Consider the following 69,803-nt stretch of genomic DNA (forward strand, 5'->3'; position numbering starts at 1 on the left):
TGAGGCTTCTATTTGGGTGACAAAAAGGTCTGACATAAGATAGTGTCCCAGCAATTCCACTCCTAAGTATATACCCCAAAGAACTGAAAACAGGTATGCAAACAAAAACGTGTACACACAAAATATATGGAAACAACCCAACTGTCAGTCAACAATGGATGCACAAATGTGGTAGATCCAGACAATGGAATATGATTCAGTCTCTAAAAGAAATTCTGCCCTGGCCAGTGTTGCTCAGTGGTTAGAGTGTTGGTCTGTGCATCGACGGGCCTTGGGTTCGATGCCTGGTTTAGGACACATACCTGGGATGCAGGTTTGGAAGGCAACCAACCCACGTGTCTCTCTCACAGTGATGTTTTTCTCTCTTTCCCTCTCCCCCTCCCTCCCTCCCTTCCTCTCTTCCACTCTCTCTAAAAATCAATGGCGGGGTTGGGGGTGGGGGAGAAGAAATGAAGCTCTGACACCTGTTACAACATGGATGGACCTTGAAAACATCATGCTACATGCTTATCTTTCCTCCCTTTTTATTGAATTTACCAGGGTGACCCTGGTGAACAAAATGATACAGGTTTCAGGTGTGCAATTTTGTAACTCATCAGCTGCAAAGAATTGCGTGTTCACCACCCCAAGTCAAGTCAAAATGTTTATCTTAACCTGACTTTTTTTTAACTGAACTTGAACTTGCACCATTCATGGCAGCTCCATGCATAATGGCCTCAAACTGGCAAGTGGATAAACAAACTGAGGTGCGTCCAGGCAATGGAATATTCCTCACCAGTAAAAAAGCAATGCACTGGCCAACAGAACAGCATGATGAATAGAACAACAGTGAGGGAAAGACTCCAGGCTCAAAGCAGTCCATACCGTGAAACTCTAGAAAAGGGGGAGCTGCAGTGGCAGGAAGCAAACAGTGGTTGCTGGGAGCTGAGGGTCAGCAGGCATAAGTCACCAGCTGGGAATCTTTGGGGGCTAGAAATGTCCTATAACTTGATTATGGTGGTGGTTCCATGACTATCTGCCGCTGCCCAAACTCGACAAGCAGTATGCTTCAAATGGGTGAATTTTATTTTTATTTTAATTATAGATAGATAGATATAGATATAGATATAGATAGATTTCAGAGAGGAAGGGAGAGGGAGAGAGATAGAAACATCAATGATGAGAGAGAACCATTGATTGGCTGCCTCCTGCACATCCCCCACTGGGGATTGAGCCTGCAACCCAGGCAAGGGAATCAAACTGTTTGAAATCCTACTGGTTTCATAGGTCAATGCTCAACCACTGAGCCACACCGGCTGGAAAAATGGGCGGATTGTATAATAGTATATATTATTCATCTGAATAAATCAATGGAAAAGAAAAGAAAGCCCTAGCTAGTTTGGCTCAGTAGATAGGGTGTAAGCTGTAGACTAAAGGGTTCCAGGTTTGATTCCAGTCACGGGCACAAGCCCAAGTTTGGGGCTCGATTGCCAGAGTGGGGCAGGCAAGAGGTAATTGATCAGTGATTCTCTCTCATCACTGATGTTCCTATCTCTTTTTCTCTCCCTCTCCTTTCCTCTCTGAAACCAATAAAAATATATTTAAAAACAAAAAGGGAAATGTACTGAGCTATTTTCCGGACTCGGGTGAAAGCCAATCCTAAATCCTAATTCTCAGAACAACCCACTAGACATGTGCTGCTATATTCAGATGTATGTTCTCATTCTCCCCATTTCCCAGATGAGAACCTGAGGCAGAGGCAGGTTAGATAGGTAACCTGCCCCAAGTCCACGACTAGGAAGAGGTAGAACTGGGATTTCTGTGTGTCTTTTTTTTTTTTTTTAATATATTTTTATTGATTTTTTACAGAGAGGAAGAGAGAGGGATAGAGAGTTAGAAACATCGATGAGAGAGAATCATCGATCAGCTGCCTCTTGCACGCCCCTACTGGGGATGTGCCCACAACCAAGGTACATGCCCTTGACCGGAATCGAACCTGGGACCTTTCAGTCTGCAGTCCAACGCTCTATCCACTGAGCCAAACCGGCTTCGGCTTCTGTGTGTCTTGTTGGGATGTAGTCCTTTCTGGCAATTCTCTTCTCTCCCCCATCCCCCAAACCCCCCATTTTTCATCCTTCCTTTCAATCCTGCTTCTCTCCTCTCTGTTTCTTCCTTTCTAAGCTTACTACAGGCCTGGGTTTTTCTCTGCTCTCTTTTCTTCTCTCCATCTCTCCCCTCACCCCTTATCTTCATCCTCCCTCTCACCCCTCCCAGATCTCCTGAGATCCTCCCTGACTGTTTCCTCTCTCTGAACAGCACTAATTTAGCAAAAGCTCTAATCCGCTTAGGAGGGGGCCCAGCCTCAGCACACCACAGGGAATTAGCAGGTATTAGGTTCAGACTCCAGACCTCGGGGGCGGGGCTTTGCAGAGACATCTGAGTTTCCACCATCAGATACCCTCCCTACCCAGTCCCACCTTCTCCTGGTGAAATCATGCCTGGGACACACGGTAAGAAGGAAATGAAGCCCTTGCCATGATGCACCGGGCACTGTTAGCAAGGCCTTGTCATTTCTCTCTCTACCGCTTCAGACACCTCGTGAGGGAGGCGCCATCTCCCTGGTCTCTATTTCATGGGTCACGAGGAGTTAAGTGAGTTTCCCAAGACAAACAGGATCCAGTCCCAGCTTTCCAGGCATCTCAGGCCTGGGGGTGAGATTGGAATGACCTTGGGGACACCATCCTTGATGGCCACTCCTGTTTGGTGACTTCAAAGATGAAGCTTCCAGGACACTCAGAATATGGAGTTGATGAGCAAGGGAGGGAAACCCAGATGGGGAGCAGAAGGGGAAAACACATTCCAAGGTATTAGGCAGGGAAAGAAAGGCAGACAGATGCCAGGAGCTGTTTGTATCGAGGTTAATGATGTATGAACCCCACTCAAGAAGGTCACTTCTCCAAAGAAAGAGAGAAAGAAAAAGAAAGGAAGAAAGGAAAAAAGAAAGAAAGAGAGAAAGGAAGAAAGGGGGGGAAAAAGAAAGAGAGAAAGGAAGAAAGGAAGAAAGGAAGGAAGGAAAGAAGGAAGGAAGGGAGATAGATAGATAGATAGATAGATAGATAGATAGATAGATAGAGCCCTAACTGATTTGGCTTAGTGGATAGAGTGTCAGACTGCAGACTGAAAGGTCCCAGGTTCTATTCCAGTCAAGGGCATGTACCTTGATTGCAGGCACATCTCCAGTAGGAGGTGTGCAGGAGGCAGCTGATTGATATTTCTCTCTCATTGATGTTTCTAAACCCCTATCCCTCTCCCTTCCTCCCTGTAAAAAAGCAATAAAATATATTTTAAAAAATGAAGAAAGGAAAGAAAAAAAAAGTAATGAGGAAGAGAGTGAATTTCTTAATTTGATGAAGGGTATCTGCAGAATAATTCTATAGGAAACATGTTTGATGTTGAAATATTGAAAGATTTTCTTCTGTTACTGGGAATGAGACAACCATCTAGTTCTCACCACTTCTTTCAACACTATAGTAAAGGTCCATTCAATCCCATATAATAAAAGGGTAATCTGCAAATTGTCCCCTCCACCCTGGAGTTCCACCCCTGGGCTGGCTCTATCCTGATAGACCCCACACACACTCCAATTGGAGTGGATCAGCTGCCAACCTCCCGCATCCTCTCTTCCTGGCCAGCCCAGCCCGATCGGCCCCAATGTGGGTGGGCAGGCTGAACCCCACTCATGCACAAATGTATACACTGGGCCTCTAGTAAGGAAATAAAGATGCAATCAAGAAATAAAAAGAAATAAAGGGTATATGGATTAGAAAGAAAGAAAAAGAACTATCACTATCATTTTTCCCCCACAAATGACATGACTGTTTAGGTAGAAAACTCAAAAGAATTTATAGATGCATAATTATTTAACAGTAATGAAAAAATTTGACTAGGTTACTGGGTATAAGTCAACAGAACAAGAACAGATTATTATTATTATTTTTTTTTACTATACTCCAGCCACTAACAGGAAACAAATTTGAAAAAATTGATATCTACAATCTACTTATATAAAAGCTTAAGCAACCATCGAAACCGAACAGACGACAGAACAGGCTGCATGGGGTGACCAGGCCTGAGGGGGTGGGGGTTAGTGAGGGTGACCAAGCAACTGAGCAGCAGGCTGCATGGGGCAACCATGCCCACAGGGGGGAAGTTGGGGGCAATCAGGCTGTCAGGGAGTCAGTGAGGGGTGACCAGGCTGGCAGAGGGTGGCAGTGAGGGGTGACCAGGCCAGCAGGAGGGGAAGGCAGTTAGGGTGACTAGGCTGGCATGGGGGGCAGTTAGGGGTAACCAGGCTGGTGGTGGTGGGGGGAGTTGGGGGTGACCAGCCAGTAGGGGGGGGAGTTAGGGGTGATCAGGCAGGCAGACAGGTGAGCAGTAAGGAGCACCCAAGAATTTTGGGAGTACGGTGGTAGTTCTGGTGGCAGACAGGGGACCTGAATCAGAAGCCCAGAGGAGGGGAGGGGGAGCACCAGGAATGCTGAGAATCATAGTTCTGGTGGCAGACAGATCTCCTAGACACTAGAGCAAAGAGAGCCTGTAGCAAGTTTCTGTTGTGGTGGGGGATGGAGGGAGAGCAAAGATGAGAGACATAAGTAAAATCAGAGTGTCAGGGAAAAATTAAAGGGAGGATATCCTAAAACTTCCAGGAAATCTCCACCAATGAAGCAAAGAAAAAGAAAGCCTCTATTATTCTGTGAGCAACAAACCCCTGGGTTGGGGTCTCGGATAATTCGCTCATATGATTGCAAAGACAGAAATTCCCAGATTGGAGAGGGTTCCTCTGAGGGCTCCCAGATTGGAGAAGGTGCAGGTTGGGCTGAGGAACCCACATGCCATGCATGAATCTTCATGCACTGGGCTCCTAGTTGATAATAATATCAAATAATTTAGGAGGGGAATTTAACAAAATCTGTGTGTAATCTTTACATAGAGAGCTTTACAATATAATGGAGGGTGGGGGGTACTTAAAGTAGATTATAATGTCCTGGCCAGGAGGCTCAGTTACTGGGAGCTTCGTCCAGTACACAAAAAAAAATTTCAGATTTGAATCTCAGTCAGGGCACATATTCAGTTTTTTAGTTTGATCCCTAATTGAGTGGGTATGGGAAATAAATAGAATAAAGTAGACCATAATGAATGGAAAAGTTGTTCAATTCCACCAGTTATGAGGAAAATACAGGCCCACAATGATCTTCATCTACATACCCACCCACATGGCTAAAATTAAAGGGCAGACACTGCTAAGTTTTAGTGAGGATATGAAGTAAAATAACTTCAGAAATCTATGAAGCATTATCTACAAAATTTGAGCAATTGTCTCCTAGAAATTCCAAGAATATACAAACAGAAATCCTATCTAATAAAAGAGTGGTGTGCAAATTGACCATCACTCCTACACACAAGATGGCTGACCCCATGTGGTCAAAGATGGCTGCCTCCATGTGAATACAAGATGGCCGCCACAAGATGGCCAGCAGGGGAGGGCAGTTAGAAGGAACCAGGCCTATAAGGGAGGGCAGTTTAGGTGATCAAGTCTGCAGGGGAGGGCAGTTAGGGGTGACCAGGCTGGCAGAGGAGGGAAGTTGGGGGGAACCCAGGCCTGCAGGGGAGGGCAGTTGGGGGAGACCAGGCCTGCAGTGGAGGATGGTTAAGGGCAATCAGGCTGGGAGGGGAGCAGTTAGGCATCAATCAGGCTGGCAGGGCGTGATTAGGCTGGCAGGCAGAAGTGTTTAGGGGCAATCAGGAAGGCAGGCAAGCGAGTAGCTGTGAGCCAGCAGTCCTGGATTGTGAGAGGGATGTCCAACTACCCTCAAGGGGTTCCAGATTGGAGAGGGTGCAGGCTGGGCTGAGTGACACCCCACTCCCCCATGCACGAATTTTGTACACCAGGTCTCTAGTATACATATTTTTTGTGTGTGTCAGAATGTTCATAGCATCATTGTTTATAATAATCCAAACCAGAACCAATGAGACTGGATAGATTAATGGTGCTATATCATGTAATGGCAAACTACACTGACATCAGAACACATAAGGCAAGAGGGATGACTCTTACAAACCATGATGAATGAAAGAAAGCAAACACAAAGGAAGACACTGTCTGTGGTTCTATACATGTAAAGTTCACAAACAGGCAAAACAAATCTGTAGTATTAGAAAGCAGGATAATGATTACCTTTGGTCAAGAATGGAAGCTACCATGAGGGAGCTTTGGTGTTGCTGGAAATATTCTGTGCTCACTTTCTGATAACCTATCAATCTGTGCATTTTCCTCAAGCAATGTTATCCTTCACTGAAATATTTATTTGTTTACTTTTTTACTGTTTTGTTTTGTTTTGTTTTTTAAAGAAAGAGGAAGGGGAGAGAGAATAGCATTGATTTGTTGTTCCATTTATTTATACATCATTGGTTGATCTTGTATATGTCCTGATTAGGATCAAACCTGAAACCTAGGTGTATAGGGATAATGACCTAACCATCTGAGCTACCCAGCAACAGCCCTTTTTATTTATTTATTTATTTATTTATTATGTTTCTCTGAAGATGAGGCTGAAGCCAATTTTTCCATGGAGGACAAAAAGAGGCCCGTATGGGTGGGCCATTTTTCAGAGAAAACCTGAAGCGCAGAACAGTACATGGAAAAAGGGTTAATTTCCATGGTGTCAACCGGAGGCTCAGATGAACTTGGGGGGAAGAGTGCCTGATTCCCAGAGAGATCAGAAAGTGGAGCCCATTTTCCAAAAAAGAGTATAGGCCTTGTTTTATTTAATATAGATTTGATCATTAATAAGCTCACTGTGTGGAACTGGTCATGAGAGCTGTGAAAGTTCTCCCTGCCTATAGTTGTCCTCCCACAGGGCTACCCCTCTTAGCTTCTTGGATGCTCTCCTAGATGCAGACTGTGCATTTAGGAGCAAAATTGTACCTATGTCCTCTTTGTGAGGCAGCATAGTAAGAAACTAGGAAAGCCGAAACCGGTTTGGCTCAGGGGTAGAGTGTCGGTTTGCGGACTGAAAGGTCCCAGGTTCGATTCTGGTAAAGGGCATGTACATTGGTTTCGGGCATATCCCTGGTAGGGGGTGTACAAGAGGCAGCTGGTCGATGTTTCTCTCTCATGGATGTTTCTAGCTCTCTATCTCTCTTCCTTCCTCTATGTAAGAAAAATCAATAAAATATATTAAAAGAAAGAAAGAAAGAAAGAAGAAAGAAGAAAGAAAGAAAGAAAGAAAGAAAGAAAGAAAGAAAGAAAGAAAGAAAGAAAGAAAGAAAATAGGAAAATTCCTTGGCAAGTGGGGAAAGACAGATAACTGAACAAACTGGTGGAGTAATTTATAGCAGATCCAGAAGGTCACCTCCCTAGAAATAACATCTAGGCCTCAGTTGTATTTCAGTTCTAGGCCCAGAAAAGCAGCCATCACAGGTTGCAATGACTAATGACCTCCTGCTCTGGCGCTGACCAATCAGTGGAGACTAGGATCCTGCAAGAGTGCACCTGGAAAAGCTAATGAATATTCTATTCACACTTCCCCTTAGACCTCCCCTAAACACTCTCCTTCCCTTTCCATTCTCCTCTTCCCACACTGATGTGCACTTCCTGAACTCTAAGGGACCCTACAAGACTTGCAACCAGGGGAGAAGTGGGCAGTGCCAGCTTGTCCCAGACTAATCCACTGAACCTAACTCCAAGAACCCCTTTTCTCTGACTTCCCAGGAAGCAAAGCATCCCAGCCTAGGATCTTCTGCTGCTTCTATGCTAAGTTTTTCCTTGTTTCACTGTCCACCATATTTAATAAACAAACACTCATAACCACCTGGGCTCGTATTGTGAACCTTTCCTGCACGAAGTCCATACTACTGCTGGCCCTGAGCAGACTCCCTCAGGGCCAGGTCCCCTATGTGGTAACATCTTTGTTTCTACTCATACTTTCATTTCTTTTTGCTCAAGTTTGGTTCAAGAAACCTCTGTTCTCAGAACTAATGGGGAGATAGACAGATGGGTAGATAGTGCAAAGATATGTGGATGGATGGATGGATGGATGGATGGATGGACAGAAGAATGATCTTAAAACCAATATTGGAGCCGAAACCGGTTTGGCTCAGTGGATAGAGCGTCGGCTTGGGGACTGAAAGGTCCCGGGTTCGATTCCGGTCAAGGGCATGTACGTTGGTTGCGGGCATATCCCCGGTAGGGGGGTGTGCAAGAGGCAGCTGGTTGGTGATTCTCTCTCATCGATGTTTCTAGCTCTCTATCTCTCTTCCTTCCTCTCTGTAAAAACTCAATAATATATATATATATATATATATATATATATATATATATATATATATATATATATTTTTTTTTTTTTAATGCAAATTTTGGAGCCCCACCCTAAACCTACTAAATCTGGGAAAGAAGCCCTCTGGGGGTTTCTGATACCCACAGGCCTGTGAAAATTGCTGTGGTGGGAGAGAGATTGAGAGATTGGATTAATGTTTGACCAGCTTCTCCTGCAGGGTGGAAAAGCTCTGCCTTTGCCCCAGGCACAAACCTTGGAGGCAAGGGAAGTCCTCTCAGGTGCTGGGACCCTTTCTCTCCTGAGCTGATATCAGCTTCCGGGTAGGTGTGAAGCCGGATGTAGACTTAATCCATAGTAAGGGTGGGGAAAGCCAAGCCTGGCTGGGAGGATCTTTGCTAAGGTGACCAGATTTTAACATTGGTAAAGCCGGACACCATTGACCTGGGGGGAGGGGAGGGCGTTCTTGATTAAAAATTTGGTCTATATGTTAATAGCGTGAAAAGACATAAGTCCTTCTGCTAATGCTAATTTTTTTAAATGCCGAGGGACGCAGGACAAATGGTTAAAAATTGGGACTGTCCCGCCAAAATCGGGACATCTGGTTACCTTAATCTTTGCCCAAGGACAAGCAGCTGACAATGGGAAGGACCTCCAGGGCTTCCCAACACTCAGACTTTGAACATAACCAAAACAGTAGGTGTCTACTTCTTGCCTGTTGTGAACCATACTGCCATGAGTGTGGGTGGGAAAGTCTCTGTGTGTGCTCCCGACTATAATTTTGGTGGGCCTAAAAGTCACTCTGAACCTTCCCCCAAATCGTCCCATATAAACCTAAATCCTATAACGGTATTTTCAAACATTCTCTTTCTGAGATGCCTCTAGGGTCTTCATGGTTGTGTCCTCCTCATTGCAATGAGACAGTATACCCACATTGGCTGACGAGGTAGCTCAGGTGGTTAGAGTTGTCCATCTATGCCAAGGTTGTGGGTTGGATACGCAGTCAGAGCACATACAAGAATCAAGCAATGAATGCATAAATAAGTGGAACAACAAATCAATGTCTCTCTCTCCTCTCTCTCTTAAGTCAATCAATAAAATTTTTAGTTAAAAATTTTATTAAAAATAAGTAACTCCCCTACCCCAAATAAATAAGAATAAATAAACCCACATTTGCTCAACTACTGGTGTCCTACTCATGGTCTGTGGCTGAGGGGCCTAGACAGATACCACCAAGTCTGTCTCAGAAAGCATCCCACATACAAGGCAGGAAAAGCCTGATTCCCCATCCCCTCCCCCAAGCCCAAGCCTGGCCCCTCTTCTCAGCTTTGCCCATCCAATCAGCAGCATGTGACACCTACTATTTTGCTTGTAACACCCTGTTTTTCCTTTAGAGGTCATGGAGAAGGGAACCTCTGGACACAATTTATAAAACAAGGAATTGGTTGGGTTGTCCCTTGGGGACATCAGGGCCATCCACTGTCGCGGTGACCAACGTGCTCCCAGGAAAGCAGAAATCAGGGCCAGTTAGGGGAGACGCCACCCTGGGACAGGAAGAGGCAGTTCAGATGGTGAGCTGAATCTAGCAATGACATCTCATAGTTTCCTTTCCTTTTGCATTTCATCACCCAGGTCACTGTCTCTCCCATGAATTCTAAAAAAAAAGGCCCCTGGGGATGAGCATTGCCAGTTGTCCTATCTCCAGATCTGAGTTCCCAGCAGACCCTGGGCAAGCAGGGAGTGCAGCCCAACGATTAGACACGGGCCTGTGCAGCTCAGAGGACCTGGACTGGGTGACCAATGACACACAGATCACACTCAGGTCATTCATTCACAAGGGAAATCAGCTAACCATCTACCTGCACCCCCATCTCTCTTTCAACGCACAGGGAAACCAGCCCGACCTCATGGTTGGGGCCAGTGTGTCTGAAGTTTCCCACCTCCAAAGGAGACTCGGAGGGCGGGGGCCGTAGAGGAAAGATTGGGGCCGGTGTGTCTGAAGGAATGACTGGAAAAATAACTAGATGTTGGGGACCTGGGAGGAGGCAGCTGGATGGCGGGAGAGGTGGGGCTCCCAGGACCGGGAAGGGATGGGATGATCCCGGGTCACTAGCTGGCAATTAGAGCGACCTTTTCACCCGGACACAATACTGGGTCCCCCTGGGGCCAGAACCAAAGCTTTTTGGCCCCTGAGGTCTCCCAGCCCCCAGGCCAGGGACCCGGTGCTCAAAGGACTAATGAAGGATTGTGCCCTCCCTCTCCCAGGGGCGGGGCCTGGGGGCGGGGCCTGATGATGGGGAAGAGTCCCTAGCGGAACCATTGGGTGGGCTCGTGGGTTGTGGGTGCCTATCAGGTATTTAAGGGGACACTCGCAGGTCTGGTGGCGAGAGCCTTCAAGCCCAGAGAACCTAGCGGCATCCAGGATGCAGGAACCGGAGTCTCCCAAGGGTGAGTCTGCCAACAGGAAGGGCTGGGAGGGGGGAAATGCAAGCAGACAGGGCTCTGCAGGTGGGGTCCTGGGGCTGGGGCTGGAGGCTCTTGGGCGTCCAGGCCAGGGCCAGCTTCTCTGGGAGGCTGAGTGGATTTGGGGACGGAGTGACACCATCGGGGTGGCTTCAGACATGAAAGGGGCCTATACTGGCAGCTGGCTGGTCCACTCGAGGGACTGTTTTCTGAGATGGGGTCCCCCCACAGAAACAATGCAGCGTCCCCTTGAGAGCAGGACCGAGGCCGTCTTCAAACTGAGGTCTCCCGGCCGCCAGGAGAGGGACCACGCGCAGCAACTGCTCCATAAAAGGACCGACCGGCCCAATAAAAGGACCAAAGCGTTGAGGCTTCTGTGTAGGGCGGGGCTGGATGCCAGGTTAAGAAGGGTGGGACTGAATGCCAGGCTAAGAAGGGAGGGGCTGAATCCACGCAAAGAAGGGTGGGTCCCAGGACCCCTAGGAAGTGCTGTTTAAGCTCCAGGCTGTGTGGTCTTACGTGCAGAGCGTGCAGTAGCGTCGAAGATGCAGGAACCGCCGTCTCCCCAGGGTGAGTCCGCCCGCAGAGAGGGCTGGGTGTGAGGAGAGGCAGCCGCGGGACTTGCAGGTGGGAACCTGGCTCTGGGGCTGGAGGTTCCTGGGCATCCAGACCAGGGCCAGCATCTCTGGGAGGCTGAGTGGATTGGAGGATGAGATGGCACGGTCGAGGAAAGAGCCGGGGGAGGGGAAGCAGGGTGAAGTCTGAGGTCCCCGCCAGGTCTGGCTGTGGGCCCCGCAAGAAGAACTCAGGCGCTGGTCCCAGACCCATTTGGGGGATGGGGACCCGAGGCCTAGAGAGGTCCGGAGCTCGGGGTGTGGGTCAGATGACACGCTCAAATCCACTGCTTGGTAGCTGCCCGAGGGCCTGGTGAGCTGCGGGCTGTCTGTGGGTCTCCTCTAATCCCATCTCCCCTCTTCCGCCAGGCGCTCCATCTTCCCCAGCCCGTCCCAAGAAGAAGCGGCAGAAGCGCACGGTGTACACCGAGGCGCAGCTGACGGAGTTGGAGGCATTCTTTAAGGGGAAACACTATGGGACCTATGACGAACGCGTGAGCCTGGCGACCAGGCTGAATCTGCAGGAGCATCAAGTGCAGGTAAAACCCCAACACCCCAACCCCCAGCCAGGAATCACCCCACCCGCTGCAAACAAGCGCAATCCATGCCCCACCGCGATGCAGAAGGAGGATGACGTGGGAAGCGGGAGACCAGGCCAGAAGGACCTAGCGCTGCCCAGGGTCACCCGTGTGGTCCGGGGCCTGGCCCCCGAGTCCACCTCAGCCCCGTGTGGGACAAACTGGCCAACACGATACAGCCCCTCGCTTCTCCCCACGCTCGCCCCCAGACCGCCGGGCCTCTGCGAACACGTGGACCCTCTCAGGCAGACCCCTTCCCTGTTTCTGGGTGTCCTGCTCTTTGCGCCTATCCGAGCCCACGCCAACCCGGGGCCAATTGTGGGATCTGGGGGCGGAGGGAGAGGTTTTAGGCCGGCCCTTCTTCCCTGAGCCTCCTCACCCCTGGGTGTAGGCGGGAGCGCAGAGCTTCGCCCCTCTTCCCCCCGCCCCATACATTCTCTTTATTTATTTATTTTTAAAAATAAATTCTTTTTGTTCAGATTGTTACAAACGTTTCTCCCCGCCCCGCATTGCTCCCCTCCACCAGGTTCCCACCCCACCCTCTGCCTTTTCCCCACCCCCTATTGTCCTCACCCATAGGTGCACAGTTTATGTTCAGTCTCTTCTCGCACCCCCCACTCCCCTTTCCCCAGAGAATGGTCAGTCCACTCCCTTTCCGTACCTCTGATTCTATTATATTCACCAGTTAATATTGTTCAACAGATTTTTTAATTCCCTTGGCTTTTAGATTCACTTGTTGATAGTTACATATTTGTTGTTCATAATTTTTTATCTCTTATTCTTCCTCTTCCTAAAGAACCCCCTTCAGCAATTCATATAAATCTGGTTTGGTGGTGATGAACTTCTTTAGCTTTTTTTTATTTGTGAAGCTCTTTATCTGGCCTTCGATTCTGAGTGATAGCTTTGCTGGGTAGAGTAATTTTGCCTGTAGGTTCTTGCTATTCATCACCTTGAATATTTCTTGCCATTCCCGTCTGGCCTGCATGGCTTCTGTTGAGCAATCAGCTGACAATCTTATGGGTGCTCCTTTATAGGTAACTACCGGCTTTTCTCTTGTTGCTTTTAATATTCTCTCTTTATCTTTTGCTCTTGGGATTTTAATTATGATGTGTCTTGGTGTGGTTCTCTTTGGATTCCTTTTCTCTGGGGTTCTGTGGGCTTCCTGGACTTGTAAGTCTATTTCTTTCACCAGGTGGGGAAAGTTTTCTGTCACTATTTCTTCCAATAGGCTTTTGGTATCTTGCTCTCTCTCTTCTTCTGGGACCTCCATAATTCTGATGTTGGTTCACTTGAAATTGTCCCAGAGGTTTCTTACACTATCTTCAACTTTCTGGATTCTCTTGTCTTCTTGCTTCTGCGGAGGAGTGTCTTCTGGCTCTTTATGTTCCAAATCTTTGACTCGATTCTTGCGGTCTTCCAGTCTGTTTTTAGGACTCTGTATAATATTTTTTTTTATTTCAGACAATGTATTCTTTATTTCTAGTTGATCCCTTTTCGTATCCTCAAAGGTCTCATTTATTTTATGGGCCTTTTCTAGGAAATTCTTGAAAAACCTTATAACCGTGGATTTGAACACTATATCCAGTCTTTTGTTCTCCAACACTTTCGTTTGAGATCTATTTCCTTGTCTCAGCATTCTCGCTGCTTCCCTGATTTGACGGAATAGTTTTGTCTGCTAGGTGTCCTGGTAGAGCTCAGTAGCAAGCCTTCCCAGTTACCTGAGGTGGACAGTCTTGGTGCAGCCCTTTGTGGGCTGTGTGTGCAGTCTTGTTGTCAAGCCTTGCTTGTTGTTGGTATCACTGGGATGTGTTGATCTCCAAACCAATTGGCTGTGAGGATCAGCAGTGTCTCAGCTAGGAGGGCTTCTGTGCTTGAGCTACAGTTTATTTCATTAAGCTGCCACAATACAGGCCATTTATATGCAAAAGCAGCTGTGTGGTGCCTTGGGTGGGTCTGTAGAATGTGCAGGATGGGGCCTCGAGTTGGGTCCTCAGGGTGGGGCGGGGTCTCAGGAGATCACTAGCCTGGGGCATGGCTAACAGCAATGACTGCCGTCAGCCTTCTCTGCCCTTCTGTGGTTCCAAGTCCCCGTGCTCCAGCGCAGTGAACAATGATTGCTTTGCACACCTCTGCAAGAGAGTCACCCTCACTTTCAGATCTGATGGGCGACAGACTAGCTTCTCCCCGTAGGCATCTGGGTCCCCCACGTGATCCCAGAGACTGGCTTTCAAAGTGATCGGGAGCTTGTTTCCCTTCAGGTTGAAAAAAAGCCTCCGGCCCAGTTGCCCACCACCAGCCCAATTCACATGCCTCCATACCTAGGCTCCTCAGCTTTTCATCGCTTGCGCTCCTTTCTCTTTCAGCCAGCCTTTCTGTGGTTTTGGGTGATAGATATTCCGTATATTCGGTTTAATTTTGAAATTGTTGTGCAAGGCGGCAGACCAGCTGTTTACCTACACCACCATCTTGGTTTCTCCGCTTCTCTCCTCTCACTGGCTACCTGTGCCCTCTCTCCTCAGGTGTGGTTCAAGAACCGCAGGGCCAAAGAACGCAAGCTACAGAAACTGCGCAAGGAGCAAGACCCAGGAGCCCCAGCTGAGCCCCAGGGCAGGGGTATGTACCCAGCTGCCCCTGTGCCCATGCCTGCGGGCCCTGCATTCCAGGGGGACCCTGAGCTCCCCCCCATGCCTGTGTTCCCTGAGGAGCCAGTGTTCCCCAACCAACCTCAGCACTACGGGGGCCCAGGTTTCTACAGCCCCCCTCCACCTACCGATTTGCAAGTCTCCCCAGAAGCAGAATCCTGTGTCTACAACTACAGCCAGGCCTGCTGTGGCCCTGCACAGAGCTACCCAGCCATGGTCCCCACTGCACCTGTTCCAGCTCCAGCTCCAGCTCAGGCCGGAGTCTTGCCTCGGCTCCCCTACAACGGTTTCAATGCCACCCCTGTTATGATTCCTGCAGAGCTGCGCCCACGTCCCTTAGAGGGGTACATTTCCTCCTGCCAGCCTTGGCCTGAGGAGGAGGAGGACACTTGCGACTATCTGAATCTCTAAGGGAGCCCGTCCCCGCCCCGTCCTGCAGCTGCTGCGGGACCAGAGGGGACCAGGGTGTGTGCCCATGCGGGTGCGAGAAGAGCTGGTCAGTGCGTCTTGGATAACAGTTACTCCTATGCAGCATCAGTGCACCTCTGAGCATCCACCTTGGGGAGGTAGCATTTGCTCTGCCCCTTTCTTGGCCACCGCTCATGGACGTCCTGTGGGGCTGCTTGGTGGTCCAGGCTGAGCCAATCAGGGCGCACATGACCTCACTGCCAGTTTGCAGGGCCAGGAGCACAATAGCTGCTGGTGGTGCAGGAATCCCTGGAGAACTGCTGCCCAGAACTTTCCAAAGGACCCAGCCTGGACTCCTTGCTCCTCCGGGCGGCGTGCTCTGGTGCCTGGAAGACTGGCAGAGCTTCTCCCATCTACACATCTGTGACTCGTGGCTGCCTTGTGCTTTCCCTGTGGCATTCCCTGCACTCGCAGAATGGACCCCCTTCTCACGGCATAATTGGACACCAGGAAGACTCAGCTCATAACGTATCTGTATTTTTATTATTAATTTTTTGTAACACATTTGAATTGCTGTATTTTTATTATTAATTTTTAATAACGTATTTGAATTGTCCTTATTTCTAGGCAATGAACATCTTACAAACCTTTGTCCCATTTGTATTTTCCATTGGTAGAATTTATTGATTGTAATGTATTTTATTTCCATATGAATCATTGCCTGGTGTTATATTATGCCTTGGTCATTTTTTATCAGTGGAAAACTGATGCTGCAACATAATAAATATATTAAAAATTACAAATGACTTTCATGAGCTTCACTTTCAAATAGACATACAAGTTTGTAGAAGTCGTGTTCATGGTGTCTACTCTTCTGGTGGCAAACTGGACACTAATACATCCGTGAGAGAGTTCAATTTTGGGTTATTTTTTCATCAAGGATTTCTAACTGTCAATTCATAGGGAGGTGTCATAAGTGAAGGTTCCATTTAGCCACAAGTCAAAACTCTAGAAAAGATACAGAAAATAGAGCAGTAGAATAAAAAAGGAAGAGAAGATAAAAAATAAAAAAAACAACCAGAAAAAATTACAAGAATTACATGAATACCAATGACTTTTATATTTTTTAAAGAAATCCTGCCTAGTAAAAGAGCAATACAAATTACCATCACTCTGCCATACCCACAAGCTACACCCACCAGCCAATCAGGAGCAAATATGCAAATAAACCCAACCAAGATGGCCACAGCCACAGAGACCAGGAGGAAGGCTTGCGTTTCCCAAGCAATGGAGGAAGCCAAGCTTTCTCCCTGCCCTTGCCGACCTAAGCCTCTACTCAAGGCTACAAAGTTTCAATTATAGAAGGAAAAGAAATCCAAACAGAAATGGTGGCAGCCATGGAGCTGGAAAGAGCGGGAGGCTAGGGTTGCCCCTGAATGGAGGAAGCAAAGCTTTCCACACACCCTGGCTGGCCCAGGCCTCCATTCCAGGCGACAAAGTTTCAATTATAGAAGATACATAAATTCCAACAGAAATGTCTGCAGGCCACGGAGTAAGCAGGAGACTTGGCTCCACTCCAGTTTTAATTGTAGAAGGTAAATAAATTCCAGATACCAGGGCCTCTGCTTGGGTCACCAGGAGGTGTGGCTGGCCTGCATACCACCTCAGGCCCCTCGCTCAGACTGCCCCATGCCCCAAGGGAACCCCCCACCCCAATTTGAGATGCTCTTCAGGGCAAACCAGCTGGCCCCCACCCATGCACCAGGCCTCTATCTTATCTAATAAAAGAGTATTATGCAGATTGACCATCACTCCAATACACAAGATGGCTGTCCCCCATGTGGTCAAAGATCCTGCCTCTATGTGGACACAAGAAGGCCACCACAAGATGGCCAGCAGGGGAGGGCAGTTGGGAGGAATCAGGCCTGCAAGAGAGGGCAGTTGGAGGCAATCAACTCTGTAGGGGAGGGCAGCGAGGGGCAAACAGGCTGGCAGGGGAGCAGTTAGACATCAATCAGGCTGTCAGGGAATGGTTAGGGAGTGATCAGGCTGGCAGGCAGAAGCGGTTAGAGGCAATCAGGCGAGCAGTTGAGAGCTAGCATTCCTGGATTGTGAAAGGGATGTTCGACTGCCCGTTTAGTCTCGATCCCATGGGCAGTCGAACATCCCTCAAAGGGTCCCAGATTGAAGAGGGTGCAGGGGTGCAGGCTGGGCTGAGGGGCACATCCCAGCCCAGGGATAAATTTTGTGCATTGGAGATATATATATATAGTTAATCCTCATCCCAGGATATTTCTCCATTAATTTTTAGGGACAGAGAGTAACAACAATGTGAGAAAGACACCGCAATTAGTTGCATCCCACATGCACCCCAACTAGGCCCAGGAATAAAGCCTACAATCCAGGCAGGTGACCAGAATCTAACCGGGGACTCTTCTGTCCTTGGGCCAACGGTCTATCCTCTGACCCAAACCAGCTAGGGCTAACAATGATGACTTTATTTATTATTAAGTTTTAAATATTTTTTAAATTGATTTAAGAGAGAATCGCAGATTGGCTGCCTAGTGCACAGCCCCTACTAGGGCCCCTGCCTTCAATCCTAGGCATGTGCCCTAAGCAAGAATCGAACTTTGGACCCTTCCTTACACAGACTGGCACTCTGTCCATTGACCCAAACCAACTAGGGCAACAATGATGACTTTGAATTAATCACTCCACTAGAAAGGCGAATAAAGAAGGTGTGGCACACATAGACAGTGGAATATTACTGGGCCATAAAAAGAAAGGAAATTGCCAAAACCGGTTTGACTCAGTGGATAGAGCATCAGCCTTTTTATGGACTGAAAGGTCCCAGGTTCGATTCTGGTCAAGGGCATGTACCTTGGTTGCGGGCACATCCCCAGTAAGGGGGTGCACAAGAGGCAGCTGATCAATAATTCTCTCTCATTGATGTTTCTAACTCTCTATCCCTCTCTTTCTCTCTGTAAAAATTCAATTATATATAAAGGAAATCGTGCTCTTGTCAGTGAGCCGGAAGGATGTGGGGTTTGAATCCAGATCAAAGGCACTACGTGGGTTTCAGGTTTGATTCTCCATCCCATTGGTGTGGGAGTGAGAGGCAACCAGTTTCCCTCCCTTCCATTATCTCTAAAAATCAATGGAAAAAAAATATCTTAGGTTTAGATGAACAAAAACAACTAAGAAAATGAAATCTTACCTTTTGCAACAACATGGATGGAACTAGAGAATATTATGCTAATAAGTGACATAAGTCGAACAGAAAAGGACACCATATAATTTCACTTATATGTAAAATCTGGGGTGGGGGGAGAGTGGGAGAGCAGAAAGTGACTCACAGACACAGAGGGCAAATGGATGGTCGTCAGATGGCAGGGATTGGCGTGGCGGGGTGTGAGAAGTGAAGAGATGGAGATGTACTAGTTGACAGGTGTGGAATAGTCATGGGCTGGAAAGCACAGCATGGGGAATACACTCAGGAACATAATAATAGCTCTGCATGGTGCCAGGTGGCCTCTACACGTATCCAGGGGAATCACTTCCCAAGTTATATAAATGTCTAATCGTTATGTTGTACACCTGAAAGTTATATAGTATTGAATGTCAACTCTAATTGAAAGTCTTTTTTTTTTTTTTCAATGAAAGAAATAATAAGTTACCCGGAAGGTGTAGTTCAGTTGATTGGAGCCTTGGTCCTGACACCAAAATGGGGCAGGTTGGGTTCCAATGAGGATACAGACCCAGGTTTTGGGTTCCATCCCCAGTCACTGCGCATCCCGGAGGCAAGGGCTCTATGTTTCAATGTTTCTCTCTCTCTCTCTCTCTCTCTCTCTCTCTCTCTCTCTCTCTCTCTCTCTCTCTCTCTCTCTCTCTCTCTCCCTTTCTCTCTGTAAAATTAATTGTTAAAAAGAATCATGTAGCCCAAACCGGTTTGGCTCAGTGGATAGTGCATCGGCTTGAGGATTGAAGGGTCCCAGGTTGCAGGCACATCCCCAGTAGGGGGCGTGCAGGAGGCAGCGCATCAATGATTGTCTCTCATCGAGGTCTCTAACTATCTCTCTCCCTTTCTCACTGTAAAAAATAAATAAGATTTTTTTAAAATCCTGTATAAATAAACAGTAAGTCAAGGGTCAGTTGACATATTACTTTGTGTCGCAAGCAAATTCTGTGTAATAGAACCTCCTTTCTCAATTGCAATTAGTTCTAGTAGAAGGCTATTTGGGAAGCAATTTGTTTGAATACCCAATCATTCCCCGCCCACCCCCATTAGAAATTATGTAAATTGAATTCATCTGTTGCAGACTGCCAACTGACAAAAAGGTATTAACCTTTGTGTACATAAACACTTCTTTTCTTAAATGTGTCGACCCACACCCTACTAGCCCTAAGGGCTTTCCTTTATCCAATCAACAGGGTTTCTATCTGTTCAAATGCCTGGATTAGGGTGTTGGGAGCACTTTCACACCCTTAACAAGGTCAGCACGCTTAATGGCCTCTTTATCTTTTGAAAATGTGGTAATGGCAGATTTCCCAGCAGCAAAAGTATTCTCTCTCCTTTGTTTGTTGTCTGAGAGATGGTTTTTGTCATGCTGAGGTATCAGCTGGAACGGGTTGTCAGGTCGAAAACTGACAACAGGACATTTTTCTGGGTTGAGACGCAAATTGCTCTAGATATTCCAGATCTGAGGTTGACTGCCTTTTGAATCCACATATCTGTAAACTAAACCACCTACAGCAAGAGGGTCAAACTCAGAGGCCAATGGGGCCAAATAAACAAGGTTTAAGTGTATGTGGGCCGCAAAACACAGGAGCTTTAATTTTCATAGGAATGTAAGTTTATTTCGATAGAGACGTGCTGAATGCAAAGGGGGGGGTGGGGGAAGCAGTAATCATTAACAGAAAATAATAGAACATTTAAATGAAAATTGACTTTTTTTTTCTTGGACAATAACTTGCCAGACACGGAATAACGGCACAAATTAATAAGCGCCATGCAAACAAACCTATTACTCTTGTTCTCCGAGAGTGAAATATTTCCTGCTGTGCACACCAAACAAATAAGTACAGGACTAATGACGCGGCCATCGGCTGCTACAATATTCCATGCTGGTATGAGTGGAGAGAAACGGTGAGCCTGCAAATAAGGTGCTTCAGGGAAATGTCTGCAACAAGATTAAAGTAATCAGTCATTAGCCAACATTGTAGTTCATTATTCATAATTATGCATAACAAAATACTGTGAAAATTAGGCTATAGAATTTTTTAATAAGACTTTTTTACGTAGCGTTATATTGGCTGGGCCACAGAAATATTTTTTAAATACTTTTTCATATATTTTATTGATTTTTTACAGAGAGGTAGAGGGATAGAGAGTTAGAAACATCAATGAGAGAGAAACATCAATCAGCTGCCTCTTGCACATCCCCTACTGGGATGTGCCCGCAACCAAGTTACATGCCCTTGACCGGAATCAAACCTGAGATCTTTCAGTCTGCAGGCCGATACTCTATCCACTGAGCCAAACCAGTTTTCAGCACCACAGAAATATTGGTTGTGGGACCCCTGCCACCCGCCAGCCCCAAGTTTGACATGATTGAACTACAGGCTCTTTCTGTCTCCTGTCTCCAGCTTCCTCTGCCGCCCCTTTGTGGCAGTCCTGGCCCCTGAGTCTCCCAAAGCCTTTCTCTGACCCTGTCCTGGTCCCATTTAGTAAAGGCACCAATCCTCTTAGCCAGGCCAGCTCAGCAAAACACCGGGAGACTTAGCAGGGATTTGGAGGGTCATGTGACAGGCTGTAGTTGAGGGGGAAACACAACCTTCTCCACGCCTTTGGGGCGAGTTGCATGCAGTGTGTTGTGCCATTAACACGCTCAGCATGGAGCCTGAATCAAAGGTCCTGAATCAATAGGAGTCTTACTCTTCTGCCACTTGGATGCCTCCCTCATGTCCTCCCTTCCTTCTGTCTGTATTTGGTACCCCCCTACTTCCCCTTCCCTCTCCTCCTCTGACTTCTCTCCTTCCCCCTCAGTCTGCAGGCTTCTCCCCAGTGGGTTGCCTTTGCCTTGACCTGGTCTAACTCACCACTTGCTCTCACCCTCCTGGCCTAGGCCCGGGCAGGCCAATGTCTCAGCCAGATCAGAGGAGGAATGAATGGGACACGGGACACATGGGCAGATGAAGTAAAACCCTTCTCAAGCCCAGCTCCCACCATCTCCTGCCTCCTGGGTGCCTGTGAGACCTGGGCTGCAGGTGCATGGAAATCTCTGGGATCCTCTCCCCCATGCAAGACCCTGGAGCTGCTCTCAGGAAGAGACAGGAAGGCAGCAGTGTCTCGTGGCTGCGATTCGTCTGCAGTGGTGGGCAGAGGATGGTCTTCGTAGGAGATGTTCACAAACATCCTTGGCTGCATTTGCATTTTATTGTGTGTGTGTGTGTGTGTGTCCTCTCTTTTCTGCACCTATAATTGAAAAGGAAACAGTTCAGTTGCTGAGTGGAGGAGCTGAGGATTAAGAAATTAATGAAAGAGTCCAGAGGCAGAAATAGATTTATAAAGCTGGGAGCTAGGTGGGCGCCATTCTCTCTGATGGAGAGGCAGCAAGCACCTGAGTCCACGCAGCAGGTTTATTTTATAGGGTCAAAGGAGCTTATCTGCACTCTTTTTTTTTTTTTTTTTTTTTAATATATTTTATTGATTTTTGTACAGAGAGGAAGGGAGAGAGACAGAGAGCTAGAAACATCGATGAGAGAGAGTCATCGATCAGTTGCCTCTTGCACACCCCCTACCGGGGATATGCCCGCAACCAAGGTACATGCCCTTGACCGGAATCGAGCCCGGGTCCCTTCAGTCCCCAAGCCGACGCTCTATCCATTGAGCTAAACCGGTCCCTTATCTGCACTCTTTAATAGGCCCTAGCATTACTGGATTTACATATCTAGACCCGCCCCTGCCAACACCTGGGCTTGATAGGAAGGCCAAGCTGATTACACTTTCTGCCATCTTGGGGACATGCGTATCTGAGCCTCGGCTCTGCCCTTTGTCTCAGACTCAGCTGGCAATTTAAGGAAAATGCCCATCTTCCCAGGCAGCCCTCTACACATTTTCAATCAAAACTTGAAAAATAGGGCCAATGTACAAAACTGCATCTCGTGCTGTGGCAGAGAGAGTGTAGAGAGGACTGGAGCTGTGTAAACAGAACCCAGGACTAGGACTTGGGTTTTAGAGCTCAGAAGGCGGACACCCCCAGGTTCCTCTACCGAGTCATTCCCTCACACAGCTAAGGACCTCTTTCCCACACAGGCATTGGCCTTGCCTGGTGGGGAGGAAGGAAGACAGCTGACCCACTCTGATGGGAAACACATTGCCCTGAGGCTACTTAAGAGACCAAAAGAACAATTAGCCCCAGGAAAAGGCAATGGCACCAACCTGTTGAATAAACTGCCCACACCTGAGGATGATGGCCAGGGGCAAATTCAAGTGGAAATCCTAGTAGTCTGTAGGCTACCTCTGGAGAGCTGGAGAGGATCTACCTAAACATAGTGACCAACCCAAACAGAGAACCAAAACAAGGAGATAACCCCCAACTGAAAACAAAGAGAATTCTCTAGAGTCCAGAAGAAGACATCAAGGAAGCTGAGATAAAACATGTATTTGAAATAGAGTTCATAGCAATGATACCAAAGATGCTCAACAGCATGAAAAAAGATATAAAGACTGGGGGGGAAAAATCTTAAAAAGTAAACAAACCCAAATTTCGTCAACTACTGGTGTCCTACTCAAGGTCTTTTTGGCTGAAGGACCTAGACAGATATCACCAAGTCTGTCTCAGAAAGCAGCCCACACTCTCAAGGAATGAGAGGCCTTGTAGACATCAGAGTCATCAACTGTCCCAGTGACCACCGTGCTTCCAGGAAGCAGAAAACATGTCTATTTAAAAGGAGACATCCCCCTGAGACAGGTAGAAGCAGTTTAGACAGTGAGATGAATCTAGGATTGAGTTCTCATAGTTTTGTTTCCTTTTGTATTCCATCACCCAGGTCACTGTCTCTCCCATGGATTCTTATAAAAGTCCCCTGGGGGATGATGAGCATTGTTAGTTGTTCGAGTCCCCAGCAGACCCTGGACAGGCAAGGAGTCCAGCCGGATGTTTAGACATGGGCCTGTGCATCTCAGAGGGGCTGGACTGGGTGATCAGTGACACATAGACCAGACCCAGCTCATTCATTCACAAGGGAAGTTGGCTCACTGTCCACCTGCACCCCCATCTCCCCTTCACGGCACAGGGAAACCAGCCCGACCCCACACCATGGTCAGGGCCAGCGTGGGTGAAGTCTCCCACCTCCAGGAAACATGGAGGATGGACTGCAGAAGTGCGAGTGGGCATTGGGGACCTGGGAGGAGGCAGCTGGGTGGTGGGAGAGGTGGGGCTCCCGGAACCAGGAAGGGAGAGGTTGACCCCTGGACACTGGCTGGCGACCAGAAGGACCCTTTCGCCAGGACATCATGCTGGGTTCCTCTGGGGGCAGAACCAAGGCTGCCTGGCCCCTGAGGTCTCCCAGCTCAGAGGACAAGGAGCAGGTGCAGTAACTTCTCAATCAAAGACTTAATCAATGATGGCACCTCCCACATCGCCCAAGAGGAGGGGCCTGAGGGGAGGGCAGGAAGAGTCCTGGGCAGAACCTTTAGGGCAGGCCCGGTGGGTGGTGGTGGGTCCTAGGAGGTAGTGAAGGCGGAACATACAAGCACAGAGGGCCCAGCAGCATCCAGGATGCAAGAACCCGGGTCTCCCAGCGGTGAGTCTGGGCCCACCGTGAGGGCCTGGGAACCATAGGTGGGATCCTGTGGTGGGGGATGGAGGCTCTTGGGTATCCAGACTGGGGCCAGCTTCTCTGGGAGGCTGAGTGCATTTTTTTTTGGGGGGGGGGGGGATGACACAGTTGGGGTGTGGGCAGTGAGAGGGGAAGCTTGGCTGTGTTTGAGGCCCCCGCTGTGCCTGGCTGTGGGCCCGGCAAGAAGAACTCAGGAGCTGATCCCAGGCCCATTTCGGAGATGGGATGTGAGGTCTAGAGAGGCGGCTGGCTAGGGTAGGCAGGTGCTGCACTCTGACCCACAAGCACTGCTGCCCACCCTCAGGCCTGGGGCCGCCACCTGCTCACAAGGATATGGCCAGGCCTGGTGGGCTGGGGACAGTCCTTGGAGCTCCTCTGACCCCGTGCTCCCCTTCTGCCAGGCTCTGGGCTGGCCCCAAACGCCCCGATGAAGAGGAGGAAGCGGCCCCGCACGGAGTACAGCGCACAGCAGGTGAAGGTCCTGGAGGAATTCTTTAAGAGGAAACAATACGGGGCCTATGAGGAGTGCGAGGCCCTGGCGGCCAGGCTGAAAGTGGGGGAGCAGCAAGTGCAGGTACAGCCCCACCCCAACGCCACCCCTACCCCAACCCCAACGCCATTCCCCACCCCCACCCCCACCCCGCCCCAGGAATCACCCCACAGGCTCCCACTGCCCGCTGGCCCAACGTATGCCCTCCTGCCATGCAGGAGTTTGGGGGGAGGAAGAGACCAGACCAGAGAACCAAGTGCTACCCAGGTCCCCCGTGTGGTCCGGGGCCTGGTCCCCGAGTCCGACTCAGCCCTGCGTGGGATAAACTGGCCAACACCATGCCGCCCCTCGCGTCTCCCCATGCTCGCCCCCAGACCGCCGGGCCTCTGGGAACACGGGGACCCTCTCACGCAGATCCCTTCCTGGTTCCTGGGTGCCCAAGGTCTGCCCCTCCTGCCCTCTGCGCCTTCCCCGGAGTCCACACCAACCCCGGGGCCCATTGATGGATCTGGGGGCGGAGGGAGAGGGTGAGGCCAGTCCTGCCCTGAGCCTCCTCACCCCTGGGCGCACAGGTGGGTGTGCAGAGCTTCTCTCCTCTCACACTGGCTCCCTGGGCCCTCTCTCCCCAGGTGTGGCTCAAGAACCGCAGAACCAAAGAACGCAGGCTGCAGAGACTGAGCAGGCAGCAAGGCCCTGGAGCCCCCGCTAAGCCCCAGGAACTGGGAGCCTATGCCCCTCAGCCTGAGCCCGCTCCTGAGTATGTGAAGCCTTTGTTTCTGGAGGGCCCTATGCTCCCTCTCAGTCCTGTGCTTCCTGCCACGCCCCCTACACCACAGGGGCCCAGGTTTCTCCTGCCCATCTTCACCCATCCCCTGCTACATCTTCCCGAAAAACTCCTGTGTCTTCAGCAAGAGCCAGGCCTGGTGGTTGGTCTGAAGGCCATCCAGGACAGGGTCCTCGCTGCCCGAGCTCCAACTCCAATTCTAGCTCTAATTCCAGTTCTAGCTCCAGCTCCAGCTCCAGTTTCATCTCTAATTTCAGCTCCAGCTCCAGCTTTAGCTCTAGCTCTAGCTCCAACTCCAGCTACAGCTCCAGTTCCAGCTCCAGCTCCAGATCCAGCTACAGCTACAGCACCAGCTCCAGCTTTAGTTCCAGCTTCAGCTCCAGCTATAGCTCCAGCTATAGCTCCAGATCCAGATCCAGATGATCCAGCTCCAGCTCCAGCTCCAGCTCCAGCACCAGTTCCAGCTCCAGCCAAGGACAGAGTTTGGCCTCAGGGTCCTTAAGCCCTGTTGTGACCCCTGAATCCATAGAGCCACCTTCACTCCGAAGCCCATTTCAGGGGCCCTTTTCCTCCTGCAAGTTACTGGATCTCTAAGGGATTCTGTCTCCCCCAAGTCCTGCAGATGCCGCGGGGCCAGAGGTGTGCGCCCACACAGGTGTGAGAAGCACTGGTCAATTCATCTTGGACGCCAGTTGCTCTTGTGCAGAGTCAGCACATCTCTGAGCATCCACCTTGGGGAGGTGGCATTTGCTCTGCTGCCTTCGTGGCCACCGTGCATGCGTGTCACCTCAGGCTGCTCTGTGCCCAGTAGGGCTCATGTGACCTCGCAGTGAGTTCTCAAGGCTGGGAATACCATAGCTGCTCTGCTGGTGCTGCAGGATCCACTGGGGAGCTGCTGTCCAGAACTTCCCAAGGGACCCAGCCCAGCCTCCTCGCTCCTCCTGGCAGGGTGCTCTGGCGCCCTGAGGACTGGGAGGGCTTTTCCCGTCTGCACATCTGTGACTCCTGGCTGCCTTGTGCTTTCCCCGTGGCATTCCCTGCACTCGCAGAGTTGGGCTCCAGGAAGACTGAACTCATAATGTATCTATATTTTTATCAATTTTTCTGAATATATTTGAATTGCTCTTATTTCTAGGCAATGAACGTGTTACAAACCTTTGTCCCATTGGTATTTTCCATTGGTAGAATTTATTGATCTTAATTATTCTATGTCAATATGACTCGTGCTTGTTTTTATATTATGCCTTTGTCATTTTTATCAGTGGAAAATTGATCTGCAAAATAATAAATGTATTAAAAAGTAAGATTGACTTTCATCAGCTTCACTTTCAAATAGACTTATAAGTTTACTTCCTTTCCTGGTGATGCGTGCTTTTCTTTCATATGCGGGCTGTTTCTTTGACTACCCAGGGTCTCTCTTCTTCGTATGTGTGGTTATGTAGTTCTCTCTCTCCGGCATTTACTGAAAGGCACAAAATGCAACACAATCAGGTATAGCACACAAGGCACTGAACAGAAATGTATTCACAATATTAATAACCCCAAATAAAGGTGACCACCAGAGAAATGCAAGTTAGGGGATAGCAGAGAAAGAAGGAAAAAAAAAAAAAAAGGAAGCAGTGCCAAAATGAAATTGGTAAATGGAAAAAAAAAAAAAAAGTAAGAGAAAAGAAAGAAAATAAAGAAAAGGGGAACAAACTATATATATGGGAAGAAAACTCCAATAGAACAGCCACTAATCCCAGTGAATGCCAGCAACAAGTACCTGGAGATTAATACAAACTACAAACAACTAATATCAAGCAAGGTGAGGGAAAACAGAAGCGAAAAACAAACAAAAAGAAAGCAAACAAAAGAATAAGCAAAACAATCTCACAAAAAATGCATAAAATTTGATATAATCAACATTCAAGCTAGCAACAACAAAAGGACAGAGAGAAAAACAATTTTTTGAAGAGTTAAGACAGAGAAGAGAAACGAGTGTATGGACTTGGAGCAGGGGGTTGGAAATTAGATATACAAGTAGGGTGGCATTTTAACAGGGGGTAAAAAGAAAGAATAGGGAAAATCTAAAGCAGGAAAAGGGTAAGAGAAACAGAACACCAAAAGCGGACAAGTTAGGAAGAGAGTGATGGCATAAAGGTAGAGTTGAGATAGAGTAAATCAGTGCTAAAGGGAATATGAAAATAGCATGTAGAACACTAATCCCAAAGTAAAATAAAGAGAAAATAAAATGACACCTTTTTAAAACAAAGGTAAAATAGTAATAGGAATAATACTGGTTGAAAATAAAAATGTAATCATTACAAAGGTAAAATGAAATGACAAAAAAAATAGTTCCTTAAGTAAAAGATGAAAGAAAGAAATAAAATGTGCAGTAGTGAAGGTCATTCACTTTGTCTATTATTCTATTTGGCATGCCTATTTCCCAGTCAGGACAGTATTGCAGTTGCCTGCATTCCACTTCTCCTCAGTGTTGTAAGCCAGTCCTGATTTTCAAGCAGGCAGTGTCTTAATTTCTTATATTCTTGCCATGTTAACAATCAGCAGCTGTGCATCCCTGTAGGTTGCTCAGGACCAAGCCAAAAAACGTCAAACCTGCATTGCCACTCTTTATCCACCACCCAGAGCTAGAATATCATTGCTGTTGTGTCACAAGGGACAGTGAAAAGAGACTCAAAGAACTGTTGGCCCATAAAGGAAAATACCATAGACTGATTCCTTTGATGCCTGGCAGTAAAGGGACATGATAAAACATAATCCTCTTTTATATTGAATTTAAAAAGCTTAAAAGGACAGAAGCTCTGCAAATAGCATACATTCTTGTTAAATTTATTTTTTTAAAAAAAGAAGGGGGATATGTTGGCAGCCAGGAACAGTAGTTAGAATAATAAATGCAGGAGGTCCATCAAAAGGTTGATGGACATCTTCACCAGGGCTGAAAATCTGCATGTTGTTACCTGTTCCTTGCGGTGGGCATTTTCTCTGTTTTCCGGGTCCCACACGGAAAATGACAGGTTCCTGAGTGGAGGAGCTGGGGATTAAGAAATTAGAGAAAGAAAGAGACAAGAGGCAGAAATAGATTCATAAAGCTGGGCACTAGGTGGGCGCCATCTCTCTGATGGAGAGACAGTCACACTCACCACTGACAACACAGCACATTTATTGGTTTCCAAAGGGGAGTTTAAGGACAAAAAGAGTTTCGGGTGTGCCCAGATCCTATTCATCAAGATCTGGGAAAGCTCCTCACTTTTTGGTACAAGATTTAGCATATCAAGATCCGGGAAAGTCAAGGTCCTATTTGTTCCTCATTCCAAGCAGTGGATAAAGATAAGAAATAGGTACTGATAACAGGATTCTGCCAGTGCCCTCGGGCTCAGCTGATAAGAATTAAAAGAATATCCATGTGCCTTCTCAGGCGGCCCTCTACAGTTGCTAGAAGAGCCAAAGGCAGTTTCCCCAACCTGATAATCTTTTTTATTGTTTATTAGGCCTTACCTTTGATATGTATATTTGCTTTGCTAGAGGGAAAAAGGTGTGAATAAAAAGCCCAGTGTGTGGATAGTTCAGGAGCTTAGCCACTGCAAAATGCCTTCCAAATTAATATTTCTTCTCTAGCCTCTTCATCCCTTTATGCACAGCCCCTTTTCCACATCCTGAACCTTTCCAGGTATGAGGACACCCTAGCATTTGCTGCTAGTATTAGAGGAGAGAGATGATGTGCCTGTGCATAAGGAGCATAAGGGAAATGAATGCAACCAGATTATAGTAATCAGTCATTAACTAATGTTATAGTTCATCCTACCTACTAAAAGGGTAATATGCAAATTGACCGCACCTTTCCTACACCCAAGCCACGCCCACCAGCCAATCAGGGAGGGTATGCAAATTAAGACAACCAAGATGGCAGTTAATTTGCATATCAAGACAGTGTAGAAAGAGGCCAAGCGCTGCAGAAGGGAGCAAAGATTCAGAGAAGCAAGCAAGCAGGGTCAGCTGAAACCTTTTTGGCTCAGGGGATAGAGCTTCTGCCTGCAGACTCAAAGGTCCCGGGTACATTCCCAGTAGCGGGTGTGCAAGAGGCAGCTGATCGGTTTCTAACTCTCTATCCCTTTCTCTTCCACTCTGTAAAAAATCAATAAAATGTGTTTGTTTTTTAAGTTTTGGTTTTTTAAAAAAAAGCAAGCAGGGCTGGGGAGAAGGGAGGAAAGAAGGTGGGCCAGAGGAGAGAGCAGCAGAAAGCCCAATTGCAGGAATCTTCCTACAAAGGGCTACTAGTTATTAATAATTCTGCATAACAGGATATTGTAAAAATTAGGTTATGAAATTTTTAGTAAAATGTTTTTTACGTAGCGTTATATTGGCTGGGCTGCAAAAATACTTGTTGTGGGCCACCTGCTGCCTGCCAGCCCCAAGTTTGACATGCGTGGACTACATGTTCCCTCTGGCTCCTGTCTCCAGCTTCCTCTGCCACCCCTTTGTGGCTGTCCTGGCCCCTGAGTCTCCCAAAGCCTTTCTCTGACCCTGTCCTGGTCCCATTTAGCAAAGGCACCAATCCTCTTAGCCAGGCCAGCCTCAGCAAAACACAGGGAGACTTAGCAGGGATTTGGAGGGACATGTGACAGGCTGCGGTTGAGGGGTGAGCACAACCACAGGAGGGGAAGGGGCATCAAGGGAGAGAGACCGAGGAGCAGGAGAGGGAACACAGTAGGAGAAACATAGGTGCAGAGAGGGGACAGATGACAGTTAGGGAGAAAGGAGAAACCCTGTCAAGAACATTTTTGGTCTCAAAACCAGAAAAGGCAGGGTGTCCCCAGCTTGGGTCACTTCTCATGTCACAGCAGCTATCCCATGTAGTCTAATGTTCCTATAAAATGTCCATTAAGGCCAGCAGCCTAATCCCGTGCCTACAGGAGGCCCCACCACACACCAGAGCATTCAGCACCTTTCTGAGAAGACAGCCATTATCAGAGCTGCGGGAGCTGGCTGCCCAGCTGGAGAACACGGCCCTCACCTTCTGCTCTGGGAGCTGGGCCCAGCCAACCTGCTTCTTGGACTATTGGCAGAAGGACATGTGGACAGCTGGACGTCCATGGGACTTTGGGTAATGACATCACCTTCTCCACGCCTGTGGGGTGAATTGCATGCAGTGTGTTGTGCCATTGACACGCTGAGCACAGAGCCTGAGTCACAGGTCCTGAATCAATGGGAGTCTTACTCTTCTGCCACTTGGATGCCCCCCTCATGCCCTCCCTTCCTCCTGTCTGTATTTGGTACCCCCTCCTTCCCCTTCCCTCTCCTCCTCTGGCTTCTCTCCTTCCCCCTCAGTCTGCAGGCTTCTCCCCAGTGGGTTGCCTTTGCCTTGACCTGGTCTAACTCACCACTTGCTCTCACCCTCCTGGCCTAGGCCCGGGCAGGCCAATGTCTCAGCCAGATCAGAGGAGACATGAAGGGGACATGGGACACATGGGCAGATGAAGTAAAACCCTTCTCAAACCCGGCTCCCACCATCTCCTGCCTCCTGGGTGCCAGTGAGACCTGGACTGCAGGTGCATGGAAATCTCTGGGATCCTCTTCCCCATGCAAGACCCTGGAGCTGCTCTCAGGAAGAGACAGGAAGGCAGCAGTGTCTCAGGGCTGTGATTCACAGCAGTGTCTCGTGGCAGTGACGTGAGCAGAGGATGGACTATGAAGAATGTGTTCACAAACATCCTTGTTTGCATTTTCAATAAAAATTTAAAGTCTGTTTGTCTCCAAGCTCACCAAGTTGCTTTCTTTGGGTGCTTCAGCTTCCTCTTGCACACCCCCTACTGGGGATGTACCTGCACTTTTGAATGTCCATTGTCCCTCAACAAAACGGGTCATAAAAGCCTACAATCCAACAGGGACACCTGCAATATTCAGCTTGAGTTGGATTGATTTCCGGTGAAGCAGTTTCTGGTCATGTTTTCATTGCTATCACAGACCCTGGCATCAATGTGCTAAAGGCAGCTGCTATTGGTTATTTATTAGGCTGTTTGTCCATCCCACAGCCCCTTTTTCTTAAAGTGTTTTATTTCCCAAAAAAATTATTTTTATTAATTTAATAAAGGAAGAGAATGAGAGAGAGAGAGAGAGAGAGAGAGAGAGAGAGAGAGAGAGAGAGAGAGAGATCTGTACTACCACTTATTTAGTATATATTCATTAGTTGATTGTTTTTTTTTTTTGTTGTTGGTGGTTTGTTTTTTTTTTTCAGAACTTTAAATTTTTCAGATAGTAAATCAGTTACTTAGCATTTTCTCAAATCAATAATACCTCCACATACCCAAAGATACACTTCACACAAAAGACATTTCCAAATAGATCAACCAACCTCATCCAGACCCCACACAAGGCACTCACTGATCAACACCCCAGTGTTATACTATTATAACTCAACACATCCAGATCTAAGCCTTCATCACTTGATTGAAAATCATTAGTTGATTGTTTTATGTGTCCTGAACAGTGTTGTAATGCCCGACCTATGTGAATCAGACAGAACAAGTTATAACCCACTTAGGTAACGGTAACAGTCAGGACCAAAATAATTTTTAAACCCTCCATTTTTGGTTTTCTTTGACTCCACTCAGCTCTCCACTTCCCTCCTTGCTCTGTGAAGCAGGGTGGAAAGGAAATATAAGTTTTGTACTGTATTTTTCCCCCCCAATGTTTGCATTTCTTCCAGGGCAGTGAGGGTTTTGTGTGTGTGTGTGTGTGTGTGTGTGTGTGTGTGTGTGTGTTTTGCTTTTGTTTGTTTGTTCGTTTGTTTGTTTTTTACCATTAAAAAACAGTTGGCAGCATAAGGTATACACCTGTATGTGCTGCCTCTCACAACCACACCAAAACTACAACTAAAAGACAAAACGTCTATCACCCAGAACCACTGGAAAGCTGGCTGAGTAGAAGTTCTACAACTAGAACGAAAGAGAAAAGAGCATTGAGACCTGCACAAGTGCAGAAAAGCTGAGGTATGGGAGGTGGGCGTATCACACCATTCAGGCTGGCGGCTGGGTGCTCTGTTTTTTTCAACCAGAAGTGAGACACAAGCTCCCAATTACTCTGAACTCCAGTTTCTGGAGAGATTCTAGGGACCCAGACTTCTACGAGGAGAAGCTGGACTGTCTGCCATTGGGTCAGAAAGTGAGGGTGGCTTTCTTGCAGAGGTGTGCGCAGGAATCATTGTTTACTGTGCTGGGGTGTGGAATGCAGTGATGCAGAAACTCAGAGACGGAGAGACAACTGACTGGCAGCCATCATTGTTTGACATGCTGTAGCCTAGTGATTTCCTGAGATTCCACCCCCAAACAATTTACAAACCCACTCAAGCCCCTCACATCAGCTTTTGCATATAAATGGCCTGCCATATCACAGCTTAACATAACAAACTGCAGCTCTGGTCAGACAGCTCCAAAACCTCCAAGCAAAGAGGAGAAATTTGCAGATTATGTTGTAGCTCCTGCTGGGTGGCCTCAGTCAGTAGTTGACCTGCACCCCATTGGAGATCCAGAAGACAGTGTACTGTACCTAGTTGTCAGTGCAAGACGACACCAGATTTCAATTCCTCACATCCATAAGTGACACATTCAAGAGGCAGACTCAGTGAGCACCAAAGCCCAACTGAAGCAAGTCCTGCCTCATAAAGGTGTCTACAGCACAGCAGTTCTTCCATTATAGACATAGCGGGTCCTTACAAGCAGTTGGCCTGGAGGTCATTCCTCCCACTGTACCAACAGTAATCAAGGTTTAACTATAACAAGACTTTGCACTCAGCCCACAAAGGGGTGTATCAAGAGTGTCCTCCTCAGGAGATTGGGGAGGCTGAACCACTGGGCCCTATAGATTACCTGCCACAGAAAACCACTCCATCAACACAGGGAAGCAGCAAAATGCAAAGACAAAGGAACATGTCATGAATGAAAGAAATGGAGGAAAGAAAACTACTGGACATAGAATTCAAAACCACATGTATAAGGTTACTCATAAATCTTCTAAAAAACCTCTGAGGAACTTAGTGAGATCTTTAAGGATCTTAATGAGAATGCAGAAAGAAAAAAATAAATAAATAAAAGGTAAAGGACCAGTCAGAAATTAAGCATACACTGTCTGAAATTAAGAATATACATAAATACAACAGTAGATCAAAGGACCCCAAGAATCAAACCGAAGATCTAAAATATGAGGAAACAGCTGAAACCAATTTGGCTCAATGAATAGAGTAGGGGTGTCGAACTCAATCAGAGAAGGGGCCAAAATCTAAAATCCAGCCTAAATCGCGGGCCGAATGGTTTACTGAACAGTCATAAACTGTCATTGTGATGGAAACGCAGCAGAGTGCAGTGATGACAGCGCGGTGCAGGCCACATTGCAAGGCCTGGCGGGATGGATTTGGCCCACGGGCCTTGTGTTTGACACATGTGGAATAGAGTGTCAGCCTGTGGACTGAAGGGTCCCAGGTTCGATTCCAGTCAAGGGCATGTACCTTGGTTGTTGGCACATCCCCAGTAGGGGGTGTGCAAGAGGCAGCTGATCGATGACTCTCTCTCATCAATGTTTCTAACTCTCCCTCTCTCTTCCTCTCTATAAAAAGTCAATAAAATATTAAAAATAAAATAAAATATGAGGAAACAAAAAATACCCAACCAAAAAAACAAAAAGAAAAGGGTTCGAAAAAATATGGAGATAGTGTAAGGAGCTTCTGGGACAACTTTAAGTGTACCAACATCCAAATTTTGGGGGTTCCAGAAGAAGAAAGAGAGCAAAATATTGAAAACCTATTAGAAGAAATATGACAGAAAACTTTCCCTACCTGATGAAAGAAATAGACTTACAAGTTCAGGAAGCGCACAGAACCCCAAACAAGAGTAATCCAAAGAGGATCACACCAAGACACATCATAATTAAAATTCCAAGGGCAAAAGAAAAAGAGAGAATTTTGAAAGCAGCAAGAGAAAAACAGTTAGTTATCTACAAGGAAGTGCCCATATGACTGTCAGCTGATTTCTCAACAGAAACTGTGCAGGCCAGAAGGGAGTGGCAAGAAATATTCAAAGTGATGAAAAGCAAGAACCTACAACCAAGATTAATGTATCCATCAAAATAATCATTCAGAATTGAAGGGAGGACAAGGAGCTTCACAGATAAGAAAAAGTTAAAGAAGTTCATCACCCCCAAACCAGTATTATATGAAATGCTGAAAGGTATTTTTTAAGAAGAGGAAGAAGATCAAGTGAATTAAAAATCTGAGGGACAGAATAAACCGGTGAATATAACAGAATCAGGGGCAAAGAAAGGGGGTGTATTGATAATTATCTGGGGGAAAGAGGTGTGGGGGTGCAGAAAGAGACTGGATTAAAAATGTACACCTATGGATGAGGACAATGGCAGGAGGCGGGGTGTGGGGGGAAGGTAAGGGAAAAGGGTGGGGCAGGAACTGGGTGGAAGGGAGCTATGAGGGGAAAAGGAGAAACAATTGTAATAATCCGAGAAATAAAGATTTATTTTTTTAAAAAAAGTAAATATCCCATATCTAAATAAATAAATTTTAAAAGCTCTTGTCTCCCTCTCACTCTCTAATGAGTAAATATGTCATATCTGCGTAAGTAAATATCCCGACAAAGTAAATATCCCATAGCTACAACTCTAGTCTACGTATTTAAGTCCAAGACTCACTGCCCATTAATCTTGTTCAGGGTGTGACTAGCACGTGATCATGCCGCCATGGTTTGGTAATTAGTTCTACTGTCCCAGGTGTGACACTGCAGCAGCTTTAGGGCGGGCCAGAGGCAGTTGCCCCACCCTAAGCCTCTTACAGTCTTGTGCAGGCATTTTCTCTTGCTCCCAGGAACCGGTGAATGCAGCGACACCTAGGTCAGACCCAGGCCATCTGTGCACAAGACAAATGGGCGAACTGTCAACCTGCAACCCATCTCCCCTTCATTACATAGGGAAACCGGCCCCCAACCAAAGCCACAGTCAGGACCGGCCCCTCAGAAGTCTTCAAGCGCCAGGAGCTTAGTGGAAACTGGGGAGATTGACTGGAGAAGTGGGAGTGGGCGCTCAAGGCCTGGGGAAAGGCAGCTGGATAACGGGAGAGGGGTGGCTCCCAGGACCACGAAGGGACAATACAACCTCTGTGCAATGGCTGGTGACGAGAGCGCGTCTTTTTCCGGAACACAATACGGGGTCTCTGGGAGCACAGCACCAAAGCTGTGGGACCACGGAGGTCTCCCGAAACCCAGGAAAAGTAGCGGGTGCAAAAGCTTCTCTTTAAAAGAACTAAGCAATGGCCCAAACCGGTTTTGCTCAGTGGATAGAGCGTTGGCCTGCAGGTTGAAAGGCCCCAGGTTCGATTCCTGGCAAGGGCATGTACCTTGGTTGCGGGCACATCCCCAGTAGGGGGTGTGCAAGAGGCAGCTGATCGATGATTCTCTCGCATCGATGTCTCTTCCCCCCCCCCTTTTTTTTATTTTATTAAGGTATTCTATGTGAACATATCTTTCCATTGCTCCCATTGATGTTTCTAACTATCCCTCTCTCTTCCTCTCTGTGGAAAATCAATGAAATATTTTTTAATAAATAAATAAATAAATAAATAAATAAAGACTAAGCAATGATTTCCGCTCCCCTCCCCCGCCCACACTAAAGCTCCTTACCTGAGCACAGAGTGAGGGCGGATAGGGTGGGTGCTGAATGCCTATCAGGTATTTAAGGCAGCACATCAAAGCAAGAGGGCCAGAGCCTCAAACGCAGAGGAACCGGCAGCATCGAGGATGGAAGAACCAGGGTTTCCCAGCGGTGAGTCAGGACCCCCATAAGGGCGTGGGGATCGCAGGTGGGATCCTTGGGGGGAGGGGGGGGATGAAGGCTCCAGAGCATCCAGACCGGGGCCAGCTTCTCTGGGAGGCTGAGTGGGTTTGGGGACGGAGTGACATCGTCGGGGTGGCGGCTTCAGACATGGAAGGAACATACTGGAAACTGGCTGGTGGACTCGACTTGAGGACTGTTTTCTGAGATGGGGGTCCCCCCACAGAAACAATGCAGCGTCCCCTTGAGGGCAGGACCAAGGCTGGCTTCAAACTGAGGTCTCCCGGCCGCCGGGAGAGGGACCACGTGCAGCAACTCCTTCTATAGGGTGGGGCTCAACAGGTGAGAAGGGAGGGGCTGAATGCCAGGCTAAGAAGGGTGGGTCCCAGGACCCCTAGGAAGCGCTATTTAAGCTCCAGGCTGTGTGTGGAGAGGGTCTTATGTGCAGAGCGCGCAGTAGGGTCAAGGATGCAGGAACCGCAGTCTCCTTGGGGTGAGTCCGCCCGCAGAGAGGGCTGGGCGTGAGGAGAGGCAGCCACGGGGCTTGCAGGTGGGAACCTGGCGCTGGGGCTGGGGGTTCCTGGGCATCCGGACCAGGGCCAGCTTCTCTGGGAAGGCTAGTGCGTTTTGGGGAGTGAGATGACACCGTCTGGGTGAGAAGCCTGGGTGGATTTTAGGCCCCCGCCATGCCTGGTTGTGGGTCCCGGTAAGAACTCAGGCGCTGGTCCGAGGCCTGTTTCGGGGATGGGGACGCCGAGGCCTAGAGAGGTCGGGCCTCGCGCAGGCAGTTGGGGTGTAGGTCAGATGTCATCCTCTTATCCACTGCTTGGTAGCTGCCCTGAAGGCCTGGTGAGCTGCGGGCTGTCTGTGGGTCTCCTCTAATCCTGTCTCCCCCCTTCCGCCAGGCGCTCCACCTTCCCCAGCCCGTCCAAGGAGGAAGCGGCGGAAGCGCACGGTGTACAGCGTGGAGCAGCGGAAGCAGCTGGAGGAATTCTTTGAGAGGAAACACTACCGGACCTATGACGAACGCGAGAGCCTGGCGGCCAGGCTGAATCTGCAGGAATATCAAGTGCAGGTAAAGCCCCAAGTCCCAACCCCGACCCCCAGCCAGGAATCACCTTGCCCGCTGCAAACAAGCACAACGCATGCCCCACCGCGATGCAGAAGGACAGAGGGGGTGGGAAGGGGAACACCGGGACAGAAGGACCAAGTGCTGCCCAGGGTCCCCTGTGTGGTCCGGGGCCTGGCCCCCGAGTCCGACTCAGCCCTGAGTGGGACACACTGGCCAACACCACGCAGCCCCTCGCGTCTCCCCATGCCCACACCCAGACCGCCGGGCCTCTGGGAACACGGGGACCCTCTCACGCAGACCCCTTCCTGGTTCCTGGGTGCCCAAGCCCTGCTCCTCCTGCTCTCTGCGCCTTCCCCGGAGGAGCCCACGCCAACACGGGGCCCGTTGTCGCATCTGGGGGCGGAGGGAGACGGTAAGGCCGGCCCTTCTGCCCTGAGCCTCCTCACCCCTGGGCGCAGGTGTGTGCACACAGAGCTTCTCCCCTCTCACACTTGCTCCCTTCCCGTTCCCTCTCTCCCTAGGTGTGGCTCAAGAACCGCAGGGCCAAAGAGCGCAGGCTGCAGAGACTGCGCGGGCAGCAAGGCCCCGGAGCCCCCGCTGAGCTCCAGGGCAGGGGTGTCTGCGCAGCTGCCCCTGCGCCCCTGCCTGCAAGCCCTGCGTTCCAGGGGGGCCCTGTGCTCCTCCCTGCCAGCCCTGAGAAGCCAGCGTTCCCATCGGGCCCTGTGCTCTCCACCGTCCCTGAGCCTCCAGCTGGCCCTGCGCACCCTCCGGCCGCCCTGCACCAGGAGGGCCCAGGGTTCTGCAGCCTCCGTCCGCACAGCCCGTGTTCAGTCTTCCCAGCAGATCCCAGCGCTTCCAGCCACAGCCAGGCGGGCAAGGTCCGTGCTCCCCGCGTCCAGGACACCTTCTCTGCTGCACTCGCTCCAGCTCCAGCTCCAGCTACAGATCCAGGTGCAGGTCCAGTTTCAGACCCAGATCCAGAATCATGTCCAGACCCATCTGAGGCCACGGTCTCGCCTCAGGGTCCTGACGCCGGGAATCGCTCTCCAGACCCTGATGACGCAGAGCTGCTCTCCGTCTTTCTCCCCTTGCAGGAGCCTTCCTCCTCCCCCAGGCCCTGGTATGACTTTGTGGGCGAGAGCGAGGTGGATCTCTTCCAGTTAATGGATCTGCGAGGGAGTCCGTCGCCGCCAAGCCCTGCCGAGACCACCGCAGCACCGGAGGAGGCCGGGTTGCGCGCCCACGCGGGCGGGAGAAGCGCCTGTCCATGCGTGTTGCCCGTGAGTTGCTCTTGGGCAGAGTCAGCGCCCCTCTGAGCATCCGCCTGGGGGAGGTGGCCTTGGCTCTGTTCCCTGGGGTGGCCTCTGCGCATGCGCATGGTCTCAGGCTGCCCCTGGGTGCAGGCTGAACCAATTAGGGTGCCTGTGACCTCCATGCCAGCTCTCAGGGCTAGGAGTGAACTAGCTGCTGGCGGTGCAGGTATTTTAATAATAATTGTATATGTATAGCTCCTCTTTCTTTATTCATTGGAATTGATTCTATTTCTCGGCAATAAAGTGTTACAAACATTTGTCCCAGTTTGTTAAAAATCCCAGAATCACCAAACGAAGGGCACGTGTGTGCTCTCACACAGACATCATGGAGGAGCAGAAGCCTCGGTGACAGGAGCTGGGACTGGCTTCCTGGTTGGCTCCTCTGTGGGACCTGGGCTGAGAGGATTAGCATGTCCAATGGGAAGGTCTGACCCGGCATGTTGCGCCCGTCACACCGCTTCTGAGACTGGACCAAGGGACATAGTCTCTCTAGAGAGTTCTCTCTCCCTTTGCTGCCTCGTGTACACACAGCCACTCTCACCCTCACACTACAGGGAGCACAAAGAGAGGAGAGCCCCAGCCTCCGTGGGAGACAGAGACAAGGGCATCGCCTGCAGGATTTCAGGAAGGAACACACCTGACTGCAGAGGGGGCGCGGGTGTGGGTGGGTTGGGGGCCCTCAGCTCAGGGTCCTGCTCGGCCCCTCCCCCTTGTCTCCTGCAGCCTCGCTCCCTGGGGGCTGTGTCCGTGTTTAAGGCCCGAGATGGCCTTTCTGTGCGTTGCCGCCCAAAGCTGTTTCTCCAGCGACACCCCTCCGTCCTCCAGCTCAGATCCACCTGCCGATTCCGTGCCCCCTTGTTGCCAGCAGACAGCTCCCCCCAACATCTCTTACACCTAACGTCTGTGATGCGCCCCACACACCCTCCCCACACCCCATATATGCTGCTCCCTGAGCTCCCCATCTCCGCTGAGGGCAACGCTCTCCTCCTTCCACCCAATGACATTCCTGATGACGGTGCCCGCTCTCTCCCAGACCCCGGATGGACCCATGAGGAGTGCTGTCAAGTCCTCCTCTGAAGGTTCCAGAATCCCACCTGGCCCACCATTCCCACAGCCCACCCCGCGGAGGGATCTCCCCTGCACCCGGCAGGCCCTCCCGCTCCCCCGCTGCCTCCCTCGCCCCAGGTCTGCCCTCAGCACAGCAGCCACAGCCACCCCTTCAAGGAGGCGTCACCCCAAGTCCTTCTCCTGCTCCAAACTGTCCTGGGACTCCGCCTCCCTCAGCATAGCCCGCCCCTCCACCCCCTCCGCCCACGTGGCCCCCACGCTCCTCTCAGCTCCATCTCTCTGCTCCGCCCACACCAGCCTCCTGGCTCCTCCCAGAGACCAGCCCCCTCCTGCCCCAGGGCATGCGCACTGCAGGTTCCCGCCTGGCAGACCTCCCTGCACAGGGCCTCCTCTCCTCAAGGTCACCTCCCAGCGATCCCCAGACCACCCATCAAGCACCCAACTGCCCTGTCCCACAGCCACACCTGGGTCCCTTCCAATAGTGTCCCCAGAACCCTTCCTTCTTCCCCCTCCCCCTCCCTGTTCCCTGGCTCTTACACACCCTGTGCCCACACACCCGCCCACGGGCCAGCGGGTCTCCCATTTCCCCTCAGTGAGGCCCCAGAGGCAACCCCGCGCTCACATCTGTCACTCAATCAGCAGCGGCTCCTGCAGGGGGAGCCCCTCCCTGTGCTGGACACAGTGACCTCCTGGCTGTGGTCCCAGCTCAGCTGTCCTGGGGCGGCTGCAGCTCAGGGTGCCCCCAGGGCCGTCACTGCACCTGCACTACCCACAGCGCTGCGCCCCTAAACCTGCAGCTACCCCCCCCCCCGTCCCATATCCTGGGGGCCACTGGAGGCTGGAGAGAGGACAGTGGGCAGAGCACAGTCCCAGCGGGACCTGATCTCAGAGGAGGAATGGGGGCCCTCCTCTGTGATGATTCCAGAACCGGGTTCCCCCTGAAGTTCAGGGAAAGAACATGAGGCCGGAGAAGGAGGCGGAGCAGCAGGAGCCTGAAACCCATCTCCCCGCCGGCTCCTGTGTGCAGGACCCTGGGCCTGCGGGACACTGACGGGAACAGGCGCCCTGTGTCAGACGGGGACACCCGGAGAATGAGACAGCATTCACACCTTCTGACAAGCTTGAATTATTTCTGTGATGGTGCTATTTTTCCTCAGGGGCGTCAGGCATTTCTCACAATCAGCATCGGCATTTTCATAAGTCAATGGCTGAATGAAAATGTCTCTTGCTGGCGAGCTTTTTCCAAGTTTTGACCCACTCTTTCCCAACACTCAAGGTCTAATGTACCGGCCACAGCAACCAGCTCATCCTGGCGCCTACTCTGCGGCAGGCAGTCGCACCTCGCGCATTGCCGCAGCGCGCCCGGGCGGCGGTCCGCTGCTTGCCGCGGTTGGCGCTGCCCTCGCGGGCTTCGGCGCCCGTGCTCTGGCTCGATGTGCCCCATGGCATGGGATAAGACACTGGCTCGGTGTGGTGGGTGCAGGTGGGGCTGCTGACCTACCTATACATCCCGCCCCCCAAGTTTTCCCCTGCTCCTCACTCATGGAAGTTGTCGGGCAAATTTTTCACCTACAAGGGACAGCCTATCTTCTATCAAGACTCTCTGGGCGTGGTTGGAAGTCCGGAGTTAGTCGTGCTTTTACACGGCTTCCCGACCTCCCGCTATGATTGGTACAAGATTTGGGAAGGCCTCACACTCAGGTTTCGTCAAGTGATTGCCCTCCATTTCCTAGGCTTTGGCTTTAGCGACAAACCGAGACCACGTCCCTGCTCCATCTCTGAGCAGGCCAGCATCGTGGAGGCGCTTTTGCATCATCCGGGGCTTCAGAACCGCAGGGTCTACCTCCTGTCTCACGATTATGGAGACATGGTGGCTCAGGAGCTGCTCTATAGCTTCAAGCAGAATCGCTCTGGTCGGCTTTCCAGAAAGAGTCTCTGTTGCCAAAACCGGTGTGGCTCAGTGGAGAGAGCGTCGGCCTGCGGACTGAAAGGTCCTGGGTTCGATTCCGGTCAAGAACATGTACCTTGGTTGTGGGTTCATCCCCAGTAGAGGGTGTGCAAGAGGCAACTGATGGATGATTCTCTCTCATCGATGTTTCTAACTCTCTATCCCTCTCTCTTCCTCTCTGTAAAAAATCAATAAATTATATATATATATATATATATATATATATATATATATATATATATATATAAAGTCTCTATCTGTTAAATGGAGGTATATTCCCCGAGATACACCACCCTCTCCTCCTCCAACAGATTCTCAAAGACAGAGGCCTGCTGTCGCCCATCCTCACACGAATGCTGAACTTCTTTTTATTCTCTCGAGGTCTTGCCCCGTCTTTGGGCCATACATCCGGCCCTCAGAGAATGAGCTGTGGGACATGTGGGCAGCAATACGCAACAATGATGGGAACTTAGTTATGGACAGTCTCTTACGGTACATCCATCAGAGGAAAAAGTTTAGAAGACGCTGGGTGGGAGCTCTGGCCACTGTAACTACCCTATTTCCCCGAAAATAAGACAGTGTCTTATATTAAGTTTTGCTCCCAAAGATGCACTCCCAAAAGGTCTTATTTTCAGGGGATGTCTTATTTTCAGGGAAATACGGTATTCCAATTCATTTTATCTACGGACCTTTTGATCCGGTGACTCCCTATCCAGAGTTTTTGGAGCTGTATAGAAAAATACTGCCGCGGTCCACAGCGTCAATTCTGGAAGACCACATTAGCCACTACCCACAGCTAGAGGACCCCATGGGCTTCTTGAATGCATATATGGGCTTCATCAACTCCTTCTGAGCTGGAAAGAGTAGCTTCCCTGTATTACCTCCCCTACTCCTTTATCTATTGTGTATTCCATTTAGAAAGAAATGCCCCAAAGAGGTCCTGGCCACCAAACACTTCTCACAAAGGTCCACCTGACTCACACTGGTGAGCAGCATATAGGAAAAAGCCAGTTGAGGCTCTGACTAAAGGTGACCTGATAGTCCACCTCCCATTCCTTTGACATCTGATCAAGTGGATGGACTTGCCTTTGTGTTATTAGGAAAGTCTGATGGATGCAGAGAGACAGACTTTTAACATTTCTGTGGACTTTTCTGAAATACTTAGAAGTATAATTTCTGGCCCAGCCCCAACTGGAATCTTGTACCGAATGAGGAGAGGATGGCTGCTTAACCTCCTTGAATGGCTTTAAGGGCACTGCTCTTTGGTTTTCTAAGCAGCTTCAGGAGAGAGTGAGTCTCCCCTGTCATAACTTTGGCTTAGTTTCATCAGCTGCATCTAGTTGTAGACGTTTTGTTAAAATAGATGTTGCTTTCTGCCGAAACCGGTTTGGCTCAGTGGATAGAGCGTCGGCCTGCAGACTGAAGGGTCTCGGGTTCGATTCCGATCAGAGGCATGTGCCTTGGTTGCGGACACATCCCAGGTAGGTGGTATACAGGAGGCAGCTGATCGATGACTCTCTCTTCATTGATGTTTCTAACTCTCTGTCCCTCTGTAAAAAATCAATAAAATATGTATATTAATAATAATAATAATAATAGATTTTGCTTTAAATATTGCAGCTTTCCATAATGCAGTATTCTAAGTGTACTTTAAGACTGTGACTTACTGACACTTGTTGTATCTATTGTAGAAAGGTATTATACCAGCAGACACTCACTCTGGCAGAGTAGTGAACCTTACTAAACATATTTGACTTCTGAATAAATTAAACTAAATCCAAACTTTAAAAAATTTCCTAAAAGTCACAGGGCATTAAAGACCACCACATCTATGCCAGAGATTTACTGTTATTAGCTGGAAAGACCCAGTTCTAACAGCAAATAACAGTCTGCTTCATCATACCTCATTGCTTCGAAGCACATCCCTCCTGAGCTAACGTGGAGGGGAGGGGAGCGCTGTGCAGTCCCAGTTCCCACGCTGAGGGCACACGAATTCCTTTTGTTATGAGTGCTTACTTCTCACTGGTTGTCCCAGAGAGGCTTCCTCATGTAGCTCTGCAATTCCTGTTCTTTACAGATAGGAAAGTTCCAGAAACTTTAAGAACTAATTCTGAAGGGCCTGTGAGAAAAAGGTGCTGAATACTTTTTTTAAAGTCACAGTTTTCGTTGTTTTAGTCAAAGTAGGATTAGGTGATTATTTTAAATTAGCGACTTCAAGTATAACAATTGAAAGTGGAATAAGTGTTTATTTTCTATTAGTAAAATGAATTTTGACCAAAAAAAAAAAAAAAAGATCTAATGTACCTTCTTCAGCAAACCAAGGGTTATGTTCTATAATATCATGCAAAAACTATAAGAGAATACCTCCTAACACTAATTTCTTTATTCTTAAGCATGCAAACCAAGAGTCTACAATAAAGTTTCTTACTTTTGAACAGAATTCTGCCCCTCTAACCTGGCTAAAAAAAAAAAAAAGATGTTCCTCCCTAGTTACAAATAGCAACTTCTGCAGCTGGCTGTGAGTTTTTGCACGTGGTGGATTTCCCCACCTATCCGGTGAAATCTTCCCTGCCTTGCCGATGAAGCTTTGTTTTTCTGTTTTAGGCTAACTCTTCTCCAAATGTCCCTCGTTGTGGCACCAGATGTGCAAGCCACATCCTGAGTGGTTCAGGCTTTGGAACCTGGAGGAGGTCCGCACACAAAGGTCAGAGACGAGACAAGAAATAATATTTGGGAAGTACTGGGGGCCGGGCGGGAAGCCCAACACAGGGGTAAGGACCGCCCCTGGTGCCCAGGCCATGCCAACCTTGGATTCACCTTGGGATACACAAACAGCACTTAGTCAGGGAGGCAATTCCGGTAACAGACAGACTATCTTAGAGGTGAGTAAATATTAGATTTACTCAGAGACTATTTGGTCAGGAAATCGCTTAAACCACCATTGTGTGGACTAAACAATCAGTGCATAGCTCTGGTCCTTGACAGGGCTCAAGGTTCACCAGCGTTCCTGGCTCCTTGCTCACACTTCCCTGATACTGAAGACAATGGGTGTCTTCCTACAGGCCAGCCACCCAATCAGATGTTCTTGAGTCAGGAAGTGGGAACAGGAACACACCTTCCATCACTCAGTCCCCACATGGCAGCCGTCTTACGCTGTGGAGGACAATCATCATGAGCAGATTCAAGGCAGTCACTGTAAATGGTGACATTCTCAAAGCCCAGTTCCTGTTCACAGTGTCCCACGGACTCCCCACCACCCAGTCCCCTTCTGCCCACCCTTCTCCACGGCAGGTCTCCCCTTTAGAAGCCGAGAGAGACACATCAAAGCCCTGGGTGCTGTCACTGCTGGGTGGCGGGGGTGGGGAGAATACACCATGACGGGCGCAGAGCCCAGGGCAGGAGAATAAGGAGGAACAATAGGGGTGGGGCCCCCATGGTTCCCATCTGTACACTCACAGGGTCTCAGGGGTCACCCCTCCATACTCACTGGCAGCCTGAGCGTAGCTCCCTCCTTTTCCACCTGTAGGAAGAAAACACCCCGTGAGAGACCAGGGAGGAGGCAGGGCCATGAGGTCCTAAAGAAAGCCCTAGTCCTGTGCCCAGAGAAGTTTCCAGAACCATGTGTACAGATCCAGGGCAGGATCAGGACACCTGAGGGAAGTGCATGTGTGGGGACCGGACCTACCGCCCTCCTGGAAGGCTGTACTCAGCAGGGACCTGCCCTCTGACCTGGGGCTGCTGGGAACGGGGTCCCCACCACCAGCCTCATTAGGTGAGAAGTGGGCCCCTCATTTCCCACGGGCCTCACTACAGAGTCAGTGTGAGCACAGAGCCCCACACGCACGGGGATGGTGCTTCTGTGAATGAGGCGGACACACGTCTACCTGGGCTTGAACCCCCAGTGGGACAGACACTCAGAACCCACCCCTGCCCACCGAAGTGACTCCTCCCCCACCTGACAATTCCAGCCACAGCTCCCAGCAGAACCAGGCCTCCAGCGATGCCCAGGATGATGAAGGAGGTGTGAGAAGGTGGCTCTGGGAGGAGAAGGGAAGGGAGTGTGAGGGCCTGACCCCAGGCCTCAGCCCCAACCCCACTGAGGTCCCCCAGGGCCCCGCTGCCCTGAGAAGAGGCTCTGTGCCCACGGCCCTCCTCACCCCATCTCAGGGTCAGGGGCTCAGGCAGCCCCTCGTGCTGCACATGGCACGTGTATCTGTGCTCCTCTCCAGGGGGCACCCCCACGGCCGCCCACTTCTGGAAGGTGCCGTCCCCCGCAGGCCTGGTCTCCACCATCTCCACGTCCTGGGTCTGGTCCTCCCCATCACGCTCCCAGGTCAGGCTGATGTCCGCAGGGTAGAAGCCCAGCGCCCAGCACCTCAGGGTGACCTCACTGGCAGAGACGGGGTGGCGGGCCACATGTGCCTTTGGAGGCTCTGAGGGGAGGGGAGAAAATGCAGGAACTTTGCATCCTCCATGGGACACTCCAGCAGCACCCATGTGACCATCCTGAGAGTGGACAGACACCTGGGTGGGGAGGGAGCACACAGCACACACAAGCAGCCTGGATAGAGGCACCTAGAAGGACCTCCTAGCTTTTAGAAAGTTCTAGATTCAGAGTGACACAGCCCAGGGTAGAAAGCAGGTCTTTGAGGAGTGAAATGGGATTTTTGGTCCTGACCTGGGTGGAGGCCACATGACTCAGAAAAAGCTGGAGTGAGGCCTCAGACACAGGGGGTGTGGGGCAGCGCACAAGGCCTGAGAGAAAGGGCCCCGTGTGCCCCGGAGCCCCTGCAGGGCCCCTGGGAACCGCTGATGGGTTATTGCAGGGGGTCTCCCTGCACCCCAGGAGAGACTTCACCCCTAATTGTCCCTGAGAGGAGGGGTCAGTCCCTCTGGAACCTGACCTGGACATCCTGGGAACCCCCTCCCTGACCCAAGGAGGGGTGTCTGACACTGACCCCCTGTCCTCTCTCCTTGTAGGAGCCCCGGCCCCAGAGAGAGGGGGCGGCCCCAGGGCCCCTGGTACCTGCGCGCTGCAGGGTCTCCTTCCCATTGTGCAGGTAAAGGTGGAGCCAGTTGACACACCGGCCCTCCAGGTAGCTCCTCCAATCCTCTGCCGCACCCGCCGCCTCCAACCTGCGCTTTGTCTGAGCCGCCGCCTTGTCGGCTGCCATCCAGGAGGTCAGGTCCTCGTTCAGGGCAAGGTAGTCGGTGCCGTCGTAGGCGTATTGCATGTACCCGTGGAAGAGGCGCCCGTCGGGTCCCACCTCGCAGCCAAACATCTTCTGGAAGGTGTGAGACCCTGACCCCGCCCCGAGGTGAGCCCTGCCCAGAGGACCGCCCCGAGATCAGCCCGCCCCGAGGTCAGCCCGCCCCGCCAGCCCCGCAGGGATTGAATCTAAAACTGAAAGTGAAATCCGGTCACAGTCCCCCAGGGCTCCTCCCAGGGTGGGGGGGCCGGGCGTGTCCCGCCACCTCGGGGTGACGCTCGGACCCAGACCCTCGGGGCGACCCCGGCCAGTCCGTGGGGAGGGGGGCCCGGCGCGCGGCTCACCGTCCTCGCTCTGGTTGTAGTAGCGGCGCAGGGTGTGCAGTCTTTCTCGGAAAAACTGTTCCTCTTCCTTGCAGACCCGCGTGCACTGGTCCCAATACTCCGGGTCCTCCCGCTCCACCCACGGCTGCTGCATCCACAGCGCCCGCGGCTCCACCCTCCCACTCGCCGCGTCGCTGTCGAACCCCACGAACTGCGTGTCGTCCACGTAGCCGACGGAGAGGAAGCGGGGCTCCCCGCGGCCGGGCCGGGACACGGCGGTGAGGAAGTATCTCAGGGAGTGGGGGCCTGGGGGCGGACGGAGGGCAGGGCCGGGCTGGACACGCGCCTTCCCGGGCCCGCGCCCCCGCCGGGTCCCCGCGCTCCTCCCGCACAGCCGGCCCTCCGACCCCGCACTCACCGGCCCAGCTGGGGGGCAGGACCAGCGCCCCCGAGAGCAGCAGGAGGGTGGGGAGCCTCAGGACCCGCATCCTGGGAGTTTGGGGGAATCTGAGTCCCAGGAACTCCTGGAGATGGTCTAGCCCGGAAGCAGACACCCAATGGGAGAGGGCAGTGAGGCTGCGTCATGTGTATCCGGGCAGGAGGACTCCGCAGGGATGGAAAGGGGAACCCCAGAAAGAGGGCGAGGCCCAACACTGAGTGGCTCTGCTCCAGACTAGTCCCCGGGCTGATACCTGAGTGCCAGGCCTGGGCCTGGGCCTGGGCTGCCCTCCCCCCGCAGGGGGAGCGCTCTGCCCACGTCTCCCTGGAGGGGCTCTGAGCTCCAGTTCACCCAGAACGTGGAGGCGGCCCCTCAGAGCTTTGGAAGCTTCTAGGAGTGGACAGCAGGGGTCCCTCAGCCCAGCCCACAGGGGCCATGGGCGGCTCAGGGAGTGAGGGCAATCAGAGGCACTGTCTTCGTGGCCCTAGAGACCCCTGACGCCCTTGGCAGATGCAAGCACGGAGACTCCAGTTTGTTAAATCCCAGAGTCGCCGAAACCGGTTTGGCTCAGTGGATAGAGCGTCGGTCTGCAGACTCAAGGGTCCCAGGTTCGATTTCAGTCAAGGGCATGTACTCTGGTGCAGGCACATCCCTGGTGGGGGGTGTTCAGGAGGCAGCTGGTCAATGATAATCTCTCATCGATGTTTCTGACTATCTGTCCCTCTCCTTTCCTCTCTGTAAAAAAGTCAGTAAAATATATATATTTTTTAAAAAGATCCCAGTCACCAGACGCCCTTTCCGGTCAGGAGCAGGGGGTGCAGCTGATGAAACTGCAGTGCAGGCAGCACGGGAAGGCCCAGGAAGCCCCATAACCCTCGGCTCCTGCCCCTCCAGACCCGCTCCTCTTCTCACCGCCCCACTCGCTGGCTCAGGACACCGGGACCCCCAGCAGTGAGTTCTCAGAACCCTGTTCCCTCATCTGTCACACGGGACAGTGACAGGACCTTGGGGGAGGGGGGAAACCTAGGGCAAGGGGTGGAAGCTCCGGCCTCTGGACCCCACAGCTCCCACCTGGTGTCAGGGTCCCTCAGGAGAGAGCTTAGTGCCGCTCCAGGATGGTGGCTTCCCTCCCCACCCCACCCCCCGCGCCTCTGCCTCTTCCTGGGGGACAGGAACGGGCGGGGGGGGGGCGTTCATGCAGAACAGAGGACCAGGCAGTGTGCACCCATGTGCTCTCCGTGCTCCCTGTGTTCACACGGCTGGCATGTGTGTGCTCTCACACAGACATCACGGAGGAGCAGAAGCCTCGGTACTGGGAGCTGGGACTGGCTTCCTGGTTGGCTGGTCTGTGGGACCTGGGCTGAGAGGATAGGACATTAACATGTCCAATGGGAAGGACTGACCTGGCATGTTGTGCCCATCAAACTATTGGACAAAGAGAGATGATGATCTCTCCAGCTATTTCCCTCTCTCCCTTTGGGGCCTTGTGTACACAAAGCCACACTAAAACTGATGGGCAGCCAAAACCGGTTTGGCTCAGTGGATAGAGCGTCAGCCTGCGGACTGAAAGGTCCCAGGTTCAATTCCGGTCAAGGGCCTGTACCTTGGTTGCGGGCACATCCCCAGTAGGAGGTGTGCAAGAGGCAGCTGATCGATGATTCTCTCTCATCGATGTTTCTCTCTATCCCTCTCTCTTCCTCTCTGTAAAAAAAAAATCAATGAAATATATATTTAAATAAATAAATAAATAAAAAATAAAGCTGATGGGCAGTTTCCATACATGTGTGGTCTCTGTAACCATCCTCACCAGGAGGATGGACTAGACTCTTGTTCATGAGTGGACTCTAGTGAGGTGCCAGCATCCTGACCTATTGGGACAGGTTGGCTATTAATGGGTCTGTGGGAAGAGACCTGTGGGATGAGAGAGAGTGCCTAGCTTTGCTCCTAAACCCCGGGCACCTCCTAGGCTTGTTTGGGGTGCTGATGAGATGGCTCTTGGCTGAGGGGCCTGGAGAGCGTCAGGGTGGGGGCTGGTCCCCAGAAAGACCCAGCTGATCAGAGGGTTGGAACGTTCAGGCCCTAGAAGGAGGCAGAGCAGGAGGAGCCTGAACACCCCTCTCCAACCACAGAGTCCTGTGTGCAGGGACCTGGGCCTGTGGGACACTGACGGGGAACATGCCTCCTGCTGCTGTCAGACGGGGACACCCAGAGAATGAGACCAGAACTCACACATGAAAACAGTAACTGCCATAATATCTACAAAATCAAAGAAACAAGAACACCCAGAGGATGGGTTCTAGGCCCCATCCAGGCTTCAGCCCAGGCTGCCCTGCCCCAGGAAGGCTCGCTGTCCAGGGTCCTGGAGATCCTCTGCATTAGGACACTTGACACTTGATTAGGTCACAGTCCCTGTGACCACAGGTCCTGGTGGGACAGGATTCCCCAGAGGGACAAGGTCAGAGGAGCAGAGAGGTGACCCGGCCGAGGAGTGACCATGTCAAAGCCCACGATGCACTGAGCACCCCCTGGGCACAACCACACTCGGTCTTCAATACCTCCCCTGTCCACACCTGGGACAGCTCAGCACAGCCAACACACGAGCTCTGGAAGGTTCTTGGTGTTTATATTTATTCCCTGAAATTGTAGGACTTCTCCTTTAATTTACCCACCAACCCTTCATAGCAAGAAATGAAACCCCAGAAATCCAATTCAATGCAGAAGGAACAGCTTGCAGCTCAGAGCATGAGGAAGTAAAGACAGCGATAGTGAGGGCCCTCCCGCCTCTGCTGGACCAAAAAGTGTGGAGTTCACGGCAGGGCCAGACCCCCAATCAGAGGTTCCTGAGTCAGGAAGTGGTAGCAGGAGCACCCCTTCCATCACTCAGTCCCCACAAGGCAGCGGCCTCACGCTGTGGAGGACAATCATCATGAGCAGGTTCAGGGCAGTGGCTGTGACTGGTGACATTCTCAAAGCCCACTTCCTGCTCACAGTGTCCCACAGACTCCCCACCGCCCAGTCCCCACTCTGCCCACCCCTCCCCACGGCAGGTCTCCCCTTTAGAAGCCCAGAGAGACACATCAGAGCCCTGGGCGCTAGCACTGCTTAGAGTGCACACTCAGACACACCCCTGCTCACCTGATCGCTTCCTCCCCCACATCACAGCTCCCGCCACAGCTCCCAGCAGGACCAGGCCCTCAGCGATGCCCAGGATGATGAAGGAGGTGTAAGAAGGCGGCTCTGGGAGGAGAAGGGAAGGGAGGGTGAGTGCCTTGGCCTCAGGCCTCAGCTCAGATCCCACTGAAGTCCCCCAGGTTCCCGCTGCCCTGAGAAGAGGCTCTGTGCCCACAGCCCTCCTCACCCATCTCAGGGTCAGGGGCTCAGGCAGCCCCTCATGCTAAACATGGCACGTGTATCTCTGCTTCTCTCCAGGGGCACCCCCATGCCTGGCTGTGGGCCCCGCAAAAAGAACACAGGCGCTGTCCCGGGCTCTTTTCCGAGATGTGGACGCCGAGGGTGCCGAGTCTGGGCCGCTGCGCACCATGCCAGGCGCTTCAGGGATTGCGTCAGCAGCAAGGCGAGGGAGCCAAGGAACCTGGAGTCTGCGCCCCTCAGCCTTCAACTGCGCCTGCACCTGAGCCCCCGCCAGCGCCTGCGGACCCAGCGTTCCAGGCGGACCCTGTGCTGCTTGCCAGCCCCGTGCTCCCCGCAGCACCCCTGCACCACGGGGACCCAGGTTTCTGCAGCCTCCTTCCGCACAGCCCCCGCCACGTCTTCCCAGCAGATCTCAGCGCTTCCGGCCACAGCCAGGCCTGGGGGCACCCTGCGCAGGGCGTCCAGGGCATGGTCCCCGCTGCGCCTGCTCTTGCTGCTGCAAACGCTCCAGCTCCAGCTCCAGATCCATGTCCACATCCAGCCGAGGTCATGGTCTTGCCTCAGGTTCCAGACGCCTGGAGTTTGCCCCTTACCCTGATTTCACAGACCTGCTCTCAGCCCTCCGCAGCTTGGAGGAGCCCTTCTCCTCCCCCAGACCCTTGTAGGACTTGGTGGGTTCACAGGGACATGGACCTCTTCAAGTTACTGGATCTCCAAGCCCAGTCCTGCAGGTGGCGAGGGACCAGAGGGGACCAGGGTGTGGGCCCACGCGGGTGCGAGAAGCGCTGGTCAGTGCGTCTTGGCTGCCAGCTGCTCCTGGGCAGCATCAGCGCACCTCTAAGCATCCACCTTGAGGAGGCAGCATCGGCCCGGCCCCCTTTGTGACCACTGCGCAGGCGCGTCTCAGTGCACACATAGGGCCAAGCCAGGCTGCTTCTGGGTCCAGGCTGCCCCCGTTAGGGCGCACGTGACCTCGACCTGGCTGTGAGATGTCAGGGCCGGGAGCGCAATAGCTGCTCTGCTGGTGCTGCAGGATCCACTGGGGAGCCGCAGCCCAGAACTCTCCAAGGGACGCAGCCCGGCCTCCTCGCTCCTCCTGGCGGCGTGCTCTGGCGCCCGGAGGACTGGGAGGGCTTCTCCCGCCTGCACATCCTACTTAACACATGCTACAAAGTGGATGAACACTGAAAACAACATTCTTTTTTTTTTTTTTTTAATTCGTTGGGGTGACTGGTTAATAAAACTATATAGGTTCAGGTGTACAGAAACATCTTTCTGTGGGACCCGGCTGGAGGCATGATGGCAGGCTCTCGCTGAGCAGCTGTCATGGGCCTAGAAGCAAATTTTATTTTATTTAGTACATTCTTATTACTCCATATTTACATGGCTTACAATGCACTGGTGAAGTTGCAAGCTTATCAGAGCATTATGCAATATATATATATATATATATATATATATATATATATATATATATATAAATAATTGATTTTTTACAGAGAGGAAGAGAGAGGGATAGAGAGTTAGAAACATCGATGAGAGAGAATCATCGATCAGCTGCCTCTTGCACACCCCCTACTGGGGATGTGCCCGCAACCAAGGTACATGCTCTTGACCGGAATCGAACCCAAGACCTTTTAGTCTGCAGGCTGACGCTCTATCCACTGAGCCAAACCGGTTTCGGCTAGAAGCAAATTTTAAATGCATTTCCTCTTCAAGTCTTTTTCCATACCAACCGAGAAGCACCTGCAACATCATGGCCCTATCAGCAGTGAAAGGGGCCATCTCAAACAGAACTATCTTGAAACATTTGTGTCCAATCCAAAATGTGTGTTTGTCATATATCCGCAGGCTTGTCTCTTCCAGATGACAACACTTGCACCGAGGATGTGCCCACAACCAATGTACATGCCCTTGACCAGAATCGAACTTGGGACCCTTCAGTCCACAGACCGACGCTCTACCACTGAGCCAAACCGGCTTCGGCTACACTTGCAAAGTAGAACTTGCTTTGGCATCTGATGGCAGGGTGATCATTTGCTACCACCTGCTGCGGATATTCCATATTGACACACGAAACTGGTCCCTCGGCCAGGCCCTGTGCGTAATTATGAAGAAACACTGGATCAAATGCTTAAAACCAGATTAGAAGGAAAAGATGAACACTTTGAGCAAGGGCCCAGGATCAAACAACTTAGCAAAATGTCCTCTACTCCTAGGCACCATTGGTATCCTCATAGACCATATCAGACATGCCGTAGAAAACTGAATCCTCCAAAAGACAGATTATATTGATGTTTTCAGCAAAAGGCTATCCTGTTTCTCAGCCATTTGAGAAAATGCAATCAGGTATAGTCACTACTATGTTATATAGTAAAACCAGAGGCCCGGTGCACGAAATTTGTGCACAGTGAGGGGAGAGGGGAAGAGACCCTCAGCCCAATCTATACCCTCTCCTATCTGGGACCCCTCAGGGGATGTCTGACTGCCAGTTTAGGCCCCATCCTGCAGTCAGACATCCCTCTCACAATCCGGGACTACTGGCTCCTAACCATTCGCCTGCCTGCCTACCTGATCATCCCTAACCATTCTGCCTGCCTACCTGATCACCCCTAACCACCTCTGCCTGCTGGCCTGATGTCCCTAACCACTCCCCTGCCAATATGATCACCCCTAACTGTGCCCCAGCTGGCCTGATCGCCCGTAACCACCTCTGCCTGCCTGCCTGATCTCCCCACTAACTGCTTGCTCTCCCACCTCCCTGATCACACCCCTAACAGCTTGCTCCCCCACACTGGCCTGATATCACCCTTAACTGCTTGCTTCCCTGCTGGCTTGAACACTCCTAACCACCTCTGCCTCAGACCCTGCCATCGTGGCTTTGTCCCGAAGGAAGTCGAATGTCTAAAAGATGTCTGTTCAATCCAGTCTAATTAGCAATTACCCTTTTATTACTATCCTATATAATAAAGAGGTAATATGCAAATTGGACATCACTCCAACACACAAGATGGCTGCCCCCATCTGGTCACAAGATGGCCGTCACAAGATGGCCAGCAGGGGAGGGAAGTCGAGAGGGACCATGACTGCAATAGAGGGCAGTTGGGGAGAACCAGGGCTGCAGGGGAGGGCAGTTGGGAGGGATAAGCCTGCAGGGGAGGGCAGTTTGGGGGGACCAGGCCTGCAAGGGAGGCAACCAGACCTGCAGGGGAGGTCAGTTAGGGGTGACCAGTCTGGCAGAGGAGGGCAGTTAGGGGCAATCAGGCTGGCAGGGGAGCAGTTAGGAATTGATCAGGCTAGCAGGAGAGTGGTTAGGGGGTGATCATGCTGGCAGGCAGAGTGGTTAGGGGCAATCAGGAAGGCAGGCAGGCAAGTGGTTCAGAGCCAGCAGTCCTGGATTGTGAGAGGGCAGTCAGACATCCCTTGAGGGGTCCCAGATTGAAAAGGGTGCAGGCTGAGCTGAAGGAAACTGCCCCATGCACAAATTTTGTGCACCTGGCCTCTAGTAGATAATAATAAAATATCTTTTCATCTGTTAAAAAAAAACAAAACCTTTCTATGTGAAAGAGGCCAGACACAAAAGTCTGCATACTTATGATTCATTTCTGTGTAATTGGCAGAACAGAGAATTCTGTAGAGATGGAACATGGATCAGCGATAGCCAGAGCCTGGGGGGAGGGGAGAATGGGGAGTCACAGTCTAATGGGTTAAAGGTTTCTTTTAGGAGTGACAGTCTAATGGGTTAAAGGTTTCTTTTAGGAAGATTTTTTACAATATATATATATTTTTTTTAAATATATTTTTTATTGATTTTATACAGAGAGGAAGGGAGGGAGATAGAGAGTTAGAAACATCGATGAGAGAGAGTCATCGATCAGCTGCCTCTTGCACACCCCCTACTGGGGATATGCCCGCAACCAAGGTACATGCCCTTGACCGGAATCGAACCCGGGTCCCTTCAGTCCCCAAGCCGACGCTCTATCCATTGAGCCAAACCGGTCCCGGCTACAATATATTGTATTTTTATTGACTTCAGAGAGGAAGGGAGAGGGAGAGAAAGACAGAAATATCAGTGATGACTGGCAACCTGTGGCTTCCCAACCATGGGGTAGCTTGGCTTGTTCCCACCCATTTCTAAGAGGGAACAGCTACTAAAGGGGTCAGAGTTAAGGTCAAAGGACTCAGAATTGAGGAGTTCGTGGGGCGAATCTGAGAGGGGGATACTTTTGGGTGGGGTGGTACTGAAATCTGTCAGCCCCAGGCAGTCAGGTATGGGGCCAAAGGTACCCTCACGAGTTCATACCTCGCTGAACTCTAACCCCTCAACTTCGGCTGGGGGTGTAAGCCTCCAGGATCCGGGGCTCCGGGGGAGGACAGATTTGCTCGGGGTAGAGGAAATGGTCAGCGCCTCCCTAATGGGTGTCTTAAAAGGTCCTCCCTCCTCCTGGGAGTAGCCAAGCTGGGGGGCAGGCACAGCGGGCTCCGAGGGGAGCGTGGTCTTGAAGTCCCAGGGGCCTGAGAAGAGCAGCTCGGCTGGTCCACACAGGGAGGCAGCAGGGGCTGTTTCCTTCCCTCCCTTCGTTTAATCACGAGCATTTTTCCAGACACACACCGGGGAGGGCACCTGAGCCCACAGTGGGACTTCTCAGACCTTGGAGTGGGAGGGTGAGCAGAGTCCTCCTCCCGGGACCGAGGCAGCTCCCCTTTGACAGATGAGCCCGGCGAGGGCGGCTCTCTCAGCGGCGGGCTCCACCTGGATGGGCCTCCCTGACTGCAGCATTTCCTCCCCGGCTCTATTTCTCCCTCCTCGACAGACTGAACTGGAAGCAGAGGAGACAGCCCTTCTCCAAGCAGGCGTTTCTCCTCTTTCGCTGGCCCTGCTGTGCGCAGAGGGGTGGCCCCCCAATCAGCTAGCGGCACCTTGGGGGCAATACGAACCCGCCTACCATGGCGGGCAAGCTCTGAGCTCATCAGTGAAGCTGCCTGAGGGCTGTCACCCCAGCGGCTGGTTTGCTGGGAGCCGAATGGGTACCAGATAGGAGCTGACCCGGGGTAGCTAGGCCTCACCTTCCGCCGTGCACCCAGTAGGAGTGCAGTTTTGTTTTTTGTTGTTTTTTTTTAATATATTTTATTGATTTTCCACAGAGAGGAAGGAAGAGGAATAGAGAGCTAGAGATGTCAATGAGAGAGAAACATCAACCAGCTGCCTCCTGCACACCCCCTGCCGGGGATGTGCCCGCAACCAAGGTACATGCCTTTGACTGGAATCGAACCTGGGACCTTTCAGTCCACAGGCCGACACTCTATCCACTGAGCCAAACCGGTTTCGGTGGGAGTGCAGTTTTGATGGTCACATTCCGGCGGAGCTCAGGATTCGGTCATTTCTGCTGCTTAAACACCCGGTCCGAGGTCAAGCCGAGACTGGCACTGGGGTGAACGGTCCCGAGTCCAGAAGGAGACCTTGCCATTGGCAGATGTCTCTCGAACAAACATGTCATGAAGAGAAGGGTTATGGCGAATGGAATTCTTCCAGCCTGGCTTTGCCATGTGCTTAAAATGGGGGAAGTGGTCCTCGGCCCATGTGTAGATGTCATCGCTTCCTCTCGGTACTGCTGATGGCGCATTGTATTGTGGCCATGGAAGCGTACGGCGGCCGCTCAGACATGGAGTCCTGCCAGGATGTGGATCCTCCAGGGGCTCCTCAACCTTAACCTGATTTTCCTTTCCTTCCATCTCTCTCTCTCTCTCTCTCTCTGTCTCTCTCTCTCTCTCCCTCTCTCTCTCTCTCTCTCTAATATATTTTATTGATTTTTTTTTTACAGAGAGGAAGGGAGAGGGACAGAGAGCTAGAAACATCGATCAGCTGCCTCCTGCACACCCCCTACCGGGGATGTGCCCACAACCAAGGTACAAGCCCTTGACTGGAATCAAACCTGGGACCTTTCAGTCCGGCCGATGCTCTATCCACTGAGTCAAACCAGTCAGGGCCTCCCACCTTTTCTTTTCTTTTCTTTTAATTTATATTATTTTTTTTTTTACAGAGAGAAAGGGAGAGGGATAGAGAGTTAGAAACATCGATGAGAGAGAATCATCAATCAGCTGCCTCATGCACCCCCCCCCCCACCCCCACTGGGGATGTGCCCACAACTAAGGTACATGCCCTTGACCGGAATCGAACCCGGGACCCTTCAGTCCCCAGGCCGATGCTCTATCCACTGAGCCAAACCGGTTAGGGCTCCTTCCATCTCCTGCTCAATGCTGCAGGAGCCCAGGCCATCAGAACTCATCTTTCCAAGCCCCTGGATGTCGGTCAGGCTGGTGTGAAGAGCGCCACCTGCTGCCTCACCGCCAGCACAGGTCTCCCATCGCTGCCCGAGAAGGGCTCCGGGTGGTCTGGGGAGATTCACATCCGTGGCTGCAGGTTCTGGTCCCAGGGTCTTGGTGATCCCTCTGTCCTCGTGGGATCATTGCTGGTTTGGGCTTCAGGTTGGGGTTCTGGAGGGTGAATGGGGGCTCCCCCGCAGCGAATGAGGATGGATTTGTTGGGCCCATTACTGCCATTCCCCTTGCCTTAGGCAGTCAGTGCTGTGATGATGCTCTGGATATTGGCCTTGGGGATGGCCTCCACGTGGGTGCTGGGCATAGTGGGGTGGTTAATAATCTTGATCCCAACCGGAAACTTGCAAGAGGTGGGCTCTGCACCTCATGGGAGGCCTGTGCTTCCCCGGGCTCTTGTCAGGCAGGGGGGCGTGTAGGCGCCTCCTCTGGCGTGTCACCTGGGGCGTTTTGACAGGTAAGGGCAGCCTCCGACTTTTGAGAATCAGTGGCCGATGGGGGCTGGTTCTCATTACGAATCTGTTTTCACTCCCCGTTGAGAATCACAAGAATGGACCCTCCTGACTGCAGTCGCTGTAGCCGCTGGGCTGTGGCTCCTGGGCGGCTCTGGGCTCTCCCCTCCAACCCGGGGCCAAGCCAGGGCACTGGGCAGGGACTGGAGCCAGGCCCGCTGGATTCCGGCAGGAGGGAGGGGTGGGGTCGGGCTCTGGAACTTTTCTCTCTCTCATCTTTGATATTTCTATCTCTCTACCCCTCTCCCTTCCTCTCTGAAATCGATAAGAATATATTTTTTTAAAAAAATAAATAAAAAACGCCGAAACCGGTTTGGCTCAGTGGTAGAGCATCCATCTGCGGACTGAAAGGTCCCGGGTTCGATTCCGGTCAAGGGCATGTACCTTGGTTGTGGGCACATCCCCAGTAGGGGGTGTGCAAGAGGCAGCTGGTCGATGTTTCTCTCGCATCAATGTTTCTAGCTCTCTATCTCTCTCCCTTTCTCTCTATAAAAAATCAATAAAATATATTAATAAATAAATAAATAAATAAATAAAAACCGTTCTTGCCTCCTCCCACGACCGCATCAAAATTACAACTAAATTCACAGAACAATCACCCGGGAGAACCATCTGGAAAGTAGCTGAACAGAACGTCTATAACTAAAGATAGACCTGAAACTGGCCGGTCTCACACCCAGGTATGTTGGTTAAGACTCCAGAAAGATATATTGGCTGCAGAGGTACCCCAAAGAGCGAGGGGTCCCAAAGGCATTGAAGGCAACGTCTCCCATGTTGCACATGGCCTTGGCCTTGCCCGGCCCCGGGGTGAGGTAGCCTTGACCCCACACCCTCACTCCCTTGCTTCTTCCCGCCACCAAATCTTCACCCAGGGAGGCGAGTTCACTCATCTGGGGTCTCACAGCCAGGAAGGAGTGAAATAATTTGAGAAGAGAGATGTATTTTTCCCTCTTCCTTATTTTTTTTATTTTTTATTTATTTATTTTGAAAAGCATCATGTCACCAAGCCAAAGGTCGTGACTCCTTTGACTAAACTCAATCTCAATCCTTAGGGATGTACTGGGACCCCACGTGGCTTCCTGGTGATTGGAGGTGATCTGAGAAGATGCAGTTCACAAGTTGGCCACGCGGTGACACTGTTCGAAAAGAATTCCCTGTGTGACCAGGTTCAGGCAGTAAGTGAAGTTCCCGCTGAATTTTCTTAGCCTGAAGGTGTGAATTCGGTGAGTCAAATAGGATCAATTGTAGAACGTTCTCTTTCTCCTCCATACGCACAAGGTAAATTAAAAATGATGGTGGCTGTTTCTAAGGCTCTCTTCTCCTTCCTGAACTCGGGGTTTGATACAAATAAAATTTTATATGTTTCAGCGATTTGAATGAATTTTTTCAGGATAGGTAGGAGCATTTAAAGGCCGTCCAGCGAATGTGGCTCAGAGGTTGAGTGTTGACCTACGAACCAGGAGGTCATGCTTATGGTTCCATTCCAGGTCAGGGCCCATGCCTGGGTGTCAGGCCCAATCTCCTGCAGAGTGAGGCATGCAGAAGGCAGCCGATCACTGATTCTCTCTCATCATTCATGTTTCTATCTCTCTCCCCCTCTCCCTTCCTCTCTGAAATCAATAAAAATATTTTTTTAAAATATATTTTATTGATTTTTCACAGAGAGGAAGAGAGAGAGATAGAGAGTTAGAAACATCGATGAGAGAGAATCATCGATCAGCTGCCTCTTGCACACCCTCCACCGGGGATGTGCCCGCAACCAAGGTACATGCCCTTGCCCGGAATCGAACCCAGGACCTTTCAGTCCGCAGGCCGACACTCTATCCACTGAGCCAAACCGGTCCCGGCAATAAAAATATTTTTAATAGATTACACGTTCCCTGGAAGTGAAATATCAGAATGGAATTCTAAAAATGTTAACTGGCTGAGGTATGCTTGAACAAAGCCGGAAAAAGTGGCCAGACTCCCATGGCTCTCACAGTCTTGCCACAGTAAAATATTAGTAAGTGGCCGGTGGGGCTCAATTGGTTGGGCGTCATTTCATGCACCAAAAGGTTGCTGGTTCGATTCCCGGTCAGGGCAGATGCCTGGGTTTTGGACTTGATCCCCAATAGGAGATGTACAAGACGCAGCTGGTGGGTGTTCCATTCTCACATAGATGTTTCTCTCTCCCTCTCCCCTCCTCTCTAAAAATCAATTAAAATGTATTTTATTTCTTTCTTTTTTATATATATATTTTATTGATTTTGTACAGAGAGGAAGGGAGAGAGATAGAGAGTTAGAAACATCGATGAGAGTCATCGATCAGCTGCCTCTTGCACACCCCCTACTGGGGATATGCCTGCAACCAAGGTACATGCCCTTGACCGGAATCGAACCCAGGACCTTTCAGTCCCCAAGCCAAAGCTCTATCCATTGAGCCAAACCGGTTTCGGCTTAAAATATATTTTATATATAATTGATTTTAATTGAAATTAATACTGATTTTTAATATATATTTTAATTGTTTTATATATACCTGTGAGACTTCCAGTTCAGAATATCAACGTGGTAGCTGGTGTCACCTGAGTGTTGGGTGGTAGGAATGGATCTGGTGTTTGCTGGTGGGGTCAGATCGGACCTGGATTCAGCAGCCTCAGTACCTGAGCTCTGTCTGGGAACGAATTCAGAGCTGATTCGCAAACTATTAGAGGACATTTATTTGGAAAATCACAGAGGTAGAAGAACTAATTCATAGAAGAAATTGGCTCAGCCCTAGCCGACGTGGCTCAGTGGATAGAGCATCGGCCTGCAGACTGAAGGGTCCCAGGTTCAATTCCCGCCAAGGGCACATGCCCGGGTTGCGGGCTTGATCCCCAGTAGGGGGCGTGCAGGAGGCAGCCCATCAATGATTCTCTCATCATTGATGTTTCTATCTCTCCTCCCTTCCTCTCTGAAATCAATAAATATATTTTAAAAAATAAAAATAAAAAGAAATGGGCTCAGGAAACCAGTCATAAAGGTGAAGGGCCCTTGGAGCTTGGGAGGAGGGAGGTAAGAGTAAGGCCCCTGGCGGGATGCGGGGGGGGGGGGGGGGGGGACGTGAGGGTGTGCTCACAGGAAGGAGCACCCCCTGGGTCCTAAGGGTTTTAGGGTGGATATTTGGGGGAGGTCCCAGGGAAGATCTCAATAGATCACTGAGCGGCTTTCCAGGTGTGTCCTCTCAGGGATGAGGTCTCCACTGATTGGTCGGCCCAGGGCAGGGCCATCATGCAATGCAGCTGGCCGAGGGCAGCCGGGGCTGTGGCTGAAAGGCAGCCAAGGCCTGGATGTTGTCTCCAGGGAGGAAAGGCGGGCAGTCCAAACCGCATGACCAGCATTGTGCTAGGGGAGGACAGGTCACTCTGGGATGAGGTCCCACCCACAATTGTCCGTTGCTAGGCACCCAGGACTTTCCACCCTGGCCCATCATCCTTGCTCTGCTCTTGACTGACTGCCTACCACACAGCACCCCACCTCAGAGCACCCCATCCTCAGAGCACCCTGTCCTCAGCATGACCGCCCCAGCAGCTGCCCCAGGACCGTGATGCAACGCGATGGCTGATGTCGCAGGTCTCCAAGATGCATCCGTGGACCACACCCCCTGTTGAGGGGACAGTCAAACCCAAGCAAGGCCTAACCTAGCCGTCAAGGTCCAAAGCCTCTCCCAGGACCCAGGTCCCTGGACTTTGGATTCAACCACGTGACTTGCAGGTGGAAGGCTGTTGTGCATCTATCAACTCGGGAACACGCCCAACCACGCCCGGTGGCCCAGGATTCTCCCAGCGCCTCCTGCCACGTTCTGTTCACGGAATCGCCACCCCGCTCTCCCTGGGAGCCATCATTATGCGGCTCCCCCACCCCCACCCCCACCCCCACCCCCCGAATTCACATAGTGAAGCCCAAACTGCTGAGAACTGTGGAGATGAGTCTTTAAAGAGGCTGGAAAAGTGGTCCTTCTCCAATCCTATGGTCTTGGGAAGGAAGTTTGGACACACGGTCCACAGGCAGAGATCACGTGAGGACACGGTGAGGTGCCCGTCTGCAGGACAGAGGCCTAAGCCTTCCAGCTCCGGACGGTGAGGAAGGAAGTTGCTGCTGCTGCCTGGTCTGGTTGGTATGTTGCCATGGAAACCCTGGCAAACACACACTAGAGTCCAAGACTTTGGTCACTGGCAGGACTTATTTGGAGAGAACCTGCGAGTCAGTGGCATTTGAATTCCTGTCCCGGATGCTGCCTAAGCTCAGAGCTGCTCTGAGGTGCGTACTAATGAGCAAGGCCTGGATCCTGAGCCCTGGATACTGGGGCTACTTCCTGGGGGGGGGGTCCCCGGAGTAAACAGGACACAGGCACGTCTGCCAACTCATTCAGTATTTATTGAGCTGGGAACATTGCAAACTGGCTGAAACTGGATCGCCCTCTTGGCTCCTCAGGGGGAAAGAAAGCTGGAGCTGGACCGGCCTGAACACCAGAGACAGGCAGACCAGGGAGTGCAGGCAGGGGGAGGGCGAAAGTGGGGTCTGGGCCAGTGTGCAACCAGAGGGGGGACAGGGAGACCGGGGAGTGCAGGCAGGGGGAGGGCGAAAGTGGGGTCTGGGCCAGTGTGCATCGGTAGATTCCTGGAAACATACACGTGCGTACATACACACGTACATACATACGTATGCGTGCACACACACGGGCACGCACATACACACATACACACATACACACACACACACACACACACACACACTCACATTCACACAGGTGAAGACCAGGGGCTGTCAGCCCGGCAGCTGCAGGACATCAGGAAGAGACCGGCGTCTGGAGACATTTCAGTCCATCCGTCATGAAGCGTCTGCCGGGAGGGGCTGGGCCAAGGTCACGGGGCTGTGAGAGAAGAGGTGGGGGTCAGCTGGCAGGGAGAGAGGCCGGGCTGGGACCCATAACAAGGGAAGAGCGATGAGGAGACGGAGAAAATCCGGCACAGAGAGTGGGCCGGCCATGAGGGAACGTTCTAAGCCTCAGGCAAGGCTGGCCCAGACTCCCTTCCCATTGGTCTCCTGAGGATCGCTCTCAGGAGGCGAGCCGAGGGCCCGCTGGGCCCCAGCAGACAGAAAGCCCCTCACACTCCTCCCGCATCGCCCCCTTAAGGCAGTTTGCAGAGGAAACAGCACAACTGGGACTGGTTTCATTGACCCCGCCCCCACCCAGCCCACTGCCTCAGCCCTCCTCAGTCACCGCCTGATCAGGTGGGGCCCACCCTGCCCAGGACAGCTCACGGAGTCCTTCTAGCAAATGGCCAAGCCCGAGGCTGGTCTGGGTCCCCTTGCTCTCACAGACCATGCAAATGAGAACCACTCTCTCCCGCTCCCCTTTCTTCATGTCAATCCCACTGCTATTCTGTGGCTGATCTGGCCCCCGACAGACTTCTCTGGGACCCGAGGGAACCCAGCTGACATAGCCACCGCCTTTGTTTGTTTTGTTTTGTTTTTTTGTTTGTTTTTTAATATGGAACGCTTCATGAATTTTCGTGTCATCCTTGCGCAGGGGCCATGCTAATCTTCTCTGTATCGTTCCAATTTTAGTGTATGCGCTGCCGAAGCGAGCATCACCCACCGCCTTTGAGTCACTGACCGCTTGGAAGTGACAAATAGTGTGATTACACAACGGGAGTCATTACATGTTCCAGCCCCACATGGCGGCACCCGTCCCACCCTCCTGCCGGCAACAGCCCACGCCCACTCCGCTCCTGCAGCTGTGAACGGCCCAGCTCCTGGCTGTTTTTTAATGAGGGCCGGTTCCCTTCATTTCAGAGCCACGCAGGGCGCGACCTTTGCACTTTGGCATCGCACTAACTGAAACGTCCATGTCCACTCCGCTCTGGTGACCTCACTGCCCCAGCAGAGCTGAAGCACCTGGCACAGGCCCTGAGCCCACAGGGCACGGGGGCAGGGGACTCAGCACTGGGGGGTGGGGGAGCCTGGCACCCCCATTTGGAAGGCGGCAGAAATGCGTCCGGACGGGGCTGTCCTAGAGGAGGTGGGGGTTGGGCTGGGCTGGAACTCAGGCTCAGAGGTACTGAAGGCAGTGGCAGGGCCTGAGAACACGTGGAAATGGCCGTGGCCGGGAGCGTGCGGGGTGGGGCAGCACCAGGGTGGGGGCCCCTTAGGAACCGGAGTCGCTCTGGGTGTGGGAGGCCCTCACCTCCGCCCTCGGGACACACGGCCTGGGCCAGGGCGGCCTTGATGGCGGCCACCAGCTTCAGGAACTTGCTCTCCGTGTCCACGTAGCCGTCGCCGCCCTGGGGGGGAGGGGGGGGTGAGCCGGGACCAGGACGCCAAGCCCACCCCCGCCCCCAGCCCAAAACGAGGCGGGACGGCCAGACAGACAGACATACCTTCTTAGAGTGAACCAGCTTCCCCGCTACCATGACTTCAAAGAACCCGGTGACCTGGGGCGTCCCCTCGCCGCACTGGGGGGAGATGCGGGAGGGCTGAGACCCCCTTGGGGACACCGCACCCGCCCAGGGGTGACGGACAGGGTGAAGGCTGGGCTGAGGTCCCTCCCCTCCCCTCCCCCGGACTCACGATGTCCAGGCGTCCGGGGAACTCATCCTCCAGCTTCTGCTTGAGCTGAAGATACTGTGGGGGGAGGGGTCACAAGAGGGGTTACGGGGGCCACTCCCCCGGCCCCCCCCCCAGCCCCCCATCAGCCACTGGCTCACCTTGGGCTTGTAGCCTCAGGCTCCACTGGGGGACAGTCCGGTTCCGCAGAGAAGACAGGAATCGGGGAGAGGCAGGGGTGGGGAGATGGAGGGAAACACACACCAAAAGAGACACAAAGACACACAGAAGGTTGGGGAGCGGCACAGAGAGGGGGTGGCAGGGACACACACACAAAGAAACCCAGAGCCAGGGAGACAGAGAGAGACAGAGACAGAGAGAGAGAGAGAGAGAGAGAGAGAGACACACACACACACACACACACACACACACACACACACACAGAGGCGCAGGAAAAGGGCAGGAGGAAGGGAAGGGCGGGAGGGAATAGGGGAGAGCTGGGTTAGGATGAGAATTGCAGACACAGCCCCGCAGCCCCCCAGCCCACCCCACCCCACACACCGACCCTGTCCCCCCCTCCCCCCCAGGCCTCCAGCTCTGTGAAACCTGAGCCTGCTGCTGCCGCGGCTATTTCAGGCCCAGGGCCTGTGCTGCCCTCTCTCCGTTTCCCAGAACAAAGCTCCGTTAGAGCATTTCTCACACTGAGACCTGATCCTCTCTAACTCCGGCTTCCCGGGCCGTGTTGGCAAGTGGTTAGAACATCGGCCCGTGCACAGAAGGGTCCCGGGTTCGATTCCCTGTCGAGGGCAATTCCGGCTCAAGGGCACACACCTGGTTCTATCCTGGCCCTGGGGGGAGAGGAGGAGGGGGTGCGGGAGGCAAACAACTGAGGTGTCTTTCTCACATCCCTTTTTCTCTCTGCCCCTCCCTCCCTCCCTCCACTCTCTCTAAAAATCAATGGGGAAAAAATCTCTGCGTGAGGATTAACCACACACACATAAAAAAAAATAATAATAATAATAATAATAATAATAATACACGCGGGCTGTCCTGGCGGGCAGATCTGGGACAGGCCAGCCAGCGGACCCAGGTGCCCGTTACCCCTGGGACCTGCAGTCCGGACCTCAAGTTACCGACCTCCCCCCCACCCCCAGCCTCAGTTTCCTCTCCTGTAAAACGGAGCTGAGGTCCCACCCTGCAGAGGTTTGGGGGCGGGGAAGTTCACAGCTGGTGCATTTACTTCGTGCCACGGGGCGGGGGCCTGTGGGTGCCGGATGCCTATGGGTGCCTGTGGGTGCCGGATGCCTATGGGTGCCTGTGGGTGCTGGATGCCTATGGGTGCCTGTGGGTGCCAGGTGCCTGCCCCTCCAGCGGGGACCTGGACAGACACCCACACGGGGCTCCTCCCCGGGGGCCTAGTGCGATCATCTCTCCCCCTCTGCGGGGGGAAACTGAGGCCAGAAAAGGCCCACCCGTCGTATGCACTCCTTTCCAAACCTACGCGGCACCTTCTCGAACCTTCTCAACCCTCCGCCCCCACCCCAAGGTGCCGGGCGAGGGGACACCTGAGCTCTGACTCCACCGCCCCCCAAACTGACCCCCGAGTCCGAGGTTCCCGATGGCCGCGCCTGGGGCAGCCTCTGCAGCAGGAGCCGCGCGGACGGTCACAGCCCGAGGGGGACCAGGCCCCGGCCCCACCCCCACCCCCACCCCCACCCCCACCCCCACGTCCCCTACCCCCACCCTCATCCCCGCCCCCACCCACGCGCGCACCCCGCCCGCGCGGGCCCGGCCTGGGGGAGGCCGCGATCCCGCGCCCAGCTCCTCTGGGCGGAGGCGGGACCGGGGGACCGGGGGGACCGGGGACCGGGGGACCGGGGGAGCGGGGGGACCGGGGACAGGGGGGACCGGGGGACCGGGGGACCGGGGGGGATCGGGGGACCGGGGGGACCGGGGGACCGGGGGGACCGGGGAGCGGGGGGACCGGGGACAGGGGGGACCGGGGGACCGGGGGGACCGGAAGGTCGGGGGACCGGGGGGCCCGCCGGGCCGGGCGCGCTCACCAGTACACCACCCTGACGGCCAGCGCCGCCGCCCGGGAGCGCTGCATCGCGGCGCCGCCTCCTCGGGGCGCGGACTCGGATGTGCGCCGGGGAGGACCGCGCCGCCCGGACCTGCCTCCCCGCCCGGCGCGAACCAACGCGGCGGGGGGGGCGCGGGGCGGGGAGACAGGCCCGAAGCCGGGGAGAGGCCCCCCGCCCGCCGCCCTGAGCCCCTCGCTGAGGCCTCCCTCGCACACAACCCCCTGATGGGCCAGGGAGCGTCCGGCACGGGGGTCCCCGGGAGGAGCCCTGGGCCGCCCTCCGGGTCCCCCCCGGCGTCGGAGTGGTTCGTCCCGGGGCGGGGCTCAGCGGCAACCGCTCCAGCTGCTGTGGAGGGAGCGGCTGGGAAGCGGGCGGACTCACCCCTGCGCTGGGCTGGGAGGTGTTGGCTGTTCGTTTTTATATTTTTTAAATTTAAAAAAAATATATTTACAGAGAGGAAGGGAGAGGGATAGAGAGTTAGAAGCATCGATGAGAGAGAAACATCGACCAGCTGCCTCCTGCACACTTCCTACCGGGGATGTGCCCCCAACAAGGGTACATGCCCTTAACGGAATCGAACCTGCAACCCTTCAGTCCACAGGCCGATGCTCTATCCACTGAGCCAAACCGATTTCGGCTGACTGTTTTTATTTATTTATTTATTTATTTATTTATTTATTTATTTATTTATTTTGTATATATGTTTTATTTTTTTCACACAGAATTTATTTATCTATTTATTATATTTTATTGATTTTTTACAGAGAGGAAGAGAGAGGGATAGAGAGTTAGAAACATCGGTGAGAAAGAATCATCCATCAGCTGCCTCTTGCACACCTCCTACTGGGGATGTACCCGCAATGACCGGAATCAAACCTGGGACCTTTCAGACCGCCAGACCTATCCACTGAGCCAAACCGGTTAGGGCTGGCTGTTCGTCTTTAATTTTTATTCACTGGTCTGAGGGAGCGAGCGAGGAAACATCGCTTTGTCCCGCTTGTGAATGCACCCACTGGTTGATGCTTGTGTGTGCCCTGACCTGGTATCGAACCCATGACCTTGGCATGTGTGGATGACCTCTAACCCACTGAGCCGTTGGGAGGGTGGACTCTTCGGCCCCTCTCTTCCCAGGAGCGGGCGGGAGGCACACAGGGGGCCCCCGGGGAAACCGAGGTCCCTTTAGCCGGCCAGCCCCCCCCCCCCCCCGTCCGGGGTGACACCTGGTCCGCATGGCACCCCCTCTTCCTGTGCCTCCAGCTCCCAGATGAGGGGCTCCTGGGGAGTGCCGGCAGCTGAATGAAGGGGTTCATGGGGGAGAGGGGTGCCGCTCTCTGAGCCTCAGTTTCCCCACCTGGAAGAGGGGCGTGACTGCCTCCAGGGCCTGTACAGCCGACCTACCTGCAGGCCCAGTTCTGGGGATACAGAGCTGACAAAGCAGACGCCGTCCCGGCCCTGGGAGCAGCCTGGCCGGAGGCGACCAGGAGAGAGGAAGCCTGAAAGTGGCCCTTCTCTCCCGGGGTTGACGCGCGTCCAATGAGCTCAGAGACGCGGGAAGAACTGGAACCGTGTCGGGCGCCTGGGGAGGTTAGAGTGGGAATTTCTGAGCTTGCTTCCTGCTAGTACCGCTCCATTGCGGAGCAGCCGAGGACGTGCCCCAGACAGGGTTGCCGGTGCTGACACTGGGCCAGGCCTTGAGAGGCAGGACAGGGTTAACTCCTGACTCCACTTTGTACTGTGGGGCAGGGCAGGGCCAACTCCTGACTCCATTTTGCACTGTGTCCTCCATTTTGTATAACCATGTCACTGTGTAACTGGACCCTAGCCCTCACCCAACCAATGGGGGTCAGCCAAAGCAGTGACCTCCCCACCCATCCACCAGACCCTTATAAATCCTTTGTTCTGTAGAAGCCCGCGCTCTCTCTCTCTCTCCCTCACTGCTGCGTCGGTGTACGTGGGACTGAGCTCGGGCTAGCTCGAAATAAAAAGGCTCTTTTGCTTTTGCATCGGACTCGGCTCCCTGGTGGTCTTTGGGGATCACAAAATCTGGGCATAACAGCACCTCACCCAATAGCCTTGCGAGACAGAACACTGTCAGCTTTCTGGAGAACAAGATAACCCTGTAAGCACCAGGATCGTCCATAGCAGGACCCTGAAGTGACTTGGGGAAAAAACTGTTTTGTCTTGGGTTGCTTACTCTGCAAAAACAGGATGTGGTAAATGCGCGTAAAAAGTGGTTCTGTATTGGGGCTGCTCTCTGACCGCCCTGTCTGGAGGCAGAACAGCCGAAGGCTCCCTGAGTTTTAATTTGGTTTGGACTCCAGTGGTCTTTACTCGAGTTTGCTCCACAACAGGGACGCCTGCCTGCCCCATGCCTCCCCCCTTTTCCACCTGCGCCTCTGAGGCCTCACCTGCTCTGACCCTCAGCTCCCAGGGCAGGTGGCAGCCCCGTTTCCAGTGCTGTGTGACCTCTGACCCTGGTGGTCTTGGAAAAAGGTGACGGGCCTGCGGGCTGCCCTGTGTGTTCTGGGTAACGCCTCTTTCCGTGGCTTCTGGGGCCTCCCCTCAGAGCAAAACCCCAAATACAAAACCTGGCGGCTTTGGTCCCTTCTTGCTCCTCCTCTCAGAGCCCAAGCTACACAGAAACCCTGTGTTCTCACCCCCAGGGACCTCGTGTGGGATGATCCCCTTTCACGTCCCTCGTGGTTCAGGGTCCCGGTTCAGGGTCCGGGTTCTGGAGAAGGGCCGCACACAAAAGAAAAGAGACGAGAAGAAATTTAATTTGGCGATACGGGGGGCCAGGCGGTAGTCCAACTCTAGTGGGAGAACTACCCACGGCTCTGGCCCTGCCATCCCTTTTATTGAGGCTTTGAGGAAAATACCCATAGTGCTTAGGCAGGAAATAACAGAAACTTACACGGGACAAACAGAGGTGGAGGCTGCTTCGGCTCACAATGTCTCCACGGAAGGGCGAGGGGTGAGAGCAGTGTTGTTGTTGACAGCCTTCCTGGCTTCCGGTCCGCATCTCTCTGTCAGTGAGACAGCGATCGGTTTCGGCATCCTCGCCCACTTTGCTGCCTCCGGGCCTCTGCACACGCTGTCCCTACCCTCTCCCGTTTGATTCTCGCTCATCCCCCAGGTCATCAGCTCCGCCATATTGTAGGGAAAACGTTGTCTTCAGCCCTAGCTGGTTTGGCTCAGCGGATAGAGCATCGGCCCGCGGACTGAAGGGTCCCAGGTTCGATTCCGGTCAAGGGCATGTACCTTGGTTGCGGGCACATCCCCAGTAGGGAGTGTGCAGAGGGCAGCTGATGGATGTTTTTCTCTCATCGATGTTTCTAACTCTCTATCCCTCTCCCTTCCTCTCTGAAAAAAAAAAATCAATAAAATATATATATTATTTTTTAAATGTTGTCTTTGGAGGGGAACTATGCCTTGTCTACACCGAGTGGCCGGATTACTATGACCGCCCCATCAGTACTCCGTTGGACCACCTTTTGCCTCCAGTACTGCGGCGATTTTTCTTGGCATTGACTCCACGAGATGCTGAAAGGTGATGCGAGGAATCTGACCCCATGCCTGGTGGATAGCACTGTCCAG

At 52.0% G+C, this 69,803-nt stretch overlaps 2 protein-coding genes, 1 long non-coding RNA gene, 1 other non-coding gene and 1 pseudogene across 23 annotated transcripts; 1 reads left to right on the forward strand and 4 right to left on the reverse strand.

The window, feature by feature from the left end:
* Window positions 1-20,105: 20,105 nt before the first annotated feature.
* On the reverse strand, window positions 20,106-47,449 carry LOC118715990 (class I histocompatibility antigen, Gogo-B*0102 alpha chain-like). Of its 20 annotated transcripts, none has more exons than XR_006741207.1 (10): window positions 47,315-47,448; window positions 46,918-47,202; window positions 46,390-46,665; window positions 45,521-45,796; window positions 45,302-45,400; window positions 44,851-44,886; window positions 44,424-44,516; window positions 30,317-30,321; window positions 25,075-25,081; window positions 20,106-20,200 (listed from the first exon to the last, which is right to left on the reverse strand). XR_006741207.1 is itself a non-coding variant. In XM_045579783.1 (8 exons), the coding sequence occupies exons 1-7, from the start codon at window positions 47,382-47,384 to the stop codon at window positions 38,891-38,893; spliced, it is 1,047 nt and encodes a 348-aa protein (XP_045435739.1). In that variant the 5' UTR covers window positions 47,385-47,448; the 3' UTR covers window positions 31,123-31,132; window positions 38,889-38,890. The 20 variants fall into 20 exon arrangements, 18 of the variants coding, with proteins under 18 accessions (XP_045435739.1, XP_036288541.1, XP_045435735.1 ...); XR_006741206.1 differs by having other exon boundaries at window positions 44,424-44,556; XM_045579783.1 differs by lacking the exons at window positions 20,106-20,200; window positions 25,075-25,081; window positions 30,317-30,321; window positions 44,424-44,516 and adding exons at window positions 31,123-31,132; window positions 38,889-38,895.
* On the forward strand, window positions 42,307-43,638 carry LOC118715993. The gene is made up of 2 exons (XR_004987028.1): window positions 42,307-42,728; window positions 42,963-43,638. It is a non-coding gene; the product is annotated as an uncharacterized LOC118715993 (long non-coding RNA).
* Window positions 47,450-54,358: 6,909 nt separating the features above from the next.
* On the reverse strand, window positions 54,359-57,708 carry LOC118715998 (annotated as a pseudogene).
* A 4,586-nt stretch (window positions 57,709-62,294) lies between these two features.
* On the reverse strand, window positions 62,295-66,310 carry SELENOW (selenoprotein W). The gene is made up of 6 exons (XM_045579787.1): window positions 66,186-66,310; window positions 64,284-64,308; window positions 64,147-64,200; window positions 63,957-64,031; window positions 63,764-63,860; window positions 62,295-62,446 (listed from the first exon to the last, which is right to left on the reverse strand). The coding sequence occupies exons 1-6, from the start codon at window positions 66,230-66,232 to the stop codon at window positions 62,439-62,441; spliced, it is 306 nt and encodes a 101-aa protein (XP_045435743.1). The 5' UTR covers window positions 66,233-66,310; the 3' UTR covers window positions 62,295-62,438.
* Window positions 63,062-63,166, reverse strand: LOC118716003. The gene has a single exon (XR_004987030.1). It is a non-coding gene; the product is annotated as a U6 spliceosomal RNA (small nuclear RNA).
* Window positions 66,311-69,803: the final 3,493 nt, after the last annotated feature.

The sequence above is a fragment of the Pipistrellus kuhlii genome, unplaced genomic scaffold (assembly GCF_014108245.1).
Source record: "Pipistrellus kuhlii isolate mPipKuh1 unplaced genomic scaffold, mPipKuh1.p scaffold_m20_p_114, whole genome shotgun sequence".
NCBI classification, from domain to species: Eukaryota; Metazoa; Chordata; class Mammalia; order Chiroptera; family Vespertilionidae; genus Pipistrellus; species Pipistrellus kuhlii.

Excerpts from the sequence above, each read along its gene's own strand:
- LOC118715990 (XM_045579775.1), bottom strand. The coding sequence starts at position 47,384 with ATGCGGGTCCTGAGGCTCCCCACCCTCCTGCTGCTCTCGGGGGCGCTG. Across the intron at positions 45,401-45,520 it reads GCCCCTGACCCTGAGATGGG|AGCCACCTTCTCACACCTCC; the intron begins GTGAGGAGGGCC and ends TTCTCCTCCCAG. Across the intron at positions 40,686-45,298 it reads GTGGGGGAGGAGTCACTTCG|TGTTGGGAAAGAGTGGGTCA; the intron begins GTGGGCAGGGGT and ends TTAGACCTTGAG.